This window comes from Xyrauchen texanus, chromosome 35 (genome assembly GCF_025860055.1).
Source record: "Xyrauchen texanus isolate HMW12.3.18 chromosome 35, RBS_HiC_50CHRs, whole genome shotgun sequence".
Taxonomy (NCBI): domain Eukaryota; kingdom Metazoa; phylum Chordata; class Actinopteri; order Cypriniformes; family Catostomidae; genus Xyrauchen; species Xyrauchen texanus.
The window spans coordinates 2,192,935-2,253,882 of NC_068310.1; the positions used below are offsets into that span (position 1 = coordinate 2,192,935).

General features: G+C 40.1%; 2 protein-coding genes across 2 annotated transcripts; both read right to left on the reverse strand.

Annotated features, from left to right (window-relative positions):
• Positions 1-26,706: 26,706 nt before the first annotated feature.
• On the reverse strand, positions 26,707-44,410 carry LOC127628440 (serine/arginine-rich splicing factor 6-like). The gene is made up of 6 exons (XM_052105182.1): positions 44,207-44,410; positions 30,165-30,346; positions 28,423-28,538; positions 28,012-28,214; positions 27,535-27,612; positions 26,707-27,454 (listed from the first exon to the last, which is right to left on the reverse strand). Exons 1-6 carry the CDS (start codon positions 44,311-44,313, stop codon positions 27,019-27,021), a joined length of 1,122 nt encoding a protein of 373 aa, XP_051961142.1. The 5' UTR covers positions 44,314-44,410; the 3' UTR covers positions 26,707-27,018.
• A 5,154-nt stretch (positions 44,411-49,564) lies between these two features.
• LOC127628443 (PRA1 family protein 3-like) lies at positions 49,565-54,420 on the reverse strand. Its single transcript, XM_052105184.1, has 3 exons — positions 54,190-54,420; positions 53,413-53,630; positions 49,565-50,910 (listed from the first exon to the last, which is right to left on the reverse strand). Exons 1-3 carry the CDS (start codon positions 54,366-54,368, stop codon positions 50,735-50,737), a joined length of 573 nt encoding a protein of 190 aa, XP_051961144.1. The 5' UTR covers positions 54,369-54,420; the 3' UTR covers positions 49,565-50,734.
• Positions 54,421-60,948: the final 6,528 nt, after the last annotated feature.

Consider the following 60,948-nt stretch of genomic DNA (forward strand, 5'->3'; position numbering starts at 1 on the left):
TTACAGTTGAGGAAGAGTGCTCCTAAATTAGGGCTGCACACCTTCTTCAAAGCGGTTACATCTGTACACCAACTTGCATTGATGTAAAAGTATGTTCCATTGCCTCTTGTTTCTCCCGATAACTCTGCAATGCGATTCGCTCTGAACATCTGAAATCCCGGAACATTTTACAGTTTGTCTCTGGTGAAACTGATCAAAAAGACGTAACTAAACACAGGACAAACAAACAAAAACAGCAAAAGAACTGGAGAGCTCCACACCGAGGTGGCCATTCACGGCGCCATCTCATGACATTGCTAGCCGGTTGTTATTGCAAAATAAACCCTGATCCCAAACCAGAGAAACAGAATCTAAAATCAGGGCACAAGAAACACAGAAATCACTGTAAAACCATCATACAAGTTCAACATCAGAAAAGGACTGAACCTAACACAGGGCTATCAATAAACAAGTGAAACAAGATAAAAAGACAACCACCAATAACAAAACAGAACTATTGAACAAGACTGAAGGACAAAACGTGAAAAAGGATAATAGCAATAATATGAATTACATAAAATTTACATATCTTGATAAACATTTATTTACCTAGAAATGGGAGACAACAATGGGTTCCGCTCCATTCTGGAGCAGAAGGGAAAAGTTTCTGGTCCAGGTGTGGTGTGCAAGACATCAGACTTGGGGGCGGAGACAAAAGTTCAGATGGTTCAGTGTCAAAGCTAGAAAAAGGTCCAGGGGAACAACAGGGGAAGGTGCAGCAGTATGAACACTGGGCACAAACTCTTGGTCCGTGGCCAGTGTGGGCATAGGCTCTGGGTCAGAAGCTCCGGGTCTGAAGCAGACTTTTCAGGCTCTGGGTCAAGAGTGGACACGAGGGAAGATGCAGGCTCCAGTACCGGCTTGAGATCCTTTGTTGATGTGGCCACAAGCTTAGGGGCTGACATGACTGTAACCTTGGCTCATATGGGACAAGGAAGGGCACATCGACAGGGACAGGAACAAAAACCACAAAAGGGACTGGAACTGTGAATGGTAGATCATCGTGGCCAGATGAGACAGGCAGACAGCCTGGCCAGACAAAACAGGCATTTTGGAGGCTGAGACAGAAAATTCAGAGGTCGTAAACGGCAAGATGTCAAGAACAAGCCAGGGAGCTCTGAGACCAGGAACATCATGGAGCAGCACAGCTTGAGCAATAGGGATTTCCTGAGAAAATGAAAGAACCTCAAGTGCTGGAGCTGGCTTCCTCTTCCATCCATTTCTGCCTTTGCAGCCTTTGTTGTAGGTGACAGTGAAGAGAGGAAACAATTGATTTAATTGCAAGGAAGAGCTGGAGCGGACACTAAATTGTGGGCAACAGATAATTGGAAGATAGAAGTCTTCCTCTATTGCTCCAACTGTTAAAAAAAATAAAAATAAAAAAATAAAAAAAAATAGCCACAATGCTACATTTTAAAATGAAATGAATTTAAAAAAATTTGTTGTCATTTACTCATTGCTTTATCATTTAGTTGTTATTAGAATATCTGAGATGCAGCTCCAAAAATGTGAAAAGAACCATAAAAAAGATAATAAAAGCAGTCCATGCTATTTGTGTGCAGTACTCTGGATCTTCCGAGGCCATGTGTATTGTTGCTTTGTGTGAGGAACAGATCCAAATTTAAGTCTTTATGCATTTTACATTTACATTTATGCATTTGGCAGACACTTTTATCTAAAGTGACCTATTACTGGAACAATCCCGCCAGAGCAACCTGGAGTTATGTGCCTTGCACAAGGACACAATGGTGGTGGCTGTGGGGATCGAACCAGCAACCCTCTGATTACCAGTTATGTGCTTTAGCCCACTACGCCACCACCACTACAGTCTTTATGCAATCATAGCCTCTATCTGTTGTAAAACTCTAATCTCGCACTCAATTAAACATTCCAATATTGCGTATAAGCGTTATGAAACCTAGTCTCATTTCATATGATTTCAGATGAGTTAGTTTGTCTACTCATTTCGATTTCATGTGCAAATGCCCAGATGTGTAAGGCAGAAGCGCAAGTTTTGTTGAAAGTCGTATGAATTCATACAAGTGCAGTCATACAATATCATACGAATTAGCCACATTTATAAAAGTCGTGTTAAACCTTTTTACAGCCATCAGCAATACATTCACAGCCATCAGCAATACATTCACAGCACCACACCCTGTCAAACACCTGGCTCCTGTATGCAACCCTTCTTTCCCTATGTTCTCTCCTTTAACTGACACTGAGGTCTCTAAACTCCTCCTCTCCAACCACCCCACAACCTGTTCCCTTGACCCCATTCCATCACACCTTCTCCAGGCCATCTCTCCGTCCATCCTACCGGCACTTACACACATAATTAACATCCCTTCTTGCAGGCACATTTCCCACTACATTTAAGCAGGCTCGAGTAACCCCACTGCTGAAAAAACCTGCACTTAACCCCACACAGATAGAACACTACAGTCTCTCTCATCCCATTCATGGCAAAAACACTTGAAAGGGCAGTTTTCAATCAGATCTCCGCCTATCTCTCACAGAACAAGCTGCTGGATGACAATCAGTCAGGCTTCAAAAGTGGACACTCCACTGAGACTGCCCTGCTGTCTGTCATCGAGTCGCTGAGACAGGCGAAAGCTGAATCCAGATCATCCGTTCTGATTCTGCTGGACCTTTCTGCTGCCTTTGACACAGTCAACCATCAGATCCTACTCTCCACCCTCTCTAAACTGGGTATCACTGGAACTGTGCTTGACTGGTTCAACTCTTATCTCTCAGAAAGGTCCTTTGAGGTAGCATGGAGAGGGGAAGTATCCAAGCCACACCAGTTACTTACTGGGGTACCTCAGGGATCAGTGCTTGGGCCACTTCTCTTCTCCATATACACAACATCACTGGGACCCATCATTCAGTCACATGGTTTCTCTTACCACTGCTACGTTGATGACACGCAACTCTACTTGTCTTTCCAGCCCAATGACACCACAGTGACCGCTCTAATCGCTGCCTGTCTGGCAGACATCTCAGCCTGGATGAAGGAACACTACCTTCAACTCAACCCTGCCAAGACCGAACTCCTTGTCTTTCCAGCCAACCCGGCTGTTGAACACAACATCACCGTGCAGCTGGGTCCAACTACAGTTTCGCCTTCCAAAACGGTCAGAAATCTAGGGGTAACCATTGATGATGAGCTAAATTTCACAGACCATATTTCAAAAACTGCAACATCATGTAGATTTACACTCTACAATATCAGGAAGATAAGACCCTTCCTCTCTGTACATGCCACACAACTGCTCATTCAGTCCCTTGTCATAACTAGACTGGACTACTGTAACGCTCTCATTGCAGGCCTTCCTGCATGTGCTATTAGACCCCTGCAAATGATCCAGAATGCAGCAGCACGTCTGGTCTTTAATGAACCTAAGAGAGCATATGTTACACCACTCTTTGTCTCTCTCTCCACTGGCTCCCGGTTCATGCACGTATTAAATTCAAGGCCCTGATGCTGGCATATAAAACAGTCACTGGGTCTGCTCCAGCATACCTAAAAACATTTATGCAGAGCTATGTTCCCACCAGAAGCCTGTGGTCGGCTAAGGAACGTCGCCTTGTCGTACCAAAACAAAGAGGCACCAAAACACTTTCCCGGACTTTCAGTTTCATCATACCACGGTGGTGGAATGACCTTCCCAACTCAATCCGGGAAGCTAACTCACTCTCTATCTTCAAAAAACGGCTAAAAACACATCTTTTCCAAATCACTTAAAAAAATATATATATATATATTATTTACATTTCTTGTTGCACTTAAATCTATTTTGTATACTAATCTGATGATAGTGAAACTTTGTAATATGGCACTTTTTGTACCACTGTCTCCCTAAGATGATTCGCTGATGTTCTTCCTCTTTTGTAAGTCGCTTTGGATAAAAGCGTCTGCCAAATGAATAAATGTAATGTAAATGTAAACCTTACGATTTCGCCATGAGAGTATGTAGAGTTATGACATATCTTTGAAGTTGTGAATGTCAAATATCATTGGCTCTCACGTGTTTTGTGACCAGCTGTAACATGCAAACGTAAACCCTAGTTCAGGCCAAACATGTCTTGATCAAATCAGACAGCACCACTGCGGTAGCGTACATAAATCGCCAAGGCGGCGTACACTCCCTCCACATGTCACAACTCGCCCGTCGTCTCCTCCTTTGGAGCCAGGACTCAAGTCGTTGCGTGCCACTCAAATCCCCGGCAACCTCAATATGGTAGCGGATGTGCTGTCATGACAACGCTTGCCCAGTGGAGAGTGGAAGCTTCACCCCCAGTTGGTCCAGCTGATTTGGGAACGGTTCGGCAAGGCTCAGGTAGACCTGTTCGCCTCCCAAGAGACCTCCCACTGCCTGCTCTGGTATGCCCGAACAGAGGCTCTCCTAGGGGCAGACGCACTGGCACACAGCTGGCCCACGGGGCTGCGCAAGTATTCATTTCCCCCAGTGAGCCTTCTTGCACAGGTGCTATACAAGGTCAGGGAGGATGAGGAACAAGTCACTCTAGTGGCTCCCTATTGGCCCATCCGGGCTTGGTTCTCGGACCCTATCGCGACAGCCCCTCCCTGGCAAATTTCCCTGAGGAAAGACCTTCTTTCTCAGGGATGGGGCACACTCTGGCATCCACACCCAGACCTCTGGACCTAGTCTTTGGGTAAGCACGACTTTATTATCAGGTTCCTAAGTGGCGCCCGGAGGTTAAATCCCTCCTGGCCAAGCCTGTTCCCCTCCTGGGATCTCTCAGTGGTCCTCTCGGGCCTTCAGAGACCCCCCTTCGAGCCGCTAGAATCAGTTGGACTCAGGGCCCTCTCCTTAAATACGGCCCTGCTGATCGCGCTCGCCTCCATCAAGAGGGTCGGGGACCTGCAAGCGTTCTCTGTCAGCGACACTTGTCTGGAGTTCGGTCCAGCAGACACACATGTGATCCTAAGACCTCGGCCGGGCTATGTGCTCAAGGTTCCTACCACGCCCCTCAGAGACCAGGTAGTGAACTCGGGAGGAGGCAGACCCAGTCCCTTCGTTGCTGTGTCCGGTATGTGCTTTGCATACCTACTTGGACCGCACGCAGAGCTTTAGACACTCTGAGCAGCTCTTTGTCTGCTTCGGTGGACAGCGGAAAGGGAACGCTGTCTCCAAACAGAGGCTCTCCCATTGGGTGGTGGACACCATTTCAATGGCGTATCGCACCCAGGCCGTGCCCACTCCCCTTGCAGGTCCGAGCACACTCAACAAGGAGTGTTGTGTCCTCATGGGCACTGGCCAGATGCATCTCCATGGTAGACATATGCAGAGCAGCGGGTTGGGCAACACCTAATACCTTTGTGAGATTCTACAATCTCAGGGTAGAGTCAGTCTCGTCCTGTGTTTTCTTAGGTCCGAGCCGGTAGAACTTGGTAACACGCTGACGGATTGAACGGGTGAATCGCTTGCACCTATCGCCTTTTCCCTCGGCTGAGGTAATACCATGCGCTTTTTCTTCCAGGAGAGCCCACTCGCTCCCAATCCACTGCGGGTACTAAATCTACCCTGTACTGGAATAGGTGCTCTGCAGGTTAGGGCTCCTACGTGGACGTTCCACCGGTGTGTATTTTCCGCGGTACGTTCTCCTTACGTGTGGGCCTGCGTCTCCCTTGGGAAGTTCCTGCTGCCCCACGGTCGCCGTGTCTGTAGCAACTCCTCCCTCTGAAGAGGCGGGATCTACCACCGTGCCACTTCCCACATGTGACCTAAAAGCCCATGTGTGTATTTCGCCACTTTTACCTCCACCTCTCTGGGTGGGTGTTGGCTCTGCAGGGTCTTTTCCCCCTGAAAGAATAGGAAACTGGGTAAGACCCCCTTCCCATGATGCGTGTAAGGGCCCAGACATTTTGCTCTATGCGAGGAACATAGAGAGAAAAGAGGCCCGGCTAGGCTCGGCCCATTCCCATGTTGGCAAGTGTTGCCTTGTTCCCCTGTCTAGGGTAACTATAAGGGTTTCCGACGACTTTATGGGGCATTGGGGAAGGTACATGCAGTCTGAAACAGCTGGTCATTTTGGCACGTCAAGTACCTGCCCGCTCCTGTGTCAGCAGTACACGTACACGGCACAGTGCATGGCGTGATTTAAATTGGACCCCTAGTGTCGCTTCTTCAACACAACGTCGAAGTGAGCGACAGATGGGGAACGTCTAGGTTACAGATGTAACCTCCAAACCCTGATGGAGTGAACGAGACGTTGTGTCCTCCCGGCCACGTCGCTGAGCCAAGCCACTGTTGTGGCCGGACCATTTCCGGCTCCTCAGAAAAATACTGAATGAAACGGATGCATTTCCCCGCCTTTATACCAGTATGTGCGGGGGCAGGACAACTTCTCATTGGCCTTTTTTCATAGATCAGAGGTATATTCGGCGCTCAAGAGAGACCCCTAGTGTCGCTTCTTCGACACCACGTCTCGTTCCCTCCATCAGGGAATGGAGGTTACATCCGTAACCTAGACGATTCTTCTACTACATCTTTTTAGTTGGTTTAGGAACATCCAAAAAAATTACAATAATCGCTTGACTCACTTAACAATGGCCCCAAAATGTATTTGGACACTTTTGACAATGAAGTCAAACTTAATATGTCGTAATGTAATTACACCTTATCAAATGTTGTCTACTTGATGTTAGAGCTTTTGTTAGAACTAACTTTACTTTTCTGAGCCATTTCTAAAATTCCTTATTTTATAATTATTTTAGGAACCTACTGGTGTCAACGTGGTTTTTTCAAAGTCAGCTTCCCTCAAGTTCACAGGTGTCCTAGCAGAGTAACCACAGGTGGAGTTCAGCACACAAATTTCATGTTCCAATAATATTTTACAAACACAAAGTGTCCACAGATTCTTTGTTTTAACAATGTTTTGTATTCACATCTATTTTTATTTATTTTATTTTTTTGCTTGTAATATGTGCTTGTGCTGTCTTTATTTAAAATAAATCCCAAATTATTTGTTAAATAATGGCAAGACATTGATACTGAAGTATGGCTTATGTGTCCAAATATTTTTTTTGAGGCCACTGTATATCATTATCTTGCATCATTATGATAACTCAATCAGTGGGGCTGCTGGTCTTTCAAAGAGGGGAAGCTCATTTTCGGCCTACATTATAAACTTATTTAAAAGTAAATTCTGCCCTACGTTCCTTTTCGAGAAAATGCACTGTGACTCTGTCGTACCAACTAGGCGTCTTTTCCAGTGACTTGACCAGTGTCTTCTCAATGGCCAGCAGAGCTAGGCTGCTTAAACGACCTTGGCCCATTGTGTTACGGGTGTAGGACTTGAGACGCTTTAAACAGGAGAAGCTCCTTTCTACACCTGCAGATGTAGCTCCAATTGTTGCCACTAATGAGAACAGTTTGTAAAGCTGAGGCATTGCACTGTCCAACTCCATGTCTTTGAGGAACACCAAGTAATCACACAGCTTTCCCCTGTTACCCTGCAAGTCCTGATCTGAATACAGGACTTGAAGTTCAGACCTCAGTCTCCCTGAATCAAAGTGATGGCCATAACTTTTCAGGACACTTTGGAAGGCCTCCTCTGGAAATTCTTGTCTCATGTCATCACATTTCCCTGGATTGACTAATTCTAAGAAGAGCATACTTTCCAAATTTGAAAAACGTTGAGGAATCTGCTCCAAGATGTTATCAAGGATGGCCATGTAGAGATTTCTGTAGTGCTCTTGGGGATCCTGCAATTGGGTCAGGCAGGCTTTCTCATGGGCTCATCTCGTGGGTCTGATGTGAGATCTGCTGTTTTGGCATAAACAGCTTGGAAAGCCCCTCTGACCTTTTCTCTTTGACAAATGCAAGAAGAGATTCAATTCTTTTCTTGCAGTAAAAACATCCATCAGCCCTCTGCTGGACAACATCAAAGACCACATCAGTCTCAGTGAAGATTTGTTCATATGTGTACAACATGAACACAAACTCAGAATCCTCCAGTTTCCTCAGAAAGCCTTTGGCACAATCCAGTGTATCATCATCAATTGTCGTGTCTGCAATGATGTTTTCAAATGTCTGCAGGAGGCCATCATAATTGTTTGCCACAGTGCTCACTATCCGTGATGTGAAATTCCATCGAGTAGGAGCATTTCTGGGCAACCTTGAACAGCCTGCAGACTCCAGAAAAGACGTCCTCTTTGTGGATTTTGAAAAAAATGTGCCAAACCCAGAGAGTGATGCAAAAAAAATTCTGCACTCAGGCAAGCATTTAGCCCCCTGTGACAGCACCAGATTCAGTCTGTGTGCATAGCAATGCACAAACATTGCACTTGGGGCTATTGCTTTCACTTTGGCCTGCAGACCATTTAGTGCTGAAGCCATGACAGCAGCCCCATCATAGGTCTGTGCCACAAGCTTATCCTTAAAATTGTAGGCCTGCATGTTCTCATTTAAAACATCAAAAACGGACTGAGCATCTCGCCCTCCAGAAACATCAAAAAATCCAATAAAGCGCTCCTGAATTTTACCTGCACTATCCACATAGCGAACAATGACAGAGAGTTGGGCACGGCAGGATATATCAGTTGTTTCATCCACCTGCCATCCAAAAAGGGAGCATCCTGAATTTCATCTCTGATCTGATCAGAAATGGTGGCTGCAAGAGCAGAGATCAAGTCATTTTGAATAGTATGGGACATACCAGAAAACACAGTTGAGGACTCTAATTGTGTGGACAGTACAGAGTCATATTTAGATAATGTTTCTGTGAACTCCCTAATTTCCCTTGTTGGATGATTCACTACTCTCATCATGTCCCCTAAATGACAGCTCCTGTCGGCCAAGCAAGGATGTTACATCAATAAGGCGGTTTAGGAAGGCCCTGTTTTGTTTGACTGTTTCATTATGTTTAGTCACTTGAATGCGAGCACCTTCATTGATTGTATGCTCAACCCTGATCCTGCCCATGCAACTTAATCTTGCACATGCACTCACGTTCATTGCTCTTTTCATGTCTTTTATATGCCCTGTCAAAGTTAGACAGATCTCCAAACCCCACTTTTGACCAAACAACACATCCGTGAGATGGTTTCATCAAGAGGCATGGCCAGCAGTACGTTTTATTTGTCACAGCACTTCCAGTCAGCCAGCTAACTTTGTCATACCAGGAGAGCTGAAAAGACCTGTTATTTTTCCCTATTTTTTGCACTAAATCAATCTTAGGTGTTGATCTGCCCTGCTGTTTAATTCTAATTTTTCCCTCGTAAGGAAGACTTTCAAATGGCTTCGCCAAAATCAGGTCGACAATATTAGCACCGTCTGCCATCGTGCGCAGTTTCACCCGTACAACGCTAGCCTAGCCTACTGTATGAATGAATGAATGAACGAACGAACGAACGAACGAACAAACGAACAAACGAACAAACGAACACTCTAAAACAAAATATATTAAACTTGGTAAAACTGAAACAAGGAATGTGGTGTATAATTGTGTGAAATGTATTATGCAAATTGACTAGCAATTTCGCCAAACAAATATAAAGAAATAGGTTGCAGCAGTTTGTCTTTCGACTACACTTGAGAAATCCGCGATGGGACCGAGCGCGAAATAGCTTCAGTGACTTCTTATAGTACAGATTCGCTGTCAATCAAAAGGAGATGCAGTCTTTCGACAGATCCTCCAGTCATCACGTGGAAGCCCGGAGTCCGGGCCAGCCCACTCCTCATTCACCCCCAGAGACGCTGAGCGTCCGTGGGCAGGACATAATCGCAGCATTTATCCAATGACCGTCTATTTTTGGAGCACTGAAAAAAACTGTTCAGAGCAGCCCCGTTGAAGTCAGTGGACGCTCGGCTTCAACAGGGAAATGCACTGATGCTACGGGAATTTATGAGAAGTAAATCGAGTCAGCCGACCTGCTATATGTAATGTAGCTGATTCTGAACGAACTCGTCTTCGAGATGAACGTGTTCTAATGCATTTTTAGTCAATAAATTGTTTACACAATAGTACATATTTGACCATTATTTTTTTTACATTACAGGGGAAGCTGAGCTTCCCTTGCAGTCTTAAAGAAATCCCCACTGAACTCAATACATGTTAAATGATGTGATGGACTACACAGCTAGCCATGTTCCTTAGGTCTGAATGTCTCAGTAGTTGCTCTTTTCTTGCTTGCATTTTTAATATTTTTTGAGTTCTTTGGTCCTGTTGAGACAAGTTTGGAGATCGCCCATAAAGGAAGCCCATATTCTGCTCAATGAGGCAGAGGAGAAAAACACGGCTGTGCAGGTAGACATTATCCACAGAGAAGCTGAGAATTCCTACACAGAGAACAACTGAACCCAAAGAACAGGACGCATGTTACAGATATGAAGTATGCATTGCAAAAAGACACCTCGATCTTTCCATCTCAATTCATCATTCAAATAAGTGTAATGACCGTACTTTATACAGTATATCTAATAGGGTATGTTCATTAATTTAGTCAAAAACCTGCAATAGAACAAATAACATGAAATATGACTGAAATGGAGATAGAGGATCTTCAGACAAAATGCTGCAGTAAAGGCCTAATCTGTGTGCAACCAGGATGGGGGATCAACTAAGTTGCTTGAATGAAATCAAAATAAATTAGAGCATATATTTGCTGCCCAATAATATATTAGAAAATTAGGAAGATCCAGACCACACAATTTTTTTGTCTTCTGCAAAGTGTTTTTTCAGATCCTCTGAGTCTTTTTATTCCAAAGGAAATTCAAAATACCATTCTGGCTTAGCAGGCCTACCCAGCCCTTTCTAATTTTTAGATGGTCTGCAGGACTGAGGTGAGTTTCCTGAATAAAGGCAATGCTAGTATTCAAATGTTTCAAATAATTAAGAACTATATTTCACTTCACTAGAGAATTAAGCCCTTTATCGTTCCAACTGGTGAATTTCAGTGTATCACGGGGCGCAGTCCTGTTACTCATCATAAACAAAAGCAAGAAATTCTATGAACATGATCAGATACGAATCCTGAGTCCTTCGTATAGCAACTCGCTCTTTTTGCGAGATTCGCAAATGACAAAGTCCTTTATTTGAAAGCGGTGGAATCGTAGGATGACAGGTCGCGGTCTCTGCCCTGATGAGGGTTTGTGTGCAAGGCTACGGTGGGCTCTGTCTAGCTCGGGCGGCAAGGTTAACACCTGAGATCCGAGGACATCGACCAGAAGCTGAGAAAAAAAGGTCGTCGGACGTCGTTCCTCGATCGACTCAAGTAAGCCCAAAATTAGAATATTCTGGCGCCAGCCGCGGCTCTCGAGGTCCGAGACTTTAGCCTTCAGCCACTCATTATCCTTATGGAGCATCAAACATGTAGCCTCGAGCTGTTCAAGGTTTTGACTTATCCCCATAGTACCGGACTCGAGATTGCCAATGCGAAGATCATGATGAGTCACCGTGGATTGAATATTATCTAGCCTGGTTGACAAGCTTTCGAAAGATGCTTTGAAGTCCGCGGCGATAGAGGCTCTAAGATCGGTGTGTACAGCACTGATCTCGGCTAGCGTAATTCTAGCACAAGGCGTAGAAGCGCCATCTCCGTCTTTATCATCCTATCTGCCCTTTCCTTTTTGACATTTCAAAAGCAGTAAAGTTTGCAAAACAATTAACGAACAAATGCGGCCAAATGTAAACAGAAAATGCTGAGGTTTATAGGAGGTAAATGAAAAGTATTTGGGAGCGAGCCGCGCACACGTTTACTCCTCAGGCGCCATAACCAGAAACCTCATAAGTAATATTAGTATTATATTCATGCAGTATAGTCAGAAGGCATCAGGCTCCCCCAGCCCTGCCTCGTTTCTCCCAAGGTTATTTTTTTCTCCATAAACTAACACCTTATGGAATTTTGTGTTCCTTGCCACAGTCACCTTTAGCTTGTCATCCTCTGCCACGGTCTAAAGACAAATAATTTTTAAAGCATAATTTTCAATCACTTATTTTTTTTAAACTTCTCATTGAGGACTTTAAAACTTCTTTGAAACTGTGTCTTATTAAAAGAGCTACACAAATCAAAATTACTTGACTTGATGAATCTCTACTTGTATGATTGACCGAAAATGTACACAAGCAATTTACCGCCTGCTTTTATCTGGCTCAAACAATGTAAATCGGACTGCAATGTTTGTGAATTAAGCACAATCAAGAATGAGCCTTATTCACATAGAAATACTCACTTTTAATACTCAAAACGCAGCACGATTTCAGCAATTATTGTGCCTACTTAAACTAGATTGCAGGCTGTTTGTGAATAAGATGGACACATTTTTATGCTGAAATACTATGCGGAAACTGGACTACACAGCTAGCCATGTTCCTTAGGTCTGAATGTCACGCTCTAAACTCACACCATTGATTGAGCTAGTGAGGTGTTGGGCTGAGTGGGTCTCTCAAAATGTCACAACAACAATCAGTGCTTTGTCTTAGAACCACAGTGTTTACACTTTTGGAGGAGGTAAAACCCTGCATGGCTTACTTATAGTTGTCACTGCACATTAAACTGAGATAGGAGTGAATATTTTGAAATCCAAACATATACATATAATAAATACTGTGGAAGCAGAGTTGGTGGGTTGATTTTGCAAAGGAATTAAAGCTGTGGAAATTAAACATCTAAATCGGAGTCTCATCTGTGTTAATGTAAGGACTTTGACCATGTTCAAGGCCACCCACAGACATGTTGACTAAAAAAGAGAGGGAAACAATGCCAGTTTGATTCTTGGTTTGGAAGAAAATGTCACTGTGAATCTTACATCATGATGTTGTTTTCTTAATCCTGCCATCAGCTTATCATTTCTTTTGACAAGTGTTTCTAATATGTCCTCATATGTTGTGGATGAGTTGTTCGGGGTTATGTTAAATAATAGTGTATGAATTAAGGATTTACTTTGACTACAAATACATGTTAATTACCATTTTAATTAACATTGAAATAACATTTTCTTTACAAAATGTGAGTGGTGTTTGCCCATGCAAACCTTGCCACCATGATGCTGTTGTGGTTGGTTGACTGGTTGATAGGACATTCCTAGGAGGTTGATAGGACTGATAATCCTTTAAAATTTTAATTTACAATTGCATTTTGCACTAGTGGTGTCAAATCTTTAGGCCCCTCTGAATATCTAAGTATTTTGTAACTAAGAAATGTGTTCTATATTAGAATATTTCGATGTCAATGAATCCTAATTAATCTAGAACTCTTTTAAAAAGAGTCTTGTTGAAGCAGCTGGCTTGTTCCAGGAAATTCCCATCTTCAAGTAGGTTTTTTTTTAGAAATACCCGAGACCAAATATTACGAGAAATGAGCCTTTACACCTGAAACACCGCAGAGTAAACTCACATGAAAGACTTGACCAAAATTATGCATTGCTATTGAGGTTTCCAAATTAGGAGCGGAAATTCCCTTGCAAAAATCATCACCGAGAAAAAGCTGGTCTCTAAAATACAGATGTGGCATTTACCATGATGAAACTTGTGTTTTTAAGATTTCCTTTCAGTAATCGTACAGTATTGGGTTAAGGTGGATGATCATTATCAGCAGGAAATGTCATAATGTGAAATATTGCTTAAAAGTCTTGGGTTGATAGAAATGAAGGAATAATTCACCCAACATTTAAACTTCTGGCACAAACTTCTGATGGTTAAAATTCTGGCAAGGCAAGTCTCAAACCTGCTTTTTACCTAGCATAACCAGTTTCACCTGAAAGACCATGCTGGTCAAAACACAACACCAGCTAGGTTTTGCTGGTGAAAAAAATCACGGTTGCTGTTGTGACTTCCATTCCCTAATAGAGGGAACGAGACGTGTGTCGAATGTAGTGACACAAGGGGTCTTTCTTGAGAACCTCGCGTACCTCTGGATTTGAGAAAAGGCCAATGAGAAATTGGCAGACAGAATTTGCATGTCCCGCCCCCGGACATACGGGTATAAAGGGAAGCGGACGTGCGTCTGTCAGTCAGGTTTTTCACTGAGGAGCTGAGAGTAAGGTTTGAGCATTTACAGTGGTAGGTCTAGTGTCGTGGCAGAAGGGACACATCGTCTCGTTCCCTCCATCAGGGAACGGAGGTTACAACAGTAACCATGATGTTCCCCTTCTGTCACTCACTCGACGGTGTGTCGAATGTAGTGACACAAGGGGTCCAATTTAAAAACGTCATGCACTTGACCGTGTTATGTGAACTGCTGACACAGGTGCAAGCAATCTACTGTGTGCTAGAAGCAGCTGTATCGGCCAAACGTAACCCTCCCCAACACCCCAACATAGTGTCATATACAGTTCTTGGGTTCCTAGCACCTTTGAGGGGGGAACAAGCGACATGACTATCATGGGAGCAAGCCGGCCCTACTGGGGCTATCTTAATGCTATAATACGCATCTGGGAAGGCGTTCTTTTCCGTTCCTATTCTATCAGGTGGAAAAGACTCTGCGGAGACCACATCCTGCCCAGGCTGGGGGGAGGTAACATGTGGCCAATACATCACATGGGTTGTCAAGCCATGCGTAGGAATGGCACCATGGTAGGTAGTAGTATGGGAGGAGCTGAGAGACTGAGAGCAGAGAGACTGCCCAAGGGAGAAGTGTGTCCATCAACAGGGGGACCGTGCCACGAAAAATACATCAAAAGGAGTTGCCTGAAGTGGGAATTAGACCTGTGGAGCCCTACCCCAGTACAGAGTACTTGAAACTCGTAGTGGGTCTAGTCACAAATTCCTCCACTGAATTTGTAGGCCAGAGGGCTAGGGAGGAGTCATCCAGGGACCCGAGTAAGTGGGATCTGTTGGGATAAGAGCGCTCATGTTTGCCTCACTGGAGGGCAAAGGTGCTGAATGCAAGCAATACACCTGGTCAGTTGTTCAGGGTTACCGAGTTCTACCGGCTCATACCTGACAAAACACGGGACGAGACCGACTGAACCCTGAGATTACAGAATCTCGCAAAGTTATTGGGTGTTGCCCAGTCTGCTGCTCTGCAGATGTCTGCTAGGGAGGTGTCATTTCCCAATGCCACAAGCAGGTCCTTCCTCAGGGGAATTTGCCAGGGAGTTGCTGTCGCGAGGAGCGTGAGATCCAAGAAGGCTCACTGGGGGAAATGCGTACTTGCGCAGCCCCCGGGGCCAGCTGTGTGCCAGCTGTCTGTCCCGAGGGGGGCCCCAGTTAGGGAGTACCAGAGCGGGCAGTGGGAGTTGTCTTGGGAGCCAAAGAGATCTATCTGTGCCATGTCGAACCGGTCCCAAATCAGCTGGACAGGCTGGGGTTGGAGCCTCCTCTCTCCGCTGAGCGAGACCTGTCACGACTATTAGTATTATTGTTGAGGTTGCCTGGGATATGAGTGGCATGCAGCGACCTGAGTCTGTGTTGACTCCAAAGGAGGAAATAATGGGCAAGTTGTGACATATGACGAGAGCGCACGCTGCCTTGGCGATTTATGTACGCTACCGTCGCGGTGCTGTCTGAATGGATCAAGACGTACTTGCCCCGAATCAGTGGAAGAAACCTCCGCAGGGCAAGGAATACAGCCAACAACTCTAGGCAGTTGATGTGCCAACTCAGCGGGGGCCCTCTCCAGGAGCCAGCGGATGCGTGCCCGTTGCTCAGGACGCCCCAACCCAGTTGAGAGGCGTCTATGGTGACCACATCAAGTCTGGACACCTGCTGTAGGGGGACTCCTGTCCGCAGAAAACAGAGGTCTGTCCAAGGGTTGTAAATCTGATGGAAGGAAGGGGTGATTAACACGTGGTACGTGCCGTGGTGCCATGCCCATCTCGGGACTCGAGTCTGGAGCCAGTGCTGAATGGTCTGATATGCATCAACCCGAGCGGCACGACCGTGGCCGAGGATGACAAATGCCCCAGGAGCATCTGGAACTGTTTTAGAGGAACCGCTGATTTGTGTGGATGACTGAAAAATACATCTGGATGAACATATTTTGTCCACTCATATAAATATATTATGATTAATCGGGATTAACTACAAAAAATATGCGATTCAATATTTTAATTGTTTGACAGCCCTAGTAATTACACATAGTTGTTAAAAAGCTCTTCATTCACAGAATGCGGCATCAACTGTTTCCTTCAGGATTCGCAGCAGTTTCCTTCAGGATAAAAGCATGTTTAATTTTTTTCAGGCAACATTAATTGGTGTAGTTCTAAAAATGTACCGTAAAAAACCCTTAGCTTTTAGTTTCATGAAAGAATTATTGGAACAAAATTAACCCGGTTATCATAATTTAAAAATAAAGTTTTCACTTCGGAACAATTGAAAATCACATTTACATTTTTGCATTTGGCAGACACTTTTATCCAAAGCGACTTACAGGGCACTTATTACAGGGACAATTTCCCCGGAGCAACCTGAAGTAAAATTGTTATATTTGCGTTGCCGTAACTTTTCACCAAAGACGAAGGGACAAAGTTTGTAGGAAAAGTGATGAATGCCACGATGGTGATAACTGTAATGGGTGAAGTTTCATTGTAAGGGATCCATTATGATCATTATTAGGAGAGAAATTAGACACTAAAAAATTGTTTCACGGACAAACAAAACGTATGTACTGTTACGTGTTTTATTCATGTGCAAAAGTAAAAAAAAATTAAATGGTGTTGGCGCTATAGAGTTTGTCCTAGAGATCCAAGACACAAGGCAAGACAGAATAAAAACAAAGCCACATGCTCTCACAAGACACAAAGACAAACATGGATTATTGACACGAGTGCATCCCGCCAAGGTGACATAAGCGCAATGCACTCAATATCAATCAATATCAAATCAATACAAGACAAGACATGGAACATGACTGTCCTGATCCCGACACTGTAACTGAACCAGACAGGGAAGTCAGGATCCAGACACCATGCTACGGACATAAGACATGAGACCGACTGAAGCACGCATGGTAGGGAAACCACAACCGAAGCTGTGCGCTCACACAAAGACAGAAGACAGACTGGGCAGTGGCCGCTGGACAGGGGTCAGGGGACTGGCCAGTTGTTGGTGTGGGGTCCGGCAGTGTTGTGGCCGCTGGAATGGGGTCGACTGAGCGGTGGCTGCTGGGGACTGGTCAGACGGAGTGGCGACCACAGGGGACATGACAGGCTCGTCGACGGCCTCAGGGAACTGGACAGACTCAATGACCAGAGGGAACTTGAAAGGATCATCGACAGCATCAGGGAACTGGACAGACTCAATGACCACAGGAAACTTGACAGGCTTGTCGACAGCCTCTGTGACCATGAGCACTGGCAATAGCAGGGTAATGGCCTCTAAGACCGTGGACGCTGGAAGCGGCAGGGAAATGGCCTCCCTGGCCATGGATGCTGGAACTGGCAGGGGAACGACATCTGTGGCTGTGAGCGCTGACAAACCCAACACCTCAGACCGATGTGACCAAACTTCAGCACAATGGGAAGACAACTCATGACCTGGGCGTCCGCGGTCGCGAGAGACAGACACAGATTATTGCCGCAAGTGCATCCCGCCAATGTGACATAAGCGCAGTGCACTCACGGCAATACAAGACAAGACATTGAACGAGTGGGCTGACCAAAACCGAACCAGACAGGGAAGTCATGATCCAGACCATGAGACACGAGACCGACCGAAGAGCACAAGCCAGGGAAACCACAACCGAATCTGTGCGCTCACTCAAACACAGAAGACAAAACACAAGACAGACACCAAACAATTATGTCATGCACCTGTCACACAAAAAGCCAGACTGACAAAGTGACAGGATCGTGACACAATGCTTCATTCATCTGGCAAAATAATGCAATTTTATTCAAACTGAATTTCAATCCATTTGATATATTTATTATATGCAAAACGTCTTGGAGGCCTTTCTCAGCAAATAATGATGTTTGCGATTAATTGAGATTAATTTGATTAATTGAAACTTCAAATCGATTGACAGCCCTAATAATAGTAACAGATAAAATTGGGGCTACAGCACCTTCTGGGCTTGGCCTCTAATTACATTAATATACACCTAACCTAAACCTAACCCTTCAGTACTGAGACCAATGCAGTGTTCTTTCACTCTCTTCTTTGCAAATGGAGTATCTTGCTGGTTGGAGATCCAAACTATGTGATGTTAAAGGCACAGCATGGGTGATTTTAAGAGCATAAAAATTTTATCTAGGGTGGTGCTTGTCTTAAATTCAGCATAAAAAAAAAACATTACACTATTTCACTAGACAAGACTGAAGATCAAATCTACAATTTAGCTGACAAACTCTCTCCTTTGGCTAACGACCCAAAGGAGATGCTGTGTTTTCTTGCCACTAACATGTGCCAGCTTTATAGGCTACAAATAATCTTTGTTGTACAACAGAGTTTGTGATGTAAAAAATTCTGTCACAGCCTTCTATTATATATATATATATATATATATATATATATATATATATATAATACAGTAGATATGTTTTAATTTCCCAGTTAAGTAGAATGCCTACATTTGATATTGTCTTGGTATAGATGAGTTTGTGGCTAGCGCAAATCTGATGAAGCATTTAAGTTGTACAGGTATTCAAGAATTTGCAGAGCTGATTAATGTTACTTTGAAAAGTAATCTTACATTAAATTGTTACTGAAAACAAAAGTAATTAATTATGTAATGTCATTAATTTGTACGGAAAGTAATGTGTTTAGTTACTTTTGCATTTATAGACATTCTCACGGTCACTAGGAACTGAGAGAACTCTCTCTCTCTCTGCAAACATGCTGTGTGTGTGTGTGTGTGTGTGTGTGTGTGTGTGAGCGAGAGAATTAAAAATTTAAGTTCACCTTTATTATTACAAAATACTATTATTACAAAAGGTTTACAAATGATTTACATAAACAAAACAAAAAACAGATTACAATTTTTCCTTTTAAAACATCAAAACCAATTCCTTGTCATACAGTGTGCATAATACTTAATTTAATCCCCTTAATTCTATAAACTTTGGCAGGGATTCCACCAACTTGCAGTATGCAAGCTCCATCCTCAATCGAGAAGCTATAGAACCTAAAAACATAGGCCCAAAAATGAACAATTGAAAAGAAAATTCTTCACCCAGGGACAAGAACCAATTACTTAATAAATCAAATAGATTACCCAACCGTGAACACTGCACAAAAAGATGAAAAACTGACAAAAAGGACAACCCATACCAACACTAGGATTGAGGTGTACCACATGTCTGTTTGTAGCTAGTGCCCCATGTACAATCCTCCACTGTGGGTTACCTGTCCGCTTGTCAATCAGACGTTTGTACAGGGTACACCAGCATCCATTAGAAGAGTCAGATCCAAAAAACTGTGTCCATCTTGTTGAAAAAACTCCATTCAAAAATTGCATGTTGGAAACTTAAACACATATCAAGTAAAGAGATTTCTTTCCAGCAGATTCTAATCTTTACAGAATAGGGGTACTCAGAGCAGTGGTGCCCCCAGAACATTTTAATAGGGGTGGCCAGTGGAGGCCACAGCAAAATCTTGGGGTGGCACCAAAAACAAACAAAAAATTCAGTGTAATGTGTGTGTTATACTTGTTTACATTTGTTTCTGGTTAATGTAACAATATGTCTTTAAAACCGCAGTCCGTTACTTTTTTTGGTAAAACATTTTCCAAAATCAATTTGTCACGTGTGAAAATGCAGCCGGCGTCGAATCGTTTGTAGCCTCTTCTTACAGCAGCTGGAATGTAATTAAACTTGTCATTTTGATGGCGGTTTGTAATCGAGCAAGTTCAAAACTACTGTCTATAATGTTGAATGTCTATCATTAATGTTTTAAAAAAGCAATTTCACAGTATAATTGAAAGCTATATCAATTTCAACATGTATTAGGCTATGGAAAATAACAACTTTTAATTTAAGTGAACTGAAAACAATCTTCACATAACCCATTAGAATAAATGTTGTATTTACCTGTGGCCTTCCTACCTGTCTAACAGATAGGAAATATATAGAAATTGAATAAAGTTATCAAACATTCTGCCCTGCATAAATAAATTATATATATAGATTAATTCTTATTAAAGCTACAATTTTCTGATGCCTTTGTTCTTTTATTAACATTAATAACAGACATCACAGCAACTGGTTTATTAGGCTACTGTGACTTTAAGATCTGCCGCTGCCTAACATGGCATCTCATTTTCTCACAACTCTTTACGTTCATTTAAGATGTTATTTAACTCGTTTAAGACAGCTCTTATGAGAATACTCGACAAAACCAACATTTCACATAATTGTGTTATTGTTCGTTCAAGTGCGAAAGAGAACTCGATTCTGGTGTGTGTGTGTGTCACATCAGGACATAGCATCCATTTCATTAACACGGGTAACCTAAACAGTCTTGTCTATTTAACTTCACCTGCTGGCCCAGGATCCATCACTGATTCTGCCTGTTCCTCGCAGTGCTCTGCAAGATCCCCTGTAGCAGCCTCTGCCTGCTCACTGCTCTGCCTCACTTTGGACATTATCTTCAAGTGTGTTCTCACACCTGCCTTCTCTCCTACACTCCCCTGTGCTACATTTCTTCTTAAAAATTTTTTAGATGCTTGTCGATTTTCTCTTCATCCTCTGCAAATTGATATAGCACAGTGTGACTAGTCATAGCTAGTAAACTAACTTTGCAGCTTATCAGCTCTAGCGTTAATTTCAGCTAATGTTAATTCAACACTGTAAAAACTTTACTGAGGAAAAGTTAACTTAGAACATACATTCATGTCTTCACTATAAGCCACTACTGTTATGGCATACATACCGTTGCCGTTTGTCGTCTCTCCTAAAAGTGTAGATGCTCTCCTGTGGTGGAATCAGTCAGTCAGTCCTGCTTCTTGCACTGACTGAGCAGTCAACGATTGGATTGGAGAGGGGGAAGGGCAGTGAAACTCTGGTGGTGACACGGGCGCCAATCAATCTACAAACTTTTTGGTAGCTGCAGCAGGTGTTTTATTTTATTTCACTTCACTAACTATTGTGAATTTACATTATGTATTCAAATTAATAGTACCCACTGCAAAAATCATACTAGGGGTGGCCACAGGGTGGCCAGAGTTCATACAGTGGTGCCCGTGGCCACCCCTGGCCACCCCTTGGGGGCGCCCCCGACTCAGAGACAGTAAACAGCTTTCATCTTCCTCCCAGTCTTCAACAGCCACACTTACAATGATTGAAGGAAAGATATAACATGCCCCTCCACCCATTAATTTAGGACAGCTGGGACAGCAAAATAAAACTTGATAATCTGCTCTCAAGTCCTTGAATATCTCTGCAATGCACTGTTGTAAAAAACGGATCAATTTCACACCAATTCTTTGGCTCAAATCTTGCACATTACCTCTCAGGATATGTCCCAGCTTCTTACACCCAGCTGCTAACAGTCATGCTCGCATATTTTCAGAGGACAACAGGCTTGAATGTAAAAGAGTTTAAAAACAGTGGCTCCTCTAATAACCAAGACCCAGCAGGTGTATTAGATGGTCTTGATACAACAAAACCTTCCAAGCCTCTAGCACAGACCTATAAAAGGGGGGAAGATACACCATTTCAGTCTCTTTCAGCTGCATTAAAAACAAATGTTTATCAAAATTCATTCCAACTGCCATCCTTAAAAGAGCTGTTGCAGTGTCCATCCAGGCAGAGTTTTTATTGTATATAGTCTTTGGGATGTTTGTAGACGAAAAGTCATTATCCTAGACTTGATATCCACAAAGCCCTGCCCCCCTTCATGTACTGGAAGATACAAAGCAGCTGATCGAATCCAGCGTTCTCCTGATCAGAAAAAGGCCACCAGCCTCCTTTGAACACTTTGAATTAGTCCTGTAGGTGGCTGCAGTACACCAAGTTTATACCAAAGTGTAGAAGCCACTAGATTATTACTGACCAAAACTCTTCCCCTGTAGGACAACTGGGGTAGCAACCATTTCCAGCGAGACAATCGGGTACACACTCTAAACCCTGCCAATTTAACTTTTGAAACTCACTTAAGCCAAAATAAATACCTAAAATTTTCAATCCCTCTTTTTTCCATGTAAGATCTCCTGGCAACTACGGAAGGTTTTCAAAAGAAACCCGTCCTACCCAAAAAGTATTTTGTCCCAGTTAACTTTAGCGTAACTGTAGGCGCTTTCAGTGGTGGACTTTGGACAGGGAACATCATGGGCACTCTGAACGGTCCATAGCTATGCATCCCCATACGCTGCAAGCTGCGATGCAGTGTGTGTTCTGACAGTGAAAACTGAAGAATTTCAGCAATCTTTGCTACAGTAGCAGTTCTGTGGGATCTGACCAGACGGGATAGCCTTCGTTCCCCATGCTCATCAATGAGCCTTGGGCAACCATGTCCCTGTCACCGGTTCACCGGTTGTCCTTCATTGGACCACTTGTGTTAGGTACTAAACATGCTGTATACTGGGAACAACCCAAGACCTGTTCCATGTATAGGCCTATAGAGTAGATATACAGCATATTTTAAACGCAAAGCATATGCTCTAGTATATATTTAGTATAAAATACTCCAAGTACTCTACTTGGACACCTACTGTATATGAACTGGAGGGCAGCTGACATACATCCACTTGTAAAAATTTGTATGTTTAACTTTAAACTTCTGACTGGATAAAAACATCTTCTATACACCATGTAAATGCTTCTAAATAAATTAACGTTGTAATTTGCTGAAGCACAGCACACATGCATGCAATTTTGTGGAAATTAGCATTTCACAAGAGAGACAATATTGTTATTTCTATTTATAATATTTTTTTGTCTTTGTGTATTTTGACAGAAGTGTTGGGGTGGAACTAAATAGAAGAAAAAAAAGTTACAACACGATTATTAGAACTGGTATTGTAAACTGACATAACACGTTTAAAAAATAAAGGGGGAGGGGGGCTCATATAAAGGAGATTTTGACAGCCAATAGATTGTTACTTAATGTGTGCAATTAGGAAATATTTTATAACACAGTGATATCATTTTTAATGAAATGGGTAGGGTTGAACAGTTCTTTTGTTTTTTTGCATAGCCAAATTTCATACAAGCAAACACGCTACTAAGACAGACAGAAAACATGGACAAGTCCTCCTCTTAATCAGCTCCTCCTGAGGTGTTAAGCATGTTTTTGTATTCATTGGCACGGGGATAACATAACAAATTGATGCTGGTGATCGAGAGCACACTATACATTGTTAATGTAGTTCATCCACAACTACCATACATTATTTCTAGGAATCGGAATTACACTTGTGACTCCTTGCTGATTTGTTGACACTAAACGGGTGTAGGCAAGCATGACTGCCTGCCACATTATCCCTTAACAAATTAGTCTAATTAAATTAGTCATCAGCTAATCTATCTTCCCTCTTCCAGTTCCCCCTTCATGTGTCCTGCAAATTTTACTATGGCCAATTTTGCAACTGTGCTGCTCTCAATAATTCTGAAACCAGATTGTAATGTGATATGGGTTTACCTTCAGCCTTCTTGAAATCTCTTTCCTCCCACATTCGAACAAAATCATGTATCACCCCATAAGCATACTTCGAGTCTGTGTATATATTAATTGATTTAACTTTAGCCAATTGGCATGCTCTGATCAACTCAAACAACTCAGCAGCTTGTGCAGATTTATATGGGAGCGAATAAGCTTCAATAATTTGATTCGGAAACTACGTTACAGCATAACCACACCAGTATATGGAATCATTTGGCTTGGAACAGGACCCGTCAATGTACCAATGGTCCCCCTCCTCCAGGGCGGATGATGAAACATGGCGATTGAGGCAATCATGTGAATCGTTGGAAAAATTCACCTTTAGTTAGCAATTTGTGTAAAGATAAAGTTGGGCCGTGTACAACGGAGGTTGATTTAATGGTAAGATTAGCAGTAGCCATTAAAATAGCTTGATACCCTGATCGACATTGTGCTGTCATGTGCAATAAGAAACTTTGCATTTGAGTCTTTGTTTTAGGGTGTTGGAAGGTAGTAATCCGCTTCACTCTTTCTGTGGAAAGACGAACTTTTCCTTTCTGTAGCTCATGACGCAGGACTCAGCATTGGGACCGGAAACCAAGATATCGTCAGCATATTGTAGCAGACAGGTCTTTGAGAGTAGCATGCACTACAGCGGAGAACACAGCAGGCAAGTCTCTAAATCCCTGCGGCATTCTGGGCCAAGTGTATTGTTGGCCTCCATATGTGAATGTGAACTGGGGCTGCGTAACAGGTACGAGAACAGTACAATGAGTGTGGTCTGCTGGAATTGAATTAATGGTAGGCCACACATCCGGCACCACTGGTGACAACAGAATAATTAAATCATTAATTTTCCTCAAGTCTTGTGTTAAACGCCATGTACCATTAGCTTTCTTTACTGGATTAATTGCCGTGTTGAATGGTGAGGGAGTAGGTTTCAAAATTCTGTATTATTCGTTCTGTACGGCTCAGTCTTGATTATTTTGAGCCATTGTTTGGGCAAATCAGACGAAATTTCAAGGAACAATATTGAAAAATGGATAAACAACATTCAAGATGGTGGCCACTGTAATGGGCAGAGTTTTATTGCATGGGGTCCATTTGAATCTTCAGGAGTAATCAGATGCAAAATAATTTTGAGTTGAGACATTTTTGTGACACCATTGGATGCACTCCTCAGAGGCCTCACATTTTGATATTGGATGGCCACCACTCGCATAAGACCCTCGAGGCAGTGTTGCTTGCAACAGAGCGTGGAGTGATAACTATTACCATCCCACCCCACTGCAGCCACAAGATGCAGCCATTAGACCGCACCTCTTTCAAGTCTTTTAAGTTAAAATACAACACAGCTGCAGATAACTGGATGACCTCTCACCCAGGACAACAAATTTATATTTATGCTGTGTGGGGGCATTTACGATAAAGCCTATTCAGCTTCAGCCTGTATGGGGAAGGGCCAAAAGGGTTTCAAGGGCTGTGGCCTGTTGACAAGACCGTCTACAAAGATGAAGACTTTGAAGGAGCCGAAGTAACTGAGGAACCAGATCCAATCCTCGAGGACAGCAGGGAGATTGAGATAAGTGCTGGTAAACAATTACAACTACTATTACTATAAGGCTAGTGTCATCGTCATCATCTTCACTAAATTGTGTGTGTGCGTTTTCTTGACAGGCCCCATTGGATCATCCGTGGTCCCCAGCACTAGCGCCCACTCCCAACCACAACCTGGGACAAGTCTCCAGAGGCCAGCTGAACAAGGTAAGAAAAACTGTATTCTAAAGAGCTTACTGTCATTGTCATCATCATCTTATTCATCACTAAATACACATACGTGCGTTTATGTGTGTGTTCTTTTGACAGGCCCCAGTGGGTTTCTGTATTCTAATGTATTTTTTATTCCTTTTTAACGGACCGAGTCAGTTACCCTCCTCGATTCTAGAAGAGCTGTCCCCTAGGCCAAGAATAAAAAAACAAGAGGCCACGAAAGAGGGCATGTGAATCTTCAGCTGTGCTTAACTCCTCGCCATATAAACAAGATAGCTGCACGAAAGGCACACAAAAAAAAAGTTAAATGCAAAAGCGCAGCAGAAGTGAACAATAAGAAGAAAGATGATACAGAATACCTCTACTGTGGGGAGTTATTTTCAATTAGTGGGGATGACTGGATAAGGTGTGAGGGTTGCCAAAATTGGGCACATGTTGATTGTTCCAATGAGATTCGAGGGGAATTCATCTGCGAAATTTGCATGGCTGAACAGTGAATGGCTAATGAATGAATGACTTCTTTGTAGACTTGTCTAAACTGATAAACTATGTGTCTAAAATGTGACCACTAGAAATATAATTAAATCCATTCATCCATCCATCCATCCATCCATCCATCCATCTTCAACCGCTTATCCGAAGTCGGGTCGCGGGGGCAGCTGCTCCAGCAGGGGACCCCAAACTTCCCTATCCCAAGCCACATTAACCAGCTCTGACTGGGGGACCCCAAGGCGTTCCCAGGCCAGTGTGGAGATGTAATCTCTCCACCTAATCCTGGGTCTTCCCCGAGTCCTCCTCCCAGCTGGACGTGCCTGAAACACCTCCCTAGGGAGGCGGCCAGGGGGCATACTTACCTGATGCCCAAACCACCTCAACTGACTCCTTTCGACGCAAAGGAGCAGTGACTCTACTCAGAGCTCCACACGGATGACTGAGCTCCTCACCATATCTCTAAGGGAGCGGCTCGCTACCCTTCTGAGGAAGCCCATTTCGGCCGCTTGTACTCGCGACCTAGTTCTTTCGGTCATGACCCAGCCTTTATGACCATAGGTGAGGGTAGGAACAAAAATTGACCGGTAGATCGAGAGCTTTGCCTTCCGGCTCTGCTCTCTTTTCGTGACAACGGTGCGATAGAGCGAGTGCAATACCGCCCCTGCTGCCCCGATTCTCTGGCCAAACTCCCGCTCCATTGTCCTCTCACTCGTGAACAAGACTTTGAACTCCTTCACTTGGGGCAATACCTCTTTCCATACCTGGAGTACTCACTCCATCGGTTTCCTGCTGATAACCATGGCCTCAGATTTAGAGGTATAATTAAATGTTAGGTCATTTTATTTTTAACAGTTCTAGAGGTTCTGCAACTAGCACATGGTCTTCATGGAAGAATGAAAATAAAACATTTTGTAAACCAGGACAATTTATTAGGGGTGAAAATAGACATGGGGAAAAAAAAAAGACACCAATATATCTGAGAAATTTTTATAAAACAAACAATTAAATCAGACTGTTTGCAATTAACCTTTTTCCTGCATCAATGAGTTCAGAGGATCATAGTTTATGAAAACAATGACATGCAGTACACTAAAAGATCACTTAACCAAATTAAACCTGATGTAATACAAAGGACCTTGGATCGTTTTACCTTTAGAAAGCTATCTTTGAACAATTTCACTTCTATGGGGTCTAAAAATCAAACTGGGTTCTAAATATCAAACTGCACTAGTCTTGGGAAGCAGATCTGGAACGGGAGTGGGATTTAGAGCGAGAGCCAGACTTCGAGCGAGAGAGTGAATGCCGGTCTGGGGACTTGGAATAGCTCTTATCTGCCTTAGGAGTAGGAGAGCGGGATGCCGATTTAGCACGTACCCTGTCACCGTTCTCCATTGGTGAAGCAGACCTACTACTGGATTTCTTACTGACCGACTTCTCCTTGGAGCGTCCACGATCCGACTTTACCTTAGAAGTACTCTTAGAGCGAGACTTGCGATCATCCGATTGAGAGCGAGATTTGTGGCTAGCCGATCGGCTACGAGATTTGTTTGTGCGAGAACGAGAGTGGGATTTACGATTGCGTGAGCGAGACTTGCTTGATGGGGACTTTGAATGAGACTTGCGTCCCGACCTGGACCGGGAGCGGTGTCGGCGAGAATGAGACCTACAAGAGAGAATAAGAAACTGTAAAAAAGTCTAAATAATGTTATTCAAATTCCGTAATCCATGGGTATTTCCTTGTACCTTGAGCGAGATCTTGAGTTGCTCCGGGAACGGCTGCTATGATGGCTCCTGCTACGAGAGCGACGTCGGCTACGAGACCTGAATGAAAACAAAAACATACAAAAAAATTTTTTTCTAAACTACTTAACACATGACAATTTCACTGTGCAAAGGTAAATGTGCTTGAGCCTTCAGAAGCTAGCCGTTTACACAAGATGCTGAGGCAGCTCACTAGATATGGAAGCTTTTAACATTCAATGTTCACAATCTATAAAGTCAATCAATAAGAGATTTTAAAGAGTGATTACATCCCAGGCCCAGAAGAACCTTGGGGTACCCCAGTGGTGACAAGTGCCCAAGATGACAATTTCCCCCACGCTAACACAGTTCTACCTTTAAGGTAAGCTGCAAACCATTTCCGGGTCAAAACAACAATGGCAACTCTAGCCAATATACTAGCAAACATAATGGTTTGATTAAATTTGATTAAGCACTCACCGAGAGCGGCTCCCAGAGTAGGAACGCCGACGCCGTGGCTTGTCTTCAACGAGGCGAATCTTCCTGCCATTGATATCCGTTCCATCCAGTTTTTCCAGAGCTCTCCGCATATCAGAGTATGAACGGAACTCGATGACCCCCTCGTTGGCACGCTCCTTATGGGCATCCGCATAGGTCACCTCACCTGCCTGTCGCATGAAATCCTACAAACACAACCAAGACTTTATGTATACCCCTTTGTCATAATAGGTAAATCCCAATGAACATTCCTAAAAAGATTACAAATACTCTATTTTTAATTGTTTGTCTATGGACATGTGTCAGACTGATGTCCGTTACATTGCTTCTAGTGTTATTTTAGCACCTTGAGTGCTGTGTTAAGACGTGCAACTCTAAAAACAGTTAGTTTACCTTAAGGTCCTGCCAGCTGCAGCGGCTAGACAGATTCTCCACAATGAGCCGGTGCTCCGTTCGAACAGGTGGGCCGTACTTGTCTCTACCAGTGCGACTTCTGCTGCTGTAACCACCTTCAGAAGAGATGGGGAAGAATATAGAAATGTCCTTTTATGACACTGAGAAACTGCGTACGGATGGACGCCACTGACATTAGCTTAAGAACCTAAGACAGGGGTGACCAACCCTGCTCCTGGAGAGCTACCTTCCTGCAGAGTTTAGCTCAAACACACCTGCTTGTCATTTTCAAGTAATCCTAAAGAGCTTGATAAGCTGGTTCAGGTGTGTTTGATTAGGGTTGGATCTAAACTCTGCAGGATGGTAGCTCTCCAGGAGCAGGGTTGGTCACCCCTGACCCAATACATATTTCCCGTGTTGCTTATTGTCAACCTTTTCAGTATCAAGAGTAATGTGCTGCCTCCCAAAAAAGGCATTGATATTTGGGTAAAAGAGACAGGAACCCATAAGACACTCATAAAGCTTGATACTCACTCTCAGGGCAAAAATGATCTCTTCAAAGACAAAATGATACATTTAAATTTATAATATTAGGTTCACAGACCCCTCGCATGAACATCTCTGACTTGCCCTTCAAGAAATGCTAGTGTATCCCAATGTCTCCATTTCAGAGTTTTCTATTACATCTTGGCTAGAGACTTTCCATATGGACAACATAGCAATAACTAGTGGCATTCCTCACCATCACCCCTGGTCTATTGGCAAAAGGCTGCGGTCATCTTGGCTTCCGGTTAGGTCAGCCAAAGCATCAAGGGGCAAAGGTCACACACACATTGTAAGGTGAAGAGGCCAAGGCCAAACCCGTCAGGAAGTCATCTGAGCCACAACCTCAGCCCCCACTGGACTCTTTCAAATTGAAACATCAAGGACTTCGTTATTGTGAAAATCAAATTGGAAATTTTAATTAAACTTAGATGTTGAGGTTTTCCATTAGGCTATAACATCTAATAGAAGAGTAAAGAAACAAAATGTGGGAAAAGGAGCACAATCATGTCAAATTGCCCAAACACACAAAGAAAACACACCATTAGACGAAAAGAAAGAATAGAAAGTCTATTTGCGTGACTTACAATATAGAATAAGCAACTTTTAAAAGATCAGTGATTTTAACTTGTATGTTAAAAAGAAAAAAACAGGAAAACTGGAAACACATGATTTGACAAGACTAAAAGTTTAAAGTAAAAAAAAAAATTACAGAAGAGATGTTAACAGACTTATGTATTGTGACATTGGCATACTTTTCTGTAGCAAAAAATAAGATGCAAATACCACATTTTCCAAGAATTTTCAGCTGCCCCAATATGTAGCTCATCAGAAAGATGTCTGACTTAAATGCAAATACAGACAATTTTAATAAATAATTACAAATCTTTTTTGTTTAAATTGATGAACTGTTTACAAAGAGAGAAACATTTTTTATTTTGAAAGCAGCATTAGACCTGGGGGAACTTTACAGACACTGAGCAGCAAGTTTTTAATTACATGATGATTAATGCTTGTATTTATCTCTAAGCAATCTAGTGTACAGAAAATAAAACAAATGCAAAGAATTGCATTTAGCGTATCCCACTAATATTAACAGGATTCATCCACAATTGCTAACAAATGTTCTGTGCTACTACAAAAAAAGTTGTGCCATTTCACACTACAGTACATAACTGATATGACTGAATTGTACTTACTGCGCCCACCGCCGCCACCACCTCCGCCTCCATAATAACCCCCTCGGTCATAGCTGTCACGGTCTCGGCGAGGGCCCCTGGCATGCTCGACCATGACTCGCTCTCCACACAGCTCTTTTCCATTCAGTTCATAGACCGCATCATCAGCATCACGCGTGTCTTCAAACTCGACAAATCCATACCTTCACAGACATGCAACATTGAACACATCCAGGTTAGAAAGCCATGTACACGTTACAGCCTGATTTAAAAGCCACTTAAACCAACTTTTATGGGGGTAGTGTGGTGTAGTTGTTAAAGATCTGATAACTGAAAGGTTACTTACAAGATCAGATTACTCAAAGAGGTTTAGTCACTTTGAATAATATAATAAGTAGTATTAGTTCTAGAATACAGTTGTGACTTTGCTGAATGGCTCCCAGAGTCGTCGTCGAGTATGTCTAGGGCTGGGTATCGAGTTAGATCATTTAGTGAAATATGTACCTCGGCCACTGATATTAATAAAGCTTTTAAAGAATTCCACATCTTCGATTACTGAAAAGATATTACAAACTTAGTGGAACCGTTAGAACTTCCTAAACTGTTGGCTGAGCAAAACAAATTCTCGATTCTGAGATTAACTTGGAGCTTAGTGAGGTAATTAAGGCCTTGCCTACAGGCAAGGCTCCAGGGCCAGTCGGCTATGCCTCACAATTTTTATTGTACAGAACTGGCTCCACACTAGAGGTTTATAAGGAATCACTAACCATTTTGCACGTATATTCTAAATGATTGAACTGATCCCCCAGCGTGATTTTTTTTTCCAGCAGTTATTATACGACGTATCAAATTTAAACTCCATTGTAAAACATCAAGCTTGTCACATGATTTATCGTGTTCACGTTAGGGTTGTGCCGATGGACGATATCATCGTCCATCGTGATGGCTGACCAACATCACGATGTAGAGCCACCATCGTGATGCCATGCCCCCTTTTGCGAGTCTTGCTAGTGTGACTCACTAATCCTAGTCTCTTCTATAGTTAACCTAAAAACTTTGCAGGGATTGCTCTGTAAATTAAATTGAGAATATAACTAATGCATATATGCTATTTTAAATACTGTAGTATATGCCAGAGACGTGACGTGTTAGTCTGTGAAAATACCGTGTCAGGCAGGCTACACAAATATTGATCTTGACATTGTTAGCTTCTTGTCTTTTTTTTTACATGTCTTACACTGTACATTTAGATTCAAATATTTTATGTTGTAGGCTACAAGAAAATAGCCTTTATTAATTAATTATTAGTAGTTGTAGTGTCTCAGAAAATCACTGAAGCGGCAGTTTAAGATAAACCCAGACCAGCGAACGTCAAATAACTTTTGTCTGGTTACTTTTAAAGAAAAATTTCCTTGGCCATAAATCCATAATGTCAAATCAAATGAAAGAAACAAGGTGAATATGAATAACACACATTTATTAAAACATAGAAGAACAACAAATGAAACGGGAACACTCAGACCGAAACTCGGCATTAACATTTCACTTATAATTAGCAGCACAATTAACTTCAGCACAGGCTACAAAATAAATTATGTTGTTGAAATATTGTAAAGTGGTCATATGAATTACACAAATGAACGTTTAAAAAATAATATGCAAAATCGAATAGCTCCGCAACGAATGGCGAAAAATGCATAAGAAGTCTAATATCTTTCACCATAGACCATGTTTAAATTTCGATGTTTCTGGCCAGAAATACCAACATATTCACTTTATCTGGTTTTAATAAGCTGCGGATTGGAGTAACTACACTACCCGCTGTGCTGAAGACCCGCTCTGATGGAGTACTGGTAGCACATATGCACAGATATTTCCGTGCTAATCTTGCCATGAACGGAAACCTTTTGTCGTTCGTTTACACCAAGTCAGCGGGTCCTCTTCCCCATCAATGGCCATTTCTGCCTCGACCTTTTGCTCATCAGTGAGTAAAATAACGAAATTATAGTTTTTAAGTGGAAAATAGTATTTATGTAAAGAGATATATTAAAATAAAAAGTGCACAACTCTTCTTAAGTGAAAGCTAAAAAAAAAATGCTTCACGTGTCGTGCAACCTACTGATCAAGCGCCGACGAGTCACAGGTTAGTAAAATAACGAAATTATAATTTTTCATATAATTTTTGAAAATTATATGAAATTATATAATTCCCCCCCCTGACGATATCATCGTCCATCGCGATGTTGTACTGTCAACATCGTCAACTGCCAATTTAGGGGACATCGCCCAACCCTAGTTCACGTTGATCAAATGCTATTGTGTGAGGTATAATTAGGTCCTAGCCAGTGTTATGATTGGCAGACATATTGTTCTTAAGGGATGGAAGTCGGCTGGAACGCCTTCATTTCAAGAGTGGTGCACAGAGATGGGGAGGGTGGCAGCATTCGAGGAAATGTCATGTAGAAGGCTAGGCAATTTAGATTAATTTAATAAAAAAATGGGGCAGCTACTTGGCCTTCTTGCAGGGCTCTCAGGGAGGGGCATTGGAGAGAGGTGTAATTTTAAATGTGTGTGATTATTTTATTTATCTATTTTTTAATTATATATATTATATTTTTTCTTTTTTGTATGTGTATTTAAGTGTGACCACAGGGACATTTCTTGAGGGACAGTGTGGTATTGGAGAATGGGAGGGGAAAAGGGAATAATGGGTGTTAAATGTTGAGTCTGTGAATATAGGTTTTGCCTTTGACAACTATCACATGATCTGTTGCTGAAAATGACAGCAAAATGCTGTGCATGCAGATTAGGACATACTGATTTGCAAAATCATACACGTTTATAAGTTTTGATGCAGCAATTGTGTGTTCACTAAACGCAGGGATTTTTGTGTTTGCTGGGATTCAAGGAAATCTGCTTGCCAATTTACAGTATTAGTCTTACATATTAAATTGAGCAGAGGTGTGCAATTGTTTTGGTACAGGGGCCATATCAGCCGTTAAGTAGAACATGGAAGAGAGAAGATAAAAAGTTCAACATAGTTGTATCTTTTAAGCCCAGAAGTAGTAGTAATCTCATGCACTCAACAATTTTCAGAAGTGGATACTTACTGATGGGACCATTCTGAGATTACTTGAAGTGTTTCTGCTACTTTTCTATCATGTGTTAGTAAAACTGAATAAAGGCCGAATATAATCATTAATTGTTTACCATATTTCAATGCAGTGGTAATTTAGTATTCAATTTAACACTCTACATCAGGAGTCTGATTTAATAGTAAAATAAAATATTAAGCTTATATTAATGTTTGCCGCAAAGTGGATAGTTGTTTTATTCTCAAAACATTATCAACCCGTCTACACGCTCATGGGCCATGATGAGAGTCTCGTCAATATTTGGCACCCCATTCAGCACAAAACTGAACAAAACCGGCTGCATGACACTGAAATGATTACCACCAGTGTAACATTCACATACAGGTGTAAGGGACCTCAGCATTTCACAAATAACACAAAGAACGAACTTCTCACTTGGTTTTACTCAAGTATTCTCTCATTGTGTGAATGAGGCGTAGATCAATTGGGATTTTATTACAGTTCATCACTGAAAAGGTTTGCTCACAGCCTTGGCACGAATCAGCACCACGTATGGACACGGATTGACTGCACCACACTTTTCTTTGAGCATAATATTGCACTATTGAACACTTTAAGGTTTTTTCCGAAGAGGAGAAAGCGCGCACTCGAATGGATGGTTGCCAGATTGCATAAATTAAGTATGACAAAAGGTGAAATATTTCTTATTTGTGCAAGTATAAATCTCTGATTGGGGTGTTGCATCTATTATCTGGCAACCCTGAGCAAATTAAAAGCTTATGGATGCGCGATAAGCCAGATAAATGAAAGATCTAATCAATTAAAAAAAAGTTAATGATAAATTGAACTGCAGGCAGCAGTTCTGCAATTGAGGGTGCTTCAAGATGCATTTGGGATCTGGGCCTGGTTGGGAATGACAACAATTTCCTTTACCCAGCATGCATTTCACGTATGTATGCAAGTACAGTACTGTATCAGGGGTTAAAGTGAAAAAAAATCCTGAGCCTGAACTTTTTTGTTGGGGGGAGGGGGGGGGGACTGCACAGACAGACTTCAAATATTGACGATAATAACAAAAATACAGTAACAAGAGCTTAAAGTGCTTAAAAAAAACTGGTAAACTGAGATGGACAGATTCACTTCTCTTCAATGATTATGTTTGAACCATTTATTTAAAAGTAATATGTCAAATAAAATGTTTTCTTCTGAACAATAACAAGTGCTTAAATAACAAGTGCTCAAAGTGCTAAAGAACTGAACTGCTAAACTGAAGATTAGAAGTGAAAATCAAGGCCATTATCACTTATTTTTTCTTTTTTTCCGGGTTGTAAGCAAAGTCCTGCAAACTCGTTCTTTTTAAGACATTTGGACCAGAAGATGGAGTGTTCATGTAACTTGCATGTTGATTTGAAACCGACAGGCTAGTTAACGCTTTTTTGTCTTCTGCTATTTTTCTACACAGGGTGACCAGTGGCTGCGAAATTCTGAATGACAAATCATGTTCTGCACGTATTTTTAAAATCGCAGACACGGTCAGTCATAGACAACGGTGTGTCAGCTGTAACAGTTGCTCCGGCAACGTCGTGGTAAGTTTGAGTGCACGGGCAGCGGCTCTATGACCGGAGTCTAAATCATGACGAGCAAGCACTTTCTTACCGCTGCTGGCATACAGTAGCTTCCTCGAGCAAATCGGGCTCTCTCAGTTTCTGGCACCAACTGCCAAAAGGCTCGCCATCTCTACTTTCTTCAATCCACGCCCAGCGCCATTTATTTTTGAGTCCTTTATCTATTGCTAGGACATCATCCCCAGGCTTCATAAACGTGCGCTCCATTTCACCGACAACACTAACGTGAGATTGACGTATGGGTGTCAATCATACTGTGTTGCCAGGACCCGCACTTCTCTGCTTCTGATAGGCTTGTAACGTTAGTTAGAGCTGCGTTCCTCTCATATGATTGGTAGGTGAAATAAATTGACGAAAATATTAAACCGCATGCGCAGGTTCCCAAATATTATTTAATTTTTTTCCCCTCACGGCTGCACACCGGAGATCCGGCACGGTGCCGGAATACTTTAAGCCCTGCTGTATATAGACTTAAATTTGTTTTGTAAAAGATTGAGCAGGGCTGACAACAATTTGATGGTCAATTATTTTTAGAGTTGTATTACATTAAAGTCTTTTGTTTTGTATTGTTCAGCAGTGTGTACAATTATCTTACACCTTTTACCCTATTCTTATTTCAGGTGGTTTAAAGATAGTTGAATCAAACCTAAATTATAAGCAACTCAACTTTACTTATGAAATTAAACTGAAGATTCTGTTCTTGCTCAAGGTCAGCAAATGAAGCCTCAAGGGAATCTCAGCAATAAAGGCTTATTTTATTGTTTACAAATTCTCAGCAGGAATAAACAAAGATACAATATAAAATGTAAAATAAAAATCAGCTGAGAAATTTCAGCAGTATTGTAGATGCTGTATGTGCCCCCCATTAGGGTACCATGTGCTCTTGTATGCTTACTGCCATTGGCAATGAGGCAGCATCTGAAAAGTTGTGCACTTTTCGGACCGGTTTTATATTACTCAAACTAATTTACTAGGGCATCTCCCGGCGATGTCAGCTGTAACATAATGAGGGCTGTCAATGCCAGTTTCCTGATGACCCTCCATCTAAACATAGTTATATACCACAGGAATAAATCTTTTAGAAGAGAACACTTAAGACATTAGACATCACCTGAATGAGTTTGGTGAATATTAAGGGGCTTTTCCACTGCACGGTACAACTCGACTCAGCTTGCTTTTTGGGGGTTTTCCACTGTGGATAGTACCTGGTACTTTTTTTTTTAGTACCACCTCGGTTGAGGTCCCAAGCGAGCGGAGCAGATATTAAATGTGACATTAAAATTCTGCAGATCACTGATTGGTCAGGGAGAATAGTCCGACACGTGACATCACCCCGCTAGTTTTAAAGGTTTAGTAACAGCGATAGCAGTATCATTTGTTCACGTGACTTCGAATTGTGAAAAAAGAAATGGCTGTGCGCAAAACCACACCGTGGTCAATAAATGAGGTGCAGACGGTCCACTCGTTAGCAATGAGCAAAATTAAAAAGTCTCTCTGGAAGAGAGAAAAAAAAAATGACGATCACCCTATAATCCCACCCACGTTGATGTGGTACTAAACTGCAGTGGAAATGCAAGCTTCAAGATGTAAAGAGAGTTGAGGCGAGTCGAACCATAATGTGCAGAGGAAAAGTGCCATTAGACATACTTAGTTGAAATTAAAGTGGGGTAACAGATTTTGGCAGCCTCTAATATCAATATAATTTAATATTCCTCTGTCAGCATTGGTGTAACTGCTTTTCATAGACAAATGAAGAGGACACTGAGGCGATATTTCACCAGAGTAAATGTGGTGAGCAGATGTAAGATGAAGAACAAAGACAATAAAACAAATAAATTTCGTGCACAAATAAAGAAAAAAAAGAAAAAACACAAGTAATTACAAGAACCAACAACATTACAACTAAAACACACAATGCGATATGGATTGATTGTCGAAGCATGCGTCTTTAAGAAATCTGTTCGCATTAAACAGTCACGCCCCCTCAGCACGCTCAGTCACTTGTCAGTGTGCGATGATGCTTGAGCTTTTTTTTTTTTTTTTTATTGATTAACATCATTTACAAACAGCATGGCAACAATCGTATATCATTGCAATACAACAATTAAATCAGGTGCAAAGGTGCATTGCAGGAAAATACCAACTAAAATAAAAACCAAAAAACTATGGTTATTTTTAAAATCATATTCTTCTATTAAGATTTTGTGCATTTTTACTTCATCATTTTAAGGGCCTTTGAATAGGAAAGAAACGCATTGTGAAATACAGAAAACCTGGGTTTCACTTTCAAATACTTAGATTTGTGTATATAAAATGTCCTAAAAATAAGGAGGTTATTAACCAGAAAATCATCTTTGTTGCTGTTCATAGCAAGTCTAAAGACAATATCCTTATGACAGAAGACGTCAAGAAAAGAAACCTTTGGGTAAAGCCACTCATGAATATCAAGCCATAAAGCATCTACATACAATGGAAAAATAAATGATCAGTAGTTTCAATCTCATCACAAAATACACAATTACTAGTTTCAATTCCAAATCTTTGTCGTAAAAATTCACTGGAAGGATAAAGTTAAAAATTTTGAAATGGATTTCCTTAGCTTCGGGAGTTAATGGGAATTTAAAATTATTTGTTTGTAACCTGTAAATAGTTTCTTTTGAGAAAAACTGTGATATCAAGTTTCTATAAACTACAAAAGGGAATAAAATGTTAACATATTTCTGATAGATTTGTTTGAAAATGTAGTTTCTTTGAAATCGTAACCTCCAATTAAAAGCGATGGGAGACACAGGGTGGTGGGATTAGAATTTGAAAGGAATCATTTGATTAGACTAGAGGTCGACCGATATTGGTTTTTTCAGGCCGATGCCGATCTTTTGAAATCCGGGTCGGCCGATGGCCGATTAATGCAGCCGATTTATTTTGGCCGATATGTGCTTGTTTTTAACCTCTTATTTGAACCTTTTATTTGAAACATAAAATGTAACACAAATAATTACTTAAGATAGACAAAATTTCTCAACAAATACATTTATTGAACACTTGACCAATCTGCACTTGTACACTTAAATTAAAAATGTATAATGTAAAAACATATTGTATAAATAATGTATAATAAATATATTAAATAAACAAAGCAGGTGTTACGAACTGCTCCGAGACACGAAGGTTGAGATCCAAATGCAGCTTTAATTAAGGGGCAATCCAGACACGTAATCCAATATTCAGAGCATCCAAGAGAAGCACAGGCATAACTAGGGATGGGTATCGTTAAGGTTTTAATGGTATTACTACTCTTACCGATACTGCTTACGATCCGGTACTTCAACTGTATTCTTAACGGTTCTTTTTGTTATAATATATATATATTATAATATATATATATAACAAAGATAAACGTTATATAGGCACAGTGATTTAATTTCAGGAAGGTCTACTAACATTACTGTTCAGGTGTGGTCTAAAAAGAAATCTAATAATCTAGTAATCAATTGTAAAATAATAGATAGATAGATTAATCAGGGCTCGACATTAAGGCTTGTCCGCTTGTCCGGGACAAGTGGATTTTTTGTAGGACAAGTAGAAGAGAAAATTAGTTGTCCGACCGGACAAGTTAAATTTCAAACAAAATAAAATGCCATGTTACTTCACGTTATGTGCCACTCATTACGCCTATTTTACAGATTTAATTTAATCGATTTGAAACTAACACATTTTTTAATAAACACAAGATTCTGACGCATATCCAAGGGTTTGTGCGGAGTGTGGAGCCGCACTGCATGGAACAGAGGCGCTGGCGCGAACACTTGCGTTTTCCTATCAACAGTGGAAACAACTTAAATACTCTATCATTTCTGGTCATACTGAAAATAATAATACATACTTTGCAACTACTTTTATTTGTGTAAACTCACAATAACAAGAAAACGTGCTTTTGCAAAATAAAATAAAACAATCAGGCGGGCTTTCATGGTCTCCGTGAACTGAAACTGAACTGAAACAAAATATAGTCTATGTAACGTTAGGCTAAAGCTTGAAATGTCCACTTTTAAAGAACCAATTCGAATCGAAAGAAAATAGCCTAACGTTACCGTCTGATTATGCAATCCATATGAATTTCTCTCTAAAGCGCATCCGCTTTACATCGGAGATGGAGGTATATTTCCAGCAAACACCGATTTAGAAAACATTAAAATGCCTCGTTATTTTTTCAGGTTATAAACAGAAAAGCTCCAAAAACAAGAAGTCACCTTAAACCAACAACATAGGAATTAAAACGGGAACGAAATTTTTTAACCAAATGGAAAGATGAATTCGACTGGGTTATTTATGAAGACGGAGTAATGTTCTGTGGCGTCTGTCGGGCGCAACCCAACCTGGCTGACAAGTAAGTGACGTTAGCTAGCTAACTTAGCGTCGGCAGCTGTGTAGCTACTGTAAGCAAGCATTAAAAGCATTAAAGCATTAGTTCACCTCAAAATGAAAATTCCATCTAATTTTCTCCTCCAACTTCAAAATCGTCCGACATCTTTGTTTTATTTTATAATTATTAATAAAAAATAATATTTCGTGACGTTTCCAACGTCGCAGACCAGCACAAGACCAACAATTGTGGTTATAAAAAGAATAAATATTTTTTTTTTAGAAAATGAACGATCGTTTAAGCTAGATAAAGACCCAATTTCTCAGCTGGGACGTGCACAGCCCTTTGAAGCACTTCAAAGCCCTTTTAAACTGCATCGATTTGGACTTCAACGTGTTGTTAAACTTAATCATATTTATTTAGGCATATCGTATCAGTTAATTGCCTAGGCATTGTTTCTAATTTAAAATAATCTATTATTTAGATTTCATTTCAACTTTATTTCAATTGCTGAGCAATGGTTGCGCTTGAAGTCCATTGTGTGGAGAAAAATCCTGAAATGTTTTCCTCAAAAAACTTAATTTCTTTTCCACTGAAGAAAGAAAGACATGAACATCTTGGATGGCATTGGGGTGAGTAAATTATCATAAAATTTTCATTTTGAGGTGAACTAATCCTTTAACAGCATTTGTATTGGTTGTACAATGTACATAGTTAAATATTACTATTAGCCATTTGCCTACTTTAGCAAGTCACAGTATTTCCAAGCCCTGATAATGTACTGAACTGTAACTGAGATGACGCAGTAAATAATTCCTCTTTCAAGTAACTGCACGGTCTGTATGTTACCAAAGGACCTTGGGACGAAGCTGCAAAACAGTACATAACAGAAATTGTGTAAATGTTTTAAACGCTTTCAATGGTTTGTTCGAATTCTGCATTAGCAAAACACAAAAAAAATAAATGAAATTATAAATCTTTACCCGGGCAAGTGACTTTTGTGCAAGGACAAGTGAAACATAAATGTACTTGTCCGAAGGACAAGTGCCTCAAAAAGTTAATGTCAAGCCCTGGATTAATGCTTATTAATGCAGAAGTTATTCATTCAAGAGCTGTAAGTGATTTTCTCTTTGCCTTTTGTTGTTTGATTCGCAGTAATGGCTCAATCGTCAGCATGTTTATTAGGATGCTTCCCCTTTAAGACCGAGTCTAATAGGCTCCTGATGCAGCATATTTTCTCCCAACTATTTCCATAACTACGTCCATTTAAGACAAACTGCGTTTAAGTGAATCTCCAAGCTGGTCGTTTAGACATATTTTTGTGTATAGTTGATCGTTTAGACGTGCACATGAAACCCGAAATAGCCTATACTTTGCTTGTCTCGTTGTGGTCTGTTTCGGAGCGCGCGCCGCCTTGGGAACGGTATCTCTTGCGCTCTTATTATTATTAAATGCGTCCCGCAATTTAGCAACAGTAGCTAGACTGCATTTTACAACAATCACCAATCGTGCTGATTCTGACGTTAAGTTTGAGTTTTAGGGAGAAATGTCAGTGCACCGCTGTGAAGGGAAGGAAGTTGTGCTAGACAGAATGCGGCTTATGTATAAATATTATTTTTATAATCTTTGGAAGGCGAAATTGCATCACAGACAAATGGTTTCATAGAATTATTATACATAGAAATGGCTGGCGAGATAAAATAACTTTCTCTTTATAGCAATAATAAATGTATTTTCTTAATTTCTCCAGTACCGACAGCAGAACCGATAACGTCCGAGCTTACCAAAGCCAGTCCTTCAATAGCATATAGCACGTTGGTATCTTTTATTATTACTTATTTCTCTGAATTGAGTGACAACCCTCTCAAATATAAGACACACAAACAGAACAAATAAAAGTCTCAGATTCACTGTCTGTAATTGCAAAATTCTTGCTTACTTATTGTGACATGATAGCAACCCTTCTGCTGTGATAATGCAACTTCAACTACGCTATCAATATCCAAAGTAGCCGAACATCATGTCGCGTTTTTTCTCGAAGTTGGCAGTAACATATCAAAAGTTTTTAATTAAATATAAATAAGTTATACAAATGGAACTTAGCTCCTTCCATAGGCACTGGATGAGGTCTGCTCACTCTGCTGGAAAATGACTCTAGGGGCAGCGTGCGTCGAACACGTGTTCCACAACAACACTAGGCTGCCCACAGATGCGCCTGCCTAATAATCGGCTTGATATACTTGGATATTGGCCGATGCCGATTATGTAAAAAAACGCTAAAAATCGGCCGATTAATCGGTCGACCTCTAGATTAGACATATACCTTGAGTTGGGGATAGCTTTGATTATAGAATTAAATGTGTTCCGATTACAGGTTATATCATATTTAAGACAAAAATTCTCATATGAAATAATACAGGGATATGGAGACATTGGGGAGTGAAATCACATCTAGGGCTGGGGCGGTATGGATTTTTTCTAACCGCGGTTGAAAAGCAAGATATTCCCGCGGTATAGCGGTAAACCGCATTAAATACATTACATTGGATCAGAGAAGTCCCCCCTCCCGACAGACTTTGGCGCACACATCAGAAGTCGCTTTTGATAGACAGACTTTAAATATTGTCACCTACATCCGAAGAAAAAAAACGAGCACAATTTTAAAGTCAAATTTTCATCAAGCAGTAATTTGGCATGAACTAATCACTGTATAGATTTCCTTATTTAAGATTATTCTCAGATACATTCGCATTGAAGATGGGTCAGACATGATTTTGACCACTTTATTAAGTTTTGTTTTGTAGAAAGCCTTTCTTTAACTTAAAATTTCGTTTTGTATAAATTGTATCTTAATTTTAATCACTGTTTCATTAACTAATTGCCTGGAATTAATAAATAAGAAGCAAATATAGCAGACATATAATCAGCAGCAGGACGTGGAAGCGCCGATGCGATCTCTTGCGCGTGAGCTCTCTCATAAATGAACCGAAACTCGCGGCTAGGCCTACTGCCTCACAGACATGAGAAATAAATAGAAATCTTAAAATGCATTTTAAACAAAATTCAAAACAAAATGATAAAATTTTAGGCTACAGTAGCCTAGTAGTCAGGTTTGCCGATGTGCGTTACTATTTATTTATTTATTTTTATCCCTGTGCCAATCGGAAACGGACTTCACTGCTGATATTCTGGGGATACAACATAGCCAATAGGCTATAGCCTACTAGGGACTTTAGCCTTTAAAATATCTTTGCTGCATTGGATCAGTCTCCTTTCTAGAACAGCCAAGAGCTTTCTAGCCTCGCGGCAGCAGCGCCTTGCATCGCTCAGACCTTAAAACAGTCAGCGCCATGGATGCGGTTTTGAAAATGTATCAAAAAACTTTGGTGCGGACAGATGAGTTTTGTGATGCGGTTGTGGATTAAATAATAATAGCCCATCCGCGCATCTCTAATACAAATGGAATGTTATTATGTGTCATGGAACATTGCGCTCCCCAACTCGCGAAAGGTCGGATTTGCTCCATATTTTGATAAGTTTTGTTTAGAAAACCTTGAATCCATGTAGGCTAATATCATTAGACATAATCCATATCATTAGAATCAATGAATCCATGTCATTAGACACAACGAATCCATGTCATTAGACACAACGTGCACACATGTGCAGGCCAATGTTTTTTTTGTTTTTGTTTTTTTGCGGTGACGACGGTGACAAGCTCAGACCCGCGGTCGGAGTCACGTGACCGCGGTATTGCGGTAATGCGGTAACCATCCCAGCCCTAATCACATCCACTTAAAAATTCTATCCCTCCCAATTTAAATCATTTTATCTGTCCCCGTTTGCTTACAGGGATATAAATACAATAAAAAAACGATGAGAGGACAAAGGTGTCTGAAATTGTTAGTGTGCCAAGTGAGTTGATGAAGTGGATATTATGGTTTATATAATATCATATTCAAATATTTCATGAGGATATATGCTACTTGTGATATGTCGTCAAAAATGTTTAAATATAGTTCACAAAACCAAGCATTCTCAACGAACATTGCCGCCCATTTCAAATATGTCAGAGCGTCCACGAATTTTCGATAGCATTGTTGGCAGGGCAGCCAGAGCGAATTTTGACACTCTCGCAGTCTCTGGTCTGAACACACGGTTAGTCAACTTTGCTCTTTTAATGTAATGGACTTTCTCCAGATATAAATCAAAATTCCACACTTTGTTTGGAATTGCCAATGAGTATGCAGGATAGATGCACCTTGATAACCTATCCATTTTAGTTAAAAAAAACTGATTCCCAATAAACAAATATATCTTAATAACCGCGAGTTAAGTTGTTGATATGTGCTAAACTTTCCACAGATTCATATTTTCGTGTTCAATTGAGTCTTTGGAAACATATATTCCTAAATTTGACGCTTAACGAGCACCGGACGCGTTCTCACACGAAAACTTACTGAACAGCTGCCTCTAGTCAGCGATTTCGGCACAACACCAGAAGCCCTCTGACCAAGTAAAGACAACTTCCGGCCACAGAAGCCCCGCCCACTTCAGGCTCCTGCAACATATGGAGTTCAATTCTACCAGCTGAGCTAATTCTGTTACTTCTGTTGAGAAAATGGAGGCGCTTGAAACTGCGCAAAAGTGGCGTTTATCAGCCAAACACTTTACCATCAATTAGCTGCTTAAAATACCTCATCTTGACAAGAGCTGTAATATCCCGCCAAATATTATTCCGTATTACTGCAGAATATACGAGTGCAATATAAGCACAATTTCAGAAAGAGCCCCGCAGGTTCAGCTCGTTTCTCCAGATAATCCAACGATAAGACCGAAAACGTTAAACAAACATAAAATCCGTAGTTCCCATTAAGAATACATCTCATGTTGGGCAGTGTAGATTGATTTATTAGACATGTGTGATTATATAACACATTCATGATCATGGAAGCGTGCTCTAGTTTAGTATGAACTCACCCGTTTTTCAGATCCACCTCCAGCAGCTTCCCATAACCGCTAAAAAACCTCTGGATGTCTTTCTCGCGGACATGATAACTCAGCCGTCCGATGTAAACTCGAGGCATGTTGATGTAATCTCAAATCAGCAGCCGTAACGCCTGTTACCTTCAACACAGCACGTGAAAACAGACACGACGGGCTTTGTTCTGTTTTCTACCGGAAGCTCTTTGACCCGCTTTCAAAATATACTCCCACCTTGCAAAATAAAAGCCCCCCTTTCAAAGTAAGGGTCCTCGACCAAAAACTTTCAAGACGCATCAAGTTAGTCAATATGAAATGCTGTTCATAATCAATTCAACTTATAACTAATGTCTGAGAAAAACGATATTGTTTTGATGGGTGTGGTGAAAAGCAGCCTCAGTATGGTGTGCTTGTAGAGTTAAGGTAATGTTGAAATTCACAGACCCTGATATTATTATTATCAAATTATCCAAAGCCCTGAAAAAAGCTTTGGGAGATATAGAAAGTACAAGGAAATTGAGGAACGGAAATTTTCACATTTTGTGTAAGGATGAAAAACAGCAATAAGCTGCAACGGGCATAAAATCTATGCTAGGCCAAACAGTGCACTATAAGAAAGCTTGGATAAGAGTTGTAATCACTGGAATACCAACGGATGTCTCCACTGACAGAATTAAAAGTTGTAATGAAGGTGCTATGGTGATTGAAGCAAAGTGTCTACAGTGTGTAAGAAACAAAGAAGAAATTGATATCTTATCGATATATCTGCAATTTGATGAGGAAAAGATGCCTGATATCTTTATTGGATATGTAAATTACACGGTAAGACCTCACATTCTTCCACCACTTAGATGCTTCAATTGCCAAAAGTATGGTCATGTCGCTGCAGTCTGCAGAGGGAAACAACACTGTGCAAGGTGTAGTGGTAATCACAAGTACGGTAAATGTGCACAAGGAGCAAAGGCAAATTGCTGTAATTGTGTGGGTGAGCACAGTGCTTGATATGGAGCTTGTGTTGCTCATAAGAATGCTTTTAATGTGCAGAATGTCAGAGTATCTGAAAATCTGACATATGCTGAAGCAATTAAAAAAGTTAAACAAGATGGATCAATGCAAGAAGGTGAAGGGAAATACATATCAATGAAGTATAAGGTGCAATCAGGAAATTGGCTTCGAATCTGAATTCATAAAAATCTGAGTTTGCCTGTCTTAAATGATCAAGGAAGAATAGCAGTGACAGACATTGAAAAAGCAGAAATATTGACAGAATTGTTTGTAAAGTGCATAGCAATGATAATATATCAGAAGATATGAAGAGGAATAAAGAACAGATAATGAGGCAGAATCCACCTGTTCTGATTAAAACAAGTCTTTCTGATGATGCAATGGATGTAGAAATCACTATGTATGTGTTAAAAAGAGCTCTTGGAGGAGATAAACAATCATCTCCTGGCAAGGATGATGTATATTATGCAACAATTCAACATTTATCAGATAGTTCATTGAGTAAAATATTAAGTTTGTATAATAAGGTGTGGAATTCAGGTAAACTTCCCTCTTCATTGGAAGCATGGAATTAGTTTGCCTGTTGGAAAACCTTGAACGGATAAATCAAACCCAAGTAACTATAGACCTATTGCTTTATCTGCAAATTTGTGTAAACTCATGGAAATAATGATTATATACAGGTTAAAGTATGTAATTGAATGGAAAGGACACCAAATCAGAGTTGATTTCAAACAGGACGTAGTATAGATGCAATGTTAGGACGCAGACATTAAAAAAGCACAAGCTGATAAAGAGACAATGGTAGGTGTGTTCTTTGACATTGAAAAGGCATATGACATTGTGGCAGGGCGGAGGGCGTGGCCAGGTCGTGATCCTACACACCCGGCCCCGTATTAGGCTAATTATGCCTCCGGGATAAAGGTCGACTGCAGGGGATCGTGCGGGAGAGAGAGAGATAGTTTACGGGCATGTCCGTCATGTGTGTGTTTGTGTCTTCTTTTAAGTTTATCATTAAACTATTATTTATATTGAAAAGCCGGTTCTCGCCTCCTCCTTTCCATTGATCCCTTTACAGACATGTTATGGAAAGAAGGATTATTAATAAAACTTAAAAGTATGGTAATTGGAGGGAAAATGTATAACTGGGAATATAACTTTTTATATCAAAGAATGGTTCAAGTTTGTGTAGGATCGGAATATTCTAAGGTTTTTGCAATAGATCATAGAACTCCCCAGGGAAGTGTTCGTAGTCCAGTATTATTTAATATAATGATAAATTATGTTTTTAATGATGTTAAAGTAGACATTGGATGATCACTGTATGCTGAGTGGACATACTATAACAGAGCATACAGGCAGCAGTGGTTAAAGTATAGAAATGGACTACTAAGTGGAATTTCCTGTTGTCAGTGACTAAAACTGTGAAGCACAAGTGATGTGCTTCACAAGTGATGTGCTTCACAAAAAAGAAAACTGTCTCAAAGGTTAAACTGAACTTATATATGCAGGTACTAGAACAAGTTCCAGTAATAAAATACATGGGTATATGGATGGAATCTAGATTACCATTTAGAATACATGCTAAATATCTGGAAAAAAGTATCTCCTCCAAAGCTTTTTAAGATGTTTGGCAGGAGTCGAATGGGGAGCTAGAAGAAGAATATATTGTGCAGTAACCAGGTCATCACTGGACTATGGGAGTATCATTTATACATCAGCATCTTTAATTAAAAAGATAGAATCAGTGCAGGCTCAAGTGCTAAGAATATACTGTGGTGCTTTTAAGTCATCCCCAATTCCAGCCTTGGAGGTGAAAATGGGGGATGTACCTGTATATCTTTGAAGGTATAAATTGTCAATGCAATATTGGATTAATTTAATAGGACACAATGAGAGTCATCCAGTTAAGAGGGTGTTGGAAGAATGTTGGGAGCATGGAAATGGAAGGATTAAAATGTTTGGATGGTCTGCTAACAGAGATGCTCAAATAATAGGAATTACAGTGGCTATATCTTATGCCAATAATCAATCTTCAGCTGCAAATTAAAATGAAGAACAAATATAACAAATGTGTCCCTAAGGAGCATATTGTCCAGCAACACCTAAATCAGGGGTATGCTTCAATGCTGCATATTTTTACTGATGGATCTAAAGATTCCTCTTCTGGTCGCACAGCTGCTGCTATGTATATTCCCAAAATTCAATACAGTATTAAGGAAAGAACAACTCATCATATATCTGTGTTTTCAGCTGAATTCATTTCTATTCAGTTAGCCCTTCAATGGGTTGAAGATGCTCAGCCTCCAAGTGTAGTAGTATTCACAGACTCCTTCATGGCACTGACCAGCCTTGCAAGTGGACACAATTCAGTAAGACAGGACATTACCCATGGGATTCTTGCAAATCTGTTAAGAATTCATAATATGCAGGTATTAATACCCTTTCTTTGGGTTCCAGCTCATGTGGGAGTGGAGGGCAATGAAATTGTTCACAAACTGGCTAAACAGGCCCGAAAACACACATAAATAGATAAACAAGTATCATTGAGCAAGGCTGAAATCAAAGGAAGAATTAAAGTATACATTAATAATAGATGGAAAGAAGCATAGAAAAGAGATTTGTATAATATTCAGAAACAAGTAGGAAATGAGAGGATGGATTATAATAAAAGGAAAGATGATTCAATAATTATTCAACTTCGAATAGGTTAATAGCAATAATAACATGATATTGGACAGTGTTATTACTGTGGTCATGCAGAGGCTGTTGAGCATGTACTGTTAATGTGTAGTGAATATGGAAAAGAAAGAGCATAGCTTATTAAATAGTTAAGAGACTTAAGAGCCTGCTTAAAAATTCTGGAGGGTTAGGAAAAGTGGTTGCTCAGCGGTTAAGGCTCTGGGTTACTGACCAAAAGGTTGGGGGTTCAAGCCCCAGCACTGCCAAGATACCACTGTTGGGCCCTTGAGAAAGGCCCTGGACCCTATCTGCTCCAGGGGTGCTGTTTCATGACTGACCCTGTGCTCTGACCCCAGCTTAGTTGGGATATGTGAAAACAACTGCATTTCATTGGCTCTGTACCTGTACTCTGCACTATGACAATAAAGTTGAATCTCTTAATCTTATATACAGCTCCACTCCAAATGTTTCTTAAATCAGCATTTCTACATATATGGCAGCAATTTCATTCCAGCGTCTGTTGAATTCCTTCTTGCATTTTTGCACGAGGAGTGGCATAAAGTCACCCAACAGCAATGTGAAAGACTGGTAGACAGTATACCAAGATGTATGAAAGCTGTGATTGAAAATCAGGATTATTCCATCAAATATTGATTTCTGAACTCTTCCTAAGTTAAAACATTCATATTGTGTTGATTAATAAATTAATTTGATCTTGTTTTGTTGCATTATTTGAGGTCTAACAACACTGCATCTTTTTTGTTATTTTGACCAGTTGTCATTTTCTGCAAATAAACGCTCTAAATGACAATATTTGTATTTTGAGTTTGGAAGAAATGTTGTCAGTACTTTATAGAATAAAACAAAAATGTAAATTTTAATCAAACACATAAATATTAATATCAATAGTAACAAATGGAGTGGTCGTTTACATTTATTCCAGAGCTGTATATAATTTTTATGATTATTATTATTAGGATTATGATTATGATTTGTATTTATTTATTTTTTCCTATCCGTTGATGCTCCACACTCCAGTCCAGTTGGTGGTGGTAATGCAATTACCATTGTCTCCTTGAGCAAGACACTTAATCCAGGTTGCTCCGGGGGATTGTCCCTGTAATAAATGCTCTGTAAATCGCTTTGGATAAAAGCGTCTACCAAATGCATAAATGTAAATGCATCAAAGTTGGTTTGCCAACTACCAATCAACAGTAGAAGATACAGCAATTGGCTCACTAGAGCACGCGCATGTGCATTAGCTGTACTAGCCTGCGAATTTTCGGGGTTTTATAGTGATTTGAGGCAGAAAGCAGCACAAATTATGATACTAGTGTAGTAAGATTTTACTACTGATTTAAAAACAATTTTTTTAATCTTCATCACCAACCGTTTAAAATTTCGGTCTTTTTCCATTAAAGTGGATATGAGCTCTACCTTTATGCCGTTTTTTTTAAATATAGTAAATAGCTGTCAGGGAACGTTTCCAAGATGGCCATCCAGTGGACTGACTTGATTTGAAAGCGACTTTGATGGAACGCAAAGCTTCGTCATCATGTTGTTTTTAGTGTCAAAGAACCTTAAAACTTTCAACTGCCATTTTAAGCTCCACACACACCACATTTTATGATTTAAATACAATTAATGATAAGGAACGACAAATAACTGTCAAAATAAGCCTTTATTCAAAACTAGCATTTGGCTACAGATCTTAAACAGCTTAGCAGCATAAGATTGCATGCTAGCAGAGGAAGCAAAATAAAAAAAGACTGAACCAATTCTTTGGCAAGCCACACATTATCTGATTTATTATCTAAGCAACTGTGCTTAATCATGCATTATTTGCTGCTGCCTGCAGAAACCATGTCAGCAAATAAAACAAGTGATCTACCTAGCCGCACCAATGAGGTAAGCTGCAGTTTTATTTGCAATAACTTTCTGGAATGCCCTTCACCAAACAATATAACTGAACATCCACGAGTGAGTGCAAAACAGAGTGAATAAGAATATATCTAAAGTTGAAGCATGAAAAAGTTACAGAAGAATAGGGGGGAAAAACATGTATATATGGATGGAAAGGTCTGATTTCCTTGTACATCTGGTAACTGTCCAAACCTTTCCATATTATTAAAACAAACAGTAATTGTGCATTAAAATTATGTCATGGTTTGTTCAATGCATTGGTTGTCAGCTTTTTACATTTAAAGAAAATCAGCAAATCGTGTGATATGTCTGGGTATTATGCACAACATTGTGTTTATCAATAACTATTCTGAGCAATAAGTAGGATAACTCGCATGAAAACAAACCGTTTTAATTCCTTTTCTAAATGTGCATTTGAAGTATAATGATCGCTATTAGGGGAAAAAATAAACAATGTATAACCAAATCTTCAAACGATGATTCAATTAATAAATATTTCAAAGTCTTATGTCTATATAACTTTACAGAGCATAAACATTTTTGCAAATTCATTCACTATGAAAACCAAACTAGACAAATTTTCACTGAAAGGTGCATACAAAAGGAGAATATGACATGAGTTTGCTTCAGTTTGGTAGACAGTACTTTTTTTTTTATTAATAAAAACTACATTTTTAAATCATTCCTGTAATCTACTCCATGGTGATGTGAAAATTATGGATATTTATAGAAAGCTGTCATTGTCGTATTTTGGTATTCAAAAGATATTTCCATTTTGACATTTACTTGTCAAAAATATCTGTTATGAAAAACACAATATAAGAGGCAATCAAAAAAATGACAATAAACAAAAGAGAAACCAGTGGATAAATACAGTTAAGAGTTATAATTTGTTGACATCGAAGCTTCCCATGCTCAATCTTTTAGCTTACTCTCCAAGAAATCCTGGACTTTGTTGATTTTCTCTTCTTGTTGATCCAGTAGATCCAGCATGACTCCCATGGGCGTCTTCTTTAGGCCAACACCTTCAATCTTGTTCTCCAACTTGTTCTTAATGCTGCGCAGTCTCAGTGAAGCATGAATCAGCATCACTGCAGGGTAAAACAAAGAATCCACTTGAGTTTCAACAACAAAAAAATTATAAATTATTCCATGTAAAGGCAGTTTGAAGGTGTTTATTCTGCCAAAATGACTGTCTGGCTGGCTATAGATCATTTTTTCACATGGCAACTTAGCAGGGAGACACATGCATAGCTACATAAAAAAAACAAAGATTGACCAGATAAGCTGTCAGTTACACACCGTTGCTATGGAAAACATAATTCTGAAATATTTCACTGCTAAATGCTGTGATTGACCAATCAAGTATTCTAGAGTTTTATAACTTTTTAGTTCAAAAGGTAGTGTAGCACATTACATTTCAAATCCTTGTAATGAGATTACAGTTGCTGACATTCACTTAAATTCATTACATTTAATTACTTGGGTTACACACTTAAATACATATTAAAATAATATTATCTACATATAATACTTGAATATGAATTACAATCTGTACATCTGTTTGTGTTTCCTGACAGTTGTAGGGACGGAGTCCCCTATAGAGTCCATGAAGGAAATATAGACATTATTTTGAATTCCTTGAGTAGAAAAACTAAAGTTTCTGATATTTATCAGCTAATTATTGACCAAATTAAAACCATCTGCTTATCGGTTATAAGCACAAAAATGCTGATATGAAAAACAATAGTTTAATTATAATGAATCAGTAACAGAATTTGTAAAAAAAAAAAAAGAAGAAAAAAAAAAAAAGAAGGGTCAGCACTCCTAAGAACATGTGATATATAATTTGTATTGTTATTAAAATTAGGAAATGAATGAGAAAAAAACAGTGTTATAGACCTGACCGTTGTGAAAGCAGCACTTTCTTATAGGCTACATGATGAGGGAAACCTTCCAAAACACTTTGAAACCAGCAGACTTTGACTTCTGAGTCATCAGTATGATACCCATTAATGCTGCATGATTGATTTAATTGAAATCATAATATGGCCACGCACGATTGCTAAACCTAAAAAGGCTGCCTTTTAAAATATAGTCAGCATTCAGTGTTTCAGTCAGCGCTGTGTGAGCAAGCCTCTAGACCTATAGTAGTCTGGACACATTATCCATTATACCACTATAACACAGGTTTTTAATTATTTTTGTATTGGCCAATAGGTTTTTGTTCAAATCTGTATCGGCCCAACATTTTCATATTCGTGTGTCCCTAGTGAAAATATTTTAGACACTAATTCAAAAGTAATTCATGAAACCTTTTTGATTAAGTCATCAGTGAAGTCAGTAATCGGATAACAATTTTACAGTTGTAATTAGTAGTAAATTACTTTGACTTACTTACCAAACACTGTTTATTACATGCCATGAGATTCTGTCTCAATTACCTTTTCCACTAAATATTTACATTTACTTTCTATTGCGGACAAACTGGGTCCCTGTCACACATTTGGCGCAGTTTCATTTGCGATCAAATTATGATGATATTACCATGCACTTACGGAGCACTTTATTAAGAACACTATGGTCCTAATAAAGTGTCTGATGTGGTCTTCTGCTAATGTAGACCATCCACCTCAAGGTTCAAAATGTTGTGCATTCTGAGCTATTCTGCTCATTACAATTAGCTCAGTACAGCGTTGTTATCTGTTACATAAATACAATTTGACTGATATTTTTTAAAATAATTCAGACTGTGGTATTAAGGCAACAAAATAATCTGTAGTCACCTTCCTAAGAATGGGAGCTTTAATTTGATATATGACTTGTCTATTAAGTATATTAAAATGTCTACAATGTAACCTCTAGGTGGGGCCAATTTGTGATTTCAAACGTTTTCTGGCCTTATTTTTTATACGTTTTCTGGCCTTATTTTTTATTTTTATTTTTTTATATATAAAATGTTATAACAAAATGCAAAAGTGATGGTGTTCTCTGAAAATACAGATTGAAAGCTTTCAAATGATACCAAATATGCCTATCTTTTGCATCCAGGGACAGTGTTTTAAGTGATAAAATAGCTTGCCATATAGTGCCTCGCCACCAGTGGGTCCACAGAGCGAAGAAATTTGCACACACATAATAATCAAAGCCAAAATTTTAAATGCCATGGATTAATATTTAATGAGTGATCCATTATTTGGTAGAGGGTGATCAAAAGTAGTCAAAACATTGACTTAGGAAGGTGTCGGGTGTCTATTACTAAATGGAGCTGACACTGACATATACCAATGGTGAGTCCAAACATTGAAAAAATATTTAAAAGAATTTATGTTTTATCCAAAGATATCTTAATATCCTTTTAGATTCTGATTCTAAACTAAATTTTCTTATAGTAAGTTGATATTTAAAGTCCTGTATAATTAAATCCCAGAGATATGGGGCTCTCAAAATGGCTCCATATATATATATATATATATATATATATATATATATATATATATATATATATTTTTTTTTTTTTTCCGGAATCGGTTATGTTAGCTGTCCATTTGGTGGCACAGCAATGACACACTTCAGCTTTCACAAGTACTCACAGAGCATGGGGAACGTGATACCAAAGATGAACACCATCACTCCTCCACAAAGGGACAGCAGGAAGTAGCTGACACCCATAACACCCACCACAAACAGAGAGGGATTCTTCTTTTTGAAGTTCTTGATCATGGCCTTGTTTTCTCCAGCCCACACAGAGCCCACGAAGACCAGCGTCACGACGGCCCCGCCGAGAAACATGCCCAGGGGATTCAGAAACCTGCAAGTCCAAAGCCATTATGAAGAAGAGTTAATTTAATGCACAACAATGACTTTAATCACTGTTTATTTCACATCACAAATTTGCAGCAATTCAATGTTAAGCATGTTTTTGTGGTCTAAGGGTTTTGTGGCATACATGGAACACACTTAGTATCATCCAAAAGTATCACAACCACAGTCAAGTTAACAGTTCAGTTGCTCATATGGCATGTGACTCATTGATTCCACGCAGCTGAAAAAAAAGGGGGCAAACATCCAGCAAATCAGGGCGGGTCCACATGCCACACATGAACCATTATTAAAAGACATACTTCACATGCACGGCTTAGAACAAGCATACAGGGTTTGTCTGCTGCGCTATTTAATATCGATTTGAAATAATGCAGTGGAATAAACAAGCACTGCATTAAATGGAGGATGAGTTTGCCCTGTCCGCAGTGGGGGCGAAATCCATGCCAGCCTTATTAAAGATAACAAACAGAGCTAAAATGCAAGAGATCACTTGATGTGTAAATTAATAAATGTAAATAATTCAGCAATGAAAGAGCTTTACATACCCGACGATGAGAAACACCACGATGGCCGCAGCAAAGTAATTGGTCTGATAATATAGTAGATTGCTGATGACTCTGTTATTCCATTTGCTTAGATCAGACACATCAGGCTTAGCGAATCGATCAACACCAGGGAAAAAATCGACCCAGGGTCTCAGCGGCGCGATCTCCATCCCTGCCATGATGCTTCCCGATCACTGACAGCTAACCCGACAAGCACTGGAACACAACAAGCGGGTGGAGCGGCACTTCGCATGATAGCTGATACCGAAGTAGGCGGGGTTTAGCTAGCCTGCAACGGATGATGAAAAAAGTCCCAAAAGAGCCAATCACCTTTAGATACAGACATCGCCAATCAATCAACTTGAGAACGCGCATGCGCTATAGCTATACAAGCCGGGAGAATAGCGTTTTAATAGCGTTGAAGAAGTACAAATACCAATGTTGTCAGAATTTACTACTTATTTGAAATATGTTCTTTGATCGTAAACTTGACTAATCATTTTGGAGATGTTGGCCTTTTCCCATTTCCCAAGTAGATCGGTATGTGTTTGTCGCTTGTTTACATTGAAAACTAGTTGCCCAGCCTGCCCGAGAGCTTTAAAGAGATCTTAAAAGGAACATTGGTGTGCTCAGGAAACGGCCTTCTGAGCAGACGAGCGACCACTGGAGGAAGACTCGTGTAAAACAGTTTAAACCGGTGAAGCCAGAGACAATGAGAGGGCTGGAGTTACTTATTTATTTAAAGAATTTAAGAGCAACAATTACTTAATAATAATAATTATTATTATTATTAACCAATTAAAATAGATATGCTAAGAAGTGAGATCAAAATATTTATTTTAGATGCTACAGTATAAGGTATCAGTCATCTAAGACAGAAGACAATAACCAATAGCCATCAAAAATCAAAGCCATCATTTTGAACTTTTTATTCACCAGACTAATTTATTAACAATATACAAGATATAATTAAGTATTTAATTATCAATAGCATAATAATTTTTAAATGATTATGTTTTTATTATTTTTACATCATTAATAAATGTACATGTAAATATATACAAGTAACTTTTACTTAGATAGAAACTAGTACATTTAGACTACATTTTCATATATATTGAAAATATGGAGAACATAACTTAGTTTAGTCCTAAGCCTGGAAATGTTATTTATGCCATTTAAGAAAACACAGTTGCACAATGAATAAGACATCCTATGCCTTTGGGCAGCATACATTATGTCCCAGCTAACTAATACCAATTTACATTTTAAAAACACGTCCACGCATGAAAGCTTGAACTTGAAATGACACTTAATGCTCAAGCAAGCCTAATTTTAACTGCAGCATGACTGTTTTGTGAAATGAATGTCTCCCGAACAGACATTCAATAATCATATTTTTACATATGAATCTACCTATAATACCTGGAAAAATCTATCTAATAATATTTGCGATTTAAAAGTTGCTTGCAATAAATTTCGTTTCATCAGGGTACACGGTTGTGCTGCGTTCCATTCAAGTTTGATGTGGGATATTCCTACTTGATATTCCCCGATATTCAGAACTGCAACGCTCCCGTTAGCTAAGCTGGCGTTTGACTCTCATTAGAGATGTCTCCTAGCAACCCAACTGATAAACAATGCTAGAGACTGATAAACAATGCGAGAGGCTGCCTCCTTGTCATTTATGACTGTAGCTTGGCACTTGCAAACCTAACAATTACTGTAACTAAGGCACTTAGTAATAATTAATGAAAATATTAATATGAGTAATTATATACCCTTTTACATTAACGTATATAATAATATATACGTTATTCTTAGTAACGTAACCCTACTACTGTAGCTAAGGCACTCGCAAACATAACCGTCACTGCATAGCTTTCTGCTTCATCCACATTCTAAAAGTTGCATACTGTCAAAATGCAACAGCTTAGCTTACATAAATATAATATATAAAACTGACATTTGGATATTTGACTTTCCAGTGACAAAATGTTTACTGCACACATAGACCACCCCCATCTGAGGGTTGTTCCCCCCTAAAATATCATAAAAATATGTGTATTTTAAATAATATAATGATATATTCTTAAAATAATTGTTTAAGAAATAAAATAATACAAATGCAAACGGGGCAACAACAAAAAAAAACCTTGGTGTCCCCTTCAAAAATTGCTCTTGAGAATTGTTATGTTTATTGTCACCCCCAACATTTTATGACATTTTCGCCCCTGCCTGTATCCACTTTTGTCTCCTTAAAGGCTGGCTTTTACGGTTCGGAAGCTTATACAAATTTATTTCTGTTTTTTTTTTTTTTTAGCTTGTTTGCTGTAAACCTTGTCACACAGCAGCTTTTAGGCATTTTTCTGTCTTTTGTTATATGCCATAAATGACAAGGAGGCAGCCTCTCGCAATGCAACGTCTTGTTCCCCCACCCCCCGGTGGGCGTGGTCTTCAGATTATGACGCGTTGCGCTCTGTCTCTATGCTGCAGTGCTGTCTCTATGCATTTGTGGTTCAGGTGTACGATTATAAAACTGCGGTCAAGCCAGCCGCGATTTATCCGAGTGCGCGCATATTGCAGTAATAACGGTACTTTGCGGAAAGAACAGAAAGACGTTTCCTGTTGAGTGTAGAAGATAGTCTTACTATATTGACAAATACGCGTTTATTAAGTGTTTGTGATGTGCTGGTGTTTATTAATAGAGTGAACCTGACTCTTACTGTATCAATTCAATTCAGTCATTTTACTGTACTGTTTTGGAGAAAATTAAAGGCAAAACCACCCCAAAATTGAAAGTGCCTATTGCACTTCATGTCCCATATTCAAACACTCATAAAAAGCTTTCCTTTATATGTTTACTCACCATTTCAAATGATTATAGATTAGAGTGAACCTGACTCTTACTGTGACAATTTTCAAGTAATTTTACTGTATAGTTTTAAAATAAATTAAAGGCAAAATTTACCCAAAAGTCAAAGTGCATCCTATCACAGATAATTTCTTCATATTCAAAGTGAGGTTTGCTCACTTTTTTAAAGGATTATAGATTAGAGTGTCCCTGACTGTTACTGTATCAATTTTACTTTTTTGAGAAAATTAAAGACAAAATCATCCCAAAATTCAAAATGCATCCTTGCAAATTTTTCATGCAAAATAAAATAGTTTGTATAATGTTGCACTGTCTTAGAATTTTTTTTTCTTTTTTTTGTTTGTTATTTTTTCTTGTCCAGAAAGCTTGTAAACAGTGATGGTCCTCGTGCCTCTGCAGAACTCCCTGGTGTCATTCTGCCGCAGCTTCTGTCCAGCTTTCTCCTATAATAATTTTAATAATGCATTTTATTTATAGGTGCCTTTCAAGACACACAAGAACACCTTAAGCACAGTATTGATTGATAATAAGAATACTGCAATACAACTTAATGCAATTTAAACAGAGTGTTTATAGAGTGAAATACAGAACGATGGTATGATAAATGTTATGTAACCTGTTATGACATGCCAGAGTAGATACAAATGCAAATATGTTATTTTTAACTAAGACAAAAACTTAATTTGAGAAGCTAATTTTATTAGGTGTGTGCATCAGTGTGTCAAAAATGTCCACAGGTGCTGAAGCCACAGTATACTGTTGTGCATTCTGATGAATTGTGCATGAGTACAACAGATGGGAAAATTGCTGTTGTTCATTAAGATGCACGTGAATCTGAAATAAGAAGCTGTTAATAAGCTGTTATCTGAAATAAGAAAATAATCGTGATAATGTTTGTGAACAAGGACATGACACTGCATCATTTTGATTATTCTTTGTGTTACAAAGAATAATCTTTCCTTATCTCTCTGATCTGTCACTTGTTGTATCTGGGTTTTCATTTAGATGGCTAACTTAAAAGTATAAGTTCATCTCAATACCATATAAAATGTAAGACATTCTGTGTATGATGTCAGGATTATTTCCCTGTAGTTTTGTCCAATACTACATGAAACAAGTTTAAATTTCATATTTTAATAAGCATTGTGTGTTTGAACAAGAAACACTTCAAAAATTAAAACTTTTCAAGAGTGTTTGAATATGAGGATCTGATACACGTGCCTGGGCAAAATGAGATTTTTGGGGTGATTTTGCCTTTAATTTTTTCAAACACTGTACGTAAAATGACTTGAAAATGTAAGAAATTAGGATCTAAATTGAGCTTTTAATGAAAACTAAAGATGAACAAGGTAACACGAATAAAATGAATACAAAACACAGGGAACCAGACACAGAACATGACAACACATGTGAACACTGACAAAGAAACCAGGGGAAACAAGGGCTTAAATAGACAAGAGAAAACAAGGGAACGAGGAACACCTGGGAAACAATCAGGGGAAAACCAATCTTAAAACGAAACTTAAAAAAAGGAGGAACACCTGGGAAACAATCAGGGGAAAACCAATCTTAAAAAGAAACTTAAACTAAACAAGAATTGCAACATAAGTCAAGACAAAAACAGGGAATACATGACAGAGCCCTCCCTTTAAGGAGCTGATTTCAGATGCTCAACAACAACAAAAAATTGTCCATGGGATGTGAGGGAAGGGGGAAACAGGCAGTTCAGGGGGCACAAGGAGCAGAGGAACAATGTAAAGTCAGGGAGGCTTGAGATCAAGGCGGAGCCAGCAGGCGGACGGCCATGAGACCAAGGAAACCAGAGCAGATCAGGCGGACGGCCAGGAGACCGTCCGCCTGATCTGAGGCAGGCAGCCTGATCTGAGCAGATCAGATCAGATCAGATGTACGGCCAGGAAAGCAAGGAAACCACCTCAGGGTAAGGACTGGGTCAGGAGTCTCTGGTAAGGTGGACGGAACCGCTGAAGGAGGAATCTCTGGAGAAGCGGGAGATGCCACTGGAGGAAGAATCTTTGGAGGAGCAGGCGGCACCGCTGGAGGAAAACTCTGTGGGTGGAGCCGGGAGAGGCTTGAGGGCGGAGCCATGAAAGAAAGAGCCATGGGGTTGTGAGCACGGGCAGAGGCTTAGGAACGACCTCTGTGGTCGTGAACTTGGGCAGAGACTTGGAAACAACCTCCATGGTCGTGTAAACGGGAAGAAACTTGGGAACAGAATTTTTCTTCTCCTCTGGATGGCAGAAGTTGGCAACGATGGCTCTGAGATGGACGAGGCTGGCAACGCTCGCTATGTGATGGACGAGGCTGGCAACGCTCGCTATAAATTGTTTTTTTATGAATGTGAAATTTAGCCATTAAGATGTGGGCTTGTTAATCTTTGGAGTTTACAATAATACCTAAAAGAACATCTTTCCACTGTAATTTAACATTTTCATCAACATTTCCGACAATAAAATCTAGTACATTTTGCCAAAAAAAAACACACACAAGGGCAGTGCCAAAATAAATGAACAGCTGTCTCGGGCTTCTGCTGGCAAAAGCTGCAACTTTCACCTTTATCTTTTAAACTTGGTTAAATAATGTTTAACAGGGTATATTCTGTGAAGGAGTTTAAAAGACACTTCTTAAACCTTGTTTGTTAAGAGATAGCGATTGGGCAGAAGCCAGACTTTTTTCCAGTCAACATCACTCACAAACTGATGCAAATATGCAATTACACTTGGTCTTGAAACAACATCCTGCTGTAAAAGGGCTCTTATTTATCTTTTATAATTATTGTTACGACAGGAGAAACATATTTTACCAATAAAGGAGTTATTTGGTGAGAGGGGTGGGAGTTGCTGGTAATCTAATCTTTTTTGCTGTTTATAAAAACATACATATGTTAGAATTTTAGAATTCCCTTGGTGGTATGGGAATATTATATTTTGCCATGAATTCCTTATAAGCAAAAAGAAGGCCATCTACACTCACCTAAAGGATTATTAGGAACACCAAACTAAAACTGTGTTTGACCCCTTTCGCCTTCAGAACTGCCTTAATTCTACGTGGCATTGATTCAACAAGGTGCTGAAAGCATTCTTTAGAAATGTTGGCCCATATTGATAGGATAGCATCTTGCAGTTGATGGAGATTTGTGGGATGCACATCCAGGGCACGAAGCTCCCGTTCCACCACATCCCAAAGATGCTCTATTGGGTTGAGATCTGGTGACTGTGGGGGCCATTTTAGTACAGTGAACTCATTGTCATGTTCAAGAAACCAATTTGAAATGATTCAAGCTTTGTGACATGGTGCATTATCCTGCTGGAAGTAGCCATCAGAGGATGGGTACATGGTGGCCATAAAGGGATGGACATGGTCAGAAACAATGCTCAGGTAGGCCGTGGCATTTAAACGATGCCCAATTGGCACTAAGGGGCCTAAAGTGTCCCAAGAAAACATCCCCCACCCCATTACACCACCACCACCAGCCTGCACAGTGGTAACAAGGCATGATGGATCCATGTTCTCATTCTGTTTACGCCAAATTCTGACTCTACCATCTGAATGTCTCAACAGAAATCGAGACTCATCAGACCAGGCAACATTTTTCCAGTCTTCAACGGTCCAATTTTGGTGAGCTCTTGCTAATTGTAGCCTCTTTTTCCTATTTCTAGTGGAGATGAGTGGTACCCGGTGGGGTCTTCTGCTGTTGTAGCCCATCCGCCTCAAGGTTGTGCGTGTTGTGGCTTCACAAATGCTTTGCTGCATACCTCGGTTGTAACGAGTGGTTATTTCAGGCAAAGTTGCTCTTCTATCAGCTTGAATCAGTCGGCCCATTCTCCTCTGACCTCTAGCATCAACAAGGCATTTTCAGCCGACAG

Coding starts and splice junctions, on each gene's coding strand:
- LOC127628443 (XM_052105184.1), bottom strand. CDS start 54,368: ATGGCAGGGATGGAGATCGCGCCGCTGAGACCCTGGGTCGATTTTTTC. Junction 53,631..54,189: donor GTGGTGTTTCTCATCGTCGG/GTATGTAAAGCT, acceptor TTGGACTTGCAG/GTTTCTGAATCCCCTGGGCA. Junction 50,911..53,412: donor TATCACGTTCCCCATGCTCT/GTGAGTACTTGT, acceptor TTTACCCTGCAG/TGATGCTGATTCATGCTTCA.
- LOC127628440 (XM_052105182.1), bottom strand. CDS start 44,313: ATGCCTCGAGTTTACATCGGACGGCTGAGTTATCATGTCCGCGAGAAA. Junction 27,613..28,011: donor TACTCTGGGAGCCGCTCTCG/GTGAGTGCTTAA, acceptor GTTTTCATTCAG/GTCTCGTAGCCGACGTCGCT. Junction 27,455..27,534: donor AACTCAAGATCTCGCTCAAG/GTACAAGGAAAT, acceptor TCTCTCTTGTAG/GTCTCATTCTCGCCGACACC.